This window comes from Nomascus leucogenys, chromosome 21, assembly GCF_006542625.1.
Source record: "Nomascus leucogenys isolate Asia chromosome 21, Asia_NLE_v1, whole genome shotgun sequence".
Lineage (NCBI taxonomy): Eukaryota > Metazoa > Chordata > Mammalia > Primates > Hylobatidae > Nomascus > Nomascus leucogenys.
Genome location: NC_044401.1, coordinates 51,764,352 through 51,835,119, shown reverse-complemented (window position 1 = coordinate 51,835,119; position 70,768 = coordinate 51,764,352). Strand labels below are relative to the sequence as shown.

Genomic DNA, 70,768 nt, shown 5'->3' with positions numbered 1-70,768 from the left:
CTGACCAACATGGAGAAACCCTGTCTCTACTAAAAATACAAACTTAGCCGGGCATGGTGGCACATGCCTGTAATCCCAGCTACTCGGGAGGCTGAGGCAGGAAAATCGCTTGAACCTGAAAGGCAGAGGTTGCAGTGAGCAGAGATTGTGCCATTGCATTCTAGCCAGGGCAACAAGGCGAAAATCTGTCTCAAAAAAATAAAAGAAAAATAAAAAGCTTGTCCCGGGAACTGCTGTGAAGGGTTTGATGTTCTCAAATTCCAATCTGATCCCTGAGGTGGGATGAGAAGTTTGCCTGTCACAGACTGACTGTGTTTTTCAGCAAAAGTGGGCTACATTTGGATGCAAAAGAGCTGATATCCTGAAAAGCTTTGAAATTAAAGATATGGCTCTTTTCCTCCCAGGCAGAAGAAAATTACACCCTCCATGTGCGTTCAGCATTTGACTGTTCAAATGTTGTTTGCATCTGTGATCTTTTATCCTCACCAAGAACCAGAGCACAAGACACAGCATTTGGGAAAGTGCTTTGAAGAGACCTGGCAAGTGCAAGTGCAGGTTTTTTGTTTTTTTTTTTTTTTTTTTTTTGAGACAGAGTCTCACTCTCTGTCGCCCAGGCTGGAGTGCAGTGGCGCGATCTTGGCTCACTGTAACCTCCGCCTCCCGAGTTCAAGTGATTCTCCTGCCTCAGCCTCCCGAGAAGCTGGGATTACAGGCGTACACCAACACACCCAGCTAATTTTTTGTATTTTTTTGGTAGAGACGGGGTTTTACCATGTTGGCCAGGCTGGTCTCGAACTCCTGACCTCAGGTGATCCACCCGCCTTGGCCTCCAAAAGTGCTGGGATTACAGGTGTGAGCCACTATGCCCGGTTTAAGTGCACAGTTTTATTAACGCAATGCCCATCTTCTAGAGGAGGATACTGAGGCCTGGGAAGGTGGAGTAACACTGCCCATGATCCCATAGAGCCTGACCCAGAACTTGGGCACAATGTATTTTCCTGTATTGCGGGGCTGAGATTGGGTTAAAATCCCCTCTCCGGCCAGGTGCGGTTGCTCATGCCTGTGATCCCAGTACTTTGGGAGGCTGAGGCGGGTGGATCAACTGAGATCAGGAGTTTGAGGCCAGCCTGACCAACATGGTGAAACCCTGTCTCTACTAAAAAATGCAAAATTAGCCAGGCATGGTGGCACATCCCTGTAATCCCAGCTACTTGGGAGGCTGAGGCAGGAGAATCGCTTGAACCCGGGAGGCAGAGGTTGCATTGAGCCAAGAATGTGCCATCGCACTCCAGCCTGGGCAATAAGAGTGAAACTCCATCTCAAAAAAAAAAAAAAAAGAATCCCTTCTCCCTACTCCTGAGGACTCCTGTTTGTTTTTTCATTTAATTTTTTCCTTTGCAAATAGGGAAATGAATCATGTTCCTATTTAAAATATCTTCATGGTTTCATGACCAGAAAAGTATGATTTATGAAAAATGACCATTAAAAAAGATAAAAACAAAACCATGACTGATTAGAATGACCATGCTAGCTTGATAGTTTTTTTTTTTTTTTTTTTTTTTTTTTTTTTTTTTAGACGGAGTTTTTGTTCTGTTGCCTAGGCTGGAGTGCAATGGCACCATCTCAGCTCACTGCAACCTCTGCCTCCCAGGTTCTAGTGATTCTCCTGCTTCAACTTCCCAAGTAGCTGGGATTACAGGCGCCCACCACCATGCCCAGCTAATTTTTGTATTTTTAATAGAGACGAGGTTTCGCTATGTTGGCCAGGCTGGCCTCAAACTCTAGACCTCAAGTGATCCACCCAACTCGGCCTCCCAAAGTGCTAGGGTTACAGGCAGGAGCCACCGTGCCCAGCCATGATAGCTTCTTGAAGGGTGTTCATTAATTATCTGGTTTGAACATAAATTAGTTATAGGTTTTGACTGAGAGTAGAGAAAAGTTATTGTCTGACTTCATTGTTTAACACCTCCAGGGAAAAAAGATTCATTAGCAGCTCAGCAAGCCTGTCCACTCATTTCACCCTGTGTCAGTCCAAAATCTCCCTTCCTATAGCTCCTCTTCATCCATAGGTTTAAGATCTACCCTCAACAGCACCACACAGAGTCAGCCTGGTCACTGCCCTCCCGAGTGCTGGTCCTTTGCAAGCCTGAGGTAGCCATATGGTGGTGGCAACACACAAGTCCTGGCACTTTCCCTCACTCACCATGAGACCTTGACCAAGCACTCCCAACTTCCTTCCTGTCCTTAGAGAGTTGATTATGCGCCTTGAATCTTTTCTGAGGTAAATGTTTAGGGCTGTATTAGTCAAGGTTCTCCAGAGACACAGAATCCACGTGTATGTGTAGATGTATGTGTAGTCATGCATTGCATAATGACATTTCAGTCAACAATGGACCGCATATACAATGGTGGTCCCGTTAAGATGATGCCATATTTTTACTGTACATTTTCTATGTTTAGACACATAAATACTTAGCATTGTGTTACAATTGCCTCCAGTATTCAGCACAGCCACATGCACTACAGGTTTTAGCCTAGGAGCAAAAGGGCATAGCACATAGCCTCATATGGTAGACCCTGCCATCCAGGTTTGGGTAAGTACACTCTGTGAGGTTCCCATAGCAACAAAATTGCTGAACAACGTGTGAAGCATTGTATTATCACACGTTACTGTATAAAAAGAAAGAGAGACTGAGATTTAGTAAATTGGTTCACCTGATTATGGAGGCTGAAAAGTCCCAAAATCTGCAGTCAGCAAGCTGGAGACCCAGAAGAGCCAGTCTCAGTGCTCAGACACTAATCTGAGTGTGAAGGTCTGAGAACCAGGAGAGCCAAGTTCCAGTCTGAAGACAGGAGAAGACCAAGGTCCCAGCTGAAACAGGCAGGAGGAGTCGCTCTTGCTCAGCCTTTCATTCTATCCAGGTTTTCAGGTGATTGGATGCGGCCCACTTACATTAGTGAGGGCAATCTGTTTTATGTAGTCTATAGGTTCAAATACTAATCTCATCCAGAAACACCCTCACAGACGCATCCAGAATGATGTTTGACCAAATGTCTGTGTACCCATGGCCCAGTCAAGTTGACACATACAATCTACCATCAGCAGAGCCATCCATTTCCTCTAAGCACTGCTTTCTTGACTTCCCACACATTCTGAAACGCTGTGTTTTCACTACCATTCAGTTCAAAATATTTTCAAATTTCCCTTGTGACTTTGTCTTTTATTCATTTTTTATGTATAAGTGGGTTGCTTGATTTTCAAATGTCTTGGGGATTTTGTGAATAGCTTTTTATTTTTAATTGTGGTAAAATACAGATAACACAAAATTTACCATATTAACCATTTATTTTTTTTAAGAGATGGAGTCTCACTATGTTGCCCAGGCTGAAGTGCAATAGCTAGTCACAAGTGTGATCATAGTGTCCTACATCCCTGAATTCCTGGGCTCAAGAGATCCTTCAGCTTCAGCCTCCTGAATAGCTGGGACTATAGGGGCACACCACTATGCTCAGCCCATCTTAATATTTTTTTTTTTTTTCTGAGACAGAGTTTCTGTTCTTGTCACCCAGGCTGGAGTGCAATGGTGCGATCTTGGCTCACTGCAACCTCAACCTCCCGGTTTCAAGCGATTCTCCTGCCTCAGCCTCCCGAGTAGCTGGGATTACAGGCATGTGCCACCACGCTCGACTAATTTTGTATTTTTAGTAGAGATGGGGTTTCACCATCTTGGTCAGGCTAGTCTCGAACTCCTGACCTCAGGTGATCAACCCAGCACGACCTCCCAAAGTGCTGGGATTAGATGTGTGCGCCACTTAACCATTTTTAAGAGTGCAATTCAGTGGCATTAAGCACATTCACAATGGATGTTATGTAACCATCACCACCATCCATTTCCAGAACTTTGCATCTCTCAAACTGAAACTCTGTACCCATTAAAACAAACCCCCAACCCCCAGCCTCCCAGCCCCTGGTATTCTTTTTTCTGTCTCTATGGATATGACTACTCTATGTACCTCATATAAGTGGAATCATCCAGCATTGATCCTTTTGTGACTGGCTTGTTTCACTTAGCATAATGTTCTTAAGTTTCATCCGTGTTGTAGCATGTGACAGAATTTTTTTCTTTTTAAGGCTAAATAATATCCTGTTGTATGGATAGACCACATTTGGTTTATCCATTCATTTGTTGATGGACACTGGGGTTGCTTACATATTTTGGCTCTTGTGAATAATACTGCTATGAACACGGGTGTACAAATATCTCTTAGGGACCCTGCTTTCCATTCTTTTGAGCATATACCCAGAAGTGAGATTGCTATGGTAATTCTATCTTTAACTTTTTAAGGAATCACTATACTGCTTTCCACAGCAGCTGTGCCATTTTACATTCCCACCAACAATGAAAAGGGTTCCAATTTCTCCTCATCCTCAACATCACTTGTTATTTTCTTTTTGTTCTTTCACTTGTTTGTTCTTTTAAAAAAAATAGTAGTTGGGCCAGACATGGTGGTTCATGCCTGTAATCCCAGCACTTTGGGAGGCCAAGGCAGGTAGATCATTTGAGGTCAGGAGTTCAAAACCAGCCAGACCAACATGGTGAAACCCTGTCTCCACTAAAAATACAAAAAATAAGCTGGGCGTGGTGGTGCACGCCTGTAATCCCAGCTACTTGAGAGGCTGAGGCAGGAGATTTGCTTGAACCTGGGAGGTGGAGGTCGCAGTAAGCTGAGATCGTGCCACTGCACTCCAGCCTGGGTGACAGAGTGAGATTCTGTCTCAAAAAATAAAAATCACAATCATAAGGTCCCACAATAGGCCGTCTGCAAGCTGAGGAGCAAGGAGAGCCAGTCTGAGTCCCAAACTGAAGAACCTGGAGTCCGATGTTCAAGGGCAGGAAGCATCCAACATGGGAGAAAAGATGTAGCCTGGGAGGCTAGGCCAGTCTAGTCTTTTCACATTTTTCTGCCTGCTTTATATTCTAGTTGGCAGCTGATTAGATGGTGTCCACCCTGATTAAGGGTGGGTCTGCCTTTCCCAGCCCCCTGACTCAAATGGTTAATCTCCTTTGGCAACACCCTCACAGACACACCCAGGATCAATGCTTTGCATCCTTCAATCAAGTTGACACTCAGTATTAACCATCACAGAGTGTATTTTTTATTATTGTCTAATTTAATGCAATTTTTGAGACTTGTTTTATAACAATGTACTCTCTGTGCAGTAAATATTTTATGATCAATTGAAAATAATGTGTATTCTACAACTGTTCAGTGTAATATTCTACAAATATCAATTAGGACAAGTTTCTTGATAGCGTTTTTTAAATATTCTATTAATATATGCTTCCTAATGTTTCATGTACTTTTTAATCTATTGAAGGGAGGTGTTAAAATCTTCAGCATTGTGAACAACTAACTTTATGCTAACAATTTGGCTACCTAGATGACATTAACAAATACTTTTATAAACATAACAGGCTGGGCGCTGGTGGCTCACGCCTGTAATCCCAGCACTTTGGGAGGCCGAGGTGGGCAGATCACGAGGTCAGGAGATCGAGACTATCCTGGCTAACATGGTGAAACCCCGTCTCTACTAAAAATACAAAAAAAATTAGCTGGGCGTGGTGGCAGGCACCTGTAGTCCCAGCTACTCAGCAGGCTGAGACAGAAGAATGGCATGAACCTGGGAGGCGGAGCTTGCAGTGAGCCGAGATCGTGCCACTGCACTCTAGTCTGGGCGACAAGAGTCAGACTCCATCTCAAAAAAAAAATAAAAAACAAAAAACTTAACAAAATAGACACAAAAAGGAATTTAAAATATCAATAGTTCTTTATCTGTAAAAAATAAATTAAATTTATAATAAAATATTTTGCCACAAAGAAAACTCCAGGTCAAGATGGCGTCTCTGGGGAGTTCTATCACACATTTATGGAAGAAATAATACAAATTTACACAGTCCTTTTTAGAGCATAGAGGAAGTGGACATGATCCTCTATTCTTTTTTTTTTTTTTTTTTTTTCAAGAGACAGGGTCTCACTATGTTGCCCAGCCTGGCCTCTAACTCCTGGGCTCAAGCAATCCTCTTGCCTCAGCCTCCCTAGTAGATGAGACTACAGGCATATGCCACCATGCCTGGCTTTCTCTACTTTTTAATGGGCCAGCAGAACCCTGATACCAAATGTTGACAAAGACATTACAAGAATGGAAAAATACAAATCAATATCCTTCTTGAACATAACAATGTTTAACAAAATATTAGGAGACAGAATCCAGTAATATAAGAATATAATACATCATGGGCCTGGTGCGGTGGCTCACGCCTGTAATCCCAGCACTTTGGGAGGCCAAGGCAGGCGGATCACTTGAGGTCAGGAGTTCGAGACCAGCCTGGCCAACATGGTGAAACCCTGTCTCTACTAAAAATACAAAAATTAGCCGAGCATGATGGTGGGCACCTGTAATACCAGCTACTTGGGAGGCGGAGGCACGAGAATTGCTTGAACCTGAGAAGCAGAGGTTGCAGTGAGCCGAGATCACGCTACTGAACTCCAGCCTGAGTGACAGAGTGAGAGTCCATCTCAAAAAAAAAAAAAAGAATGTATTATGACCAAGTAGGGCTTATCCCAGGAATGCAAAAATGGTTTACCATTTAAAACTCAATCAATATAGCTGGGCACAGTGGCTCACGCCTGTAATCTCAGCATTTTGGGAGACCAAGGCAGGTGGATCACCTGAGGTCAGGAGTTCAAGAGCAGCCTGACCAATATAGTGAAACACCATCTCTACTAAAAATACAAAAATTAGCTGGGTGAAGTGGCATGCGCCTGTAGCCCCAGCTACTTGGAAGGCTGAGACAGGAGAATTGCTTGAATCTAGGAGGTGGAGGTCGCAGTGAGCCGAGATCGGGCCACTGCCCTCCAGCCTGGGTGACAGAGCGAGACTCCATCTCAAAAAAAAAAAAAAACCTCAATCAATATATATCATTAACAAGAAAAAGCTGGGTGCGGTGGCTCACGCTTGTAATCCCAGCACTTTGGGAGGCCGAGGTGGGCGGATCACGAGGTCAGGAGATCGAGACCACGGTGAAACCCTGTCTCTACTAAAAATACAAAAAAATTAGCCAGGCGTGGTGGCGGGCGCCTGTAGTCCCAGCTACTCGGAGAGACTGAGGCAGGAGAATGGCGTGAACCCGGGAGGCGGAGCTTGCAGTGAGCCCAGATTGCGCCACTGCACTCCAGCCTGGGTGACAGAGCGAGACTCCGTCTCAAAAAAAAAAAAAAAAAAAAAAAACAAGAAAAAAGGAGAAATCATATGACCATCTCATTGAGACAGACAAAAACATTTGAGGCCATCAATACCCACTCATACTAACAACTTTCAAGGCAATGAGAACCTCCACAATCTAATAAAGTGCATCCATGAGATATATAATTAACTGCATGCCTACTAGTGAAACATTGAAATCTTTCCCTTGCATCAGCAATAAAGCAAGGAAATCTAATCTTACTACTTCTGTTCAACATTGTACTGAAAGTTTCAGCCAGTGCTACAAGGTAAGAAAAAAAAAAAACAGATTTGAAAGGAAGCAATAAAAATGTTTCTATCTGCAGGCAAGATGATACTATGTATAGAAAACCTCAAAGAATTTTATTTAAAAAAAAGACAAAACATACAAGAACTAATAAGTGAACTTAGCAAGGCTGCAGGCTACAAGATCAATATAACAAAAAATCATATTTATATATACTAGCACAATGCAACTGGAAAAATATAAGACACCATTCGTAATGGCATAAAAAATATCAGCTTTTAATGAATAAATGCATAATTTCTACACTGAAAACTATAAAACAGTGCTGACAGAAATTAAAGAGTATTTATTTTGTTTTTTGTTTTGTTTTGTTGTTTTGAGACAGAGTCTCGCTCTGTTGCCCAGGATGTAATGCAGTGGCACAATCTCGGCTCACTGCCAGCTCTGCCTCCCAGGTTCACACCATTCTCCTGCCTCAGCCTCCTGAGTAGCTGGGACTACAGGTGCCCGCCACCACGCCCGGCTAATTTTTTTTTGTATTTTTAGTAGAGACGGGGTTTCACCGTGTTAGCCAGGATAGTCTCGATCTCCTGACCTCGTGATCTGCCCACCTCGGCCTCCTAAAGTGCTGAGATTACAGGTGTGAGCCACCGTGCCCAGCCTAAAGAATATTTAAATAAATGTGGAGATACACTATGTTCATGGACGAGAGGACTAAATTTTTTTTTTTTTTTGAGACAGAGTTTCGCTCTTGTTGACCAGGCTGGAATGCAGTGGCGCGATCTCAGCTCACCGCAATCTCTACCTCCTGGGTTCAAGTGATTCTCCTGCCTCAGCCTCCCGGATAGCTAGGATTACAGACAGGCACCACCACACCCAGCTAATTTTGTATTTTTTTTAGCAGAGACGGAGTTTCTCCATGTTGCTCAGGCTAGTCTCGAAGTTCCGACCTCAGGGGATCCACCTACCTTGGCCTCCCAAAGTGCTGGGATTATAGGTGTGAGCCATCACGCCCGGACTGGACTAAATATTTTTAAGACGTTCATTTTCCCCAAATTCACCTATAGTTTTAGCAGAAATTCAATTTAAAACCCCAGCAGGCTATTTAGCAGAAATTGGCAAGCTGATCCTAAATTTTTGTTTGTTTGTTGGAGACAAGGTCTCACTGTTGCTGAGGCTGGAGTGCAGTGGCATGATCATGGCTCACTGCAGCCTTGACCTTCTGGGCTCAAATGATCCTCCCGCCTCAGCCTCCCAAGTAGCTGGGACTACAGATGCACACCACTACTGCCTGGCTAATTTTTTTCTATTTTGGTTAGAAACGGGGTTTCACCATGTTGCCGAGGCTGGTCTCAACTCCTGGGCTCAAGCAATCCCCCTGCCTTGGCCTCCCAAAGCGCTGGAATTACTGGCATAAACCACCGTGCCTGGCCCTAAAATTTATTTGAAAATGCAGAGTCTAGAATAGCCAGAACAATTTTGGAAAACAATAAATTTGGAGGACTCACCTTCCTGAGGTCAAGAGTTCGAGACCAGCCTGGCCAACATGGTGAAACCTTGTCTCTACCAAATACAAAAAAATTAGCTGGGCATAGTGGTAGGCGCCTGTAATCCCAGCTACTTGGGAGGCTGAGGCAGAAGAATCGCTTGAACTTGGCAGGCGGAGGTTTCAGTGAGCCAAGATCACACCATTGCACTCTAGCCTGGGCAACAAGAGCAAAACTCTGTCTCAGAAAAAAAAAAAAAACAACAAAACAGACAAATAGATCTACAGAACAAATTAGAGTCAGACAATAGACCCTTACATATAGTCAAATGATTTTTGACAAGGATGATTCAACTGGGAAATAAAGGCTTTTCAATGAGTGGTCCTACAACATCTGGATAATCAGATCCACACATAAAAAATAATTTGAGATACATCATAGCTGCGACCATGAATCTTCCATAAGAAAGCAAGGAAAATACCTTTGTGAGCTTGCAGTAGGCAGAGATTTCTTCTTTTTTAAAATTTTATTTTATTTATTTATTTATTTAGAGATGGAGTCTCACTCTGTCGCCCAGCCCGGAGTGCAGTGGCATGATCTTGGCTCACTGCAACCTCCGCCTCTCAGGTTCAAGCAATTCTCCTGCCTCAGCCTCCTGAGTAGCTGCGATTACAGGTGCACACCACTATGCCAGGCTAATTCTTGTAGTTTTAGTAGAGACGGAGTTTCTGCCATGTTGGGCAGGCTGATCTCAAACTCCTGACCTCAGGCTGGTCCTCCCGCCTCCGCCTCCCAAAGTGTTGGGATTACAGGCCTGAGCCACCGTGCCTGGCTTTCCTCTAGGTCACAAAACCATGCAAGAAAAATTGGATAAAATGGCCGGGCGCGGTGGCTCACGCTTGTAATCCCAGCACTTTGGGAGGCCGAGGCGGGCGGATCACGAGGTCAGGAGATCGAGACCACAGTGAAACCCCATCTCTACTAAAAATACAAAAAAAATTAGCCGGGCGTGGTAGCGGGCGCCTGTAGTCCCAGCTACTTGGAGAGGCTGAGGCAGGAGAATGGCGTGAACCCCGGAGGCGGAGCTTGCAGTGAGCCGAGATCGTGCCACTGCACTACAGCCTGGGCAACAGAGCGAGACTCCGTCTCAAAAAAAAAAAAAAAAAAATTGGATAAAATGAACTTTACCAATATTTAACATTTCTGCTCTTTTGAAAACACTGATAAGAGAATAAAAAGACAAACAGACTGGAGAAAATACTTGCAAATAATACACCTGATAAAGGACTTATATCCAGAATATACAAAGAACTCTCAAAACTCAATTTTAAAAATCGAATTTAAAAATGCACAACACGGCCGGGCGCGGTGGCTCACGCTTGTAATCCCAGCACTTTGGGAGGCCGAGGCGGGCGGATCACGAGGTCAGGAGATCGAGACCACGGTGAAACCCCGTCTCTACTAAAAATACAAAAAAATTAGCCAGGCGTGGTGGCGGGCGCCTGTAGTCCCAGCTACTCGGAGAGGCTGAGGCAGGAGAATGGCATGAACCCGGGAGGCGGAGCTTGCAGTGAGCCGAGATTGTGCCACTGCACTCCAGCCTGGGCGACAGAGTGAGACTCTGTCTCAAAAAAAAAAAAAAAAAAATGCACAACACGCCAGGTGCATGGCTAATGCTGTAATCCCAGCACTCTGGGAGGCCAAGGCAGGAGGACTGCTTGAGCCCAGGACTAGGAAGCCAGTCTGGGCAACATGATGAAACTCTGTCTCTACTAAAAAAAAAAAAATTAGCCAGGTGTAATGGTGCATGTCTGTATTCCTAGCTACTTCTGAGGCTGAGGTGGGAGGATCACTTGAGCCCAGGAGATCGAGGTTATAGTAAGCCACGATCACACCACTGCACTCTAGACTGGGTGACAGAGGGAGACTCTGTCTCTAAAAAACAAAAATAAAAAAGTAAAAAATGAAAAATGCACAACAGATTTGAGCAGATATTCACTATGAAAATTACATGGGTGACATCCTGGCTAACATGGTGAAACCCTGTCTCTACTAAAAATAAAAAATAAAATAAAAACATTAGCCAGGCATGGCGGGCACCTGTAGTTCCAGCTACTCAGCTGAGGCAGGAGAATGGCATGAACCCGGGAGGTGGAGCTTGCAGTGAACCTAGATCATGCCGCTGCACTCCAGCCTGGGCGACAGAGTGAGACTCCGTCTCAAAAAAAAAGAAAATCACATGGGTGACATGAAAAGATACTCAACATCATTAGTCATCATAGAAATGCAAATTAGGGCCGGGTGTGGTGGCTCACACCTGTAATCCCAGCACTTTGGGAGGCTGAGGCAGGCGGATCACCTGAGGTCAGGAGTTCGAGACCGGCCTGACCAACATGGTGAAACCCCGTCTCTACTAAAAATACAAAATTAGCTGGGCATGGTCGGGCATGCCTGTAATCCAGCTACTTGGGAGGCTGAAGCAGGAGAATCACTTGAACTCAGGAGGCAGAGGTTGCTGAGAGCCAAGATTGCGCCACTGCACTCCAGCCTGGGCAACAAGAATGGATCTCTGTTTCACAAAAAAAAAAAAAAAAGAAAAAGAAAAGAAAATTAAACTATGTGATACTACTACATAGCAATTAAGATGGTTAAAATGGAAAAACGCAGGGCACAGCGGCTTATGCCTGAAATCCTAACACTTTGGGAGGTGGAAGCAGGAGAATTGCTTGAGCCTAGGAGTTCAAGACCAGCCTGGGCAACATCAGGAGACCCCGTCTCTACAAAAAATAAAAAAAATCGGTTGGGCGAGGTGGCTCACGCCTGTAATTCCAGCACTTTGTGAGGCTGAGGCGGGTGGATCACTTGAGGTCAGGAGTTCGAGACCAGCTTGGCTAACATGGTGAAATCCTGTCTCTACTAAAAAAATACAAAATTAGCCAGGCGTGGTGCCACATGGTAATCCCAGCCTCTTGGGAGGCTGAGGCAGGAGAATTGCTTGAACCCGGGACGCAGAGGTTGCAGTGAGCCGAGATCGCACCACTGCACTCCAGCTGAGCAATAAGAGCAAAATTCCGTCTCAAAAAAAAATTAAAAATTAAAAAAATTAAAATTAAAATAATTACCCGGGCAGGGGAGGTGTGGGCCTGTGGTCCCAGCTACTTGGGAGGCTGAGGTGGGAGGACTGCTTGAGCCAGGGAGGTTAGGGCTGCAGTGAGCCATGATCAGGCCACTGCACTCCAGCCTGGGTGACAGAGCAAGACCCTGTCTCAAAAAACAAAAAAAAAAAGTGGTTAAAAATGAACAGACACTTCATAAAAGATCTACGAATGGCCATTAAGTACATGAAATTCACAATCATTAGTCATCAGAGAAATGCAAAGTAATACCACCATGAGACACCATTTCCTACCTATCAGCACCATCTCAAATGAAGAGTGGCATCAAATGCTGCCAACGTTGTGGAACGACTGGAACTCCCATACACTGCAGGCGTGAGTTTGATCTCGAAGTCCTGACCTCAAGTGATCCTCCCACCTCGGCTTCCCAAAGTGCTGGGATTACAGGCATGAGCCACTGAGCCCGGCCAGCAGGCGTGAGTTTGAAACTGTACAACTGCTTTGGACAACTGTTTGGCAGTTTCTTATAAAGTTAAACAAATTCTATGACTTAAGCAACTCTAGCTACTCACCCACGTAAAATGATACGTTACCAAAAAATAATGAGCGCAAATAAATGTTCACTGTAAGGTAGGAAGCAGCCGGGACCGGACTCCGGATCAGATCGAAGACTGGCGGAAACTGGGGAGAGGCGCTTGAAGTCCCTCTCCATAAGACACGCCCACCACCGCCATGACAGTTTACCATTGCCGTGGCAACACCCGGAAGTTGCTCCCCTTGCCGGGGCAACACCGGAAGTTCCCGCCCACTTTCTAGCTAATTCTGAATGACCCGCCTCTTAATTAGCATGTGTTTTAAAGTGGACCTAAATACGCCTACAAAACTGCCCCTAGGCTGCTACCCTCTGCACAGTTCTCGTGGGGGTAGTCTTGCTGTGCCAGAGCAGTCGTCATTGGAGCTGTAATAGTGCCACGCCGCCTCAGCAAGGCTGTTTTCTTCTACCTCCATCTGGCTCTTCAAGTCTTCCTGGGCAAGCCAAGAACCTGCCCTGCATCAGTAGGGCAGGTTTACAGTAGTCTAACTGGAAGTAACCCAAATCTCCGTCAACAGGAGAATGCGGCCGGGCGCGGTGACTCACGCCTGTAATCCCAGCACTTTGGGAGCTCGAGGCGGGCGGGCGGATCACGAGGTCAGGAGTTCAAGACCAGACTGGCCAACATGTTGAAACCCCGTCTCTACTAAAGATACAAAAATTAGCCGGGCGTGGTGGCGTATGCCTGTAGTCCCAGCCACTTGGGAGGCTGAGGCAGGAGAATTGCTTGAACCCGGCTGGCGGAGGTTGCAGTGAGCCGAGATTATACCACTGCATTACAGCCTGGGCAACAGAGCAAGACTCCGTCTCAAAAACAACAACAACAACAACAAACAAAAAAAAACCAGGAGAATGCATAAGTTGTGGTATATTCATAAAATGAATACTAGTCAGCAATAAAAAGGATTATGGAGTATCAGTAGTTACTAATAAACTTGAAGGCATGAACAAATCCCATAGGCATAATGGCTGTTTTGTTTTTTAGAGGCCATCTTGCTCTGTCGCTCAGGCTGGAGTATGCAGTGGTGAGATTATAGCTCACTGCAGCCTCAGACTCCTGGGCTCAAGCAATGGTCCCAGGAGCCTCGGCCTCCCAAAGCACTGGGATTACAAGTTCACACCACCATCCTCGGCCACTGTTGAATGAAAAATACCAGACGCAAAGAGAATGTGGACTCTAGATTCCATTATGTTAAGTTCAATAACAGGCAAAACTAGCCGATCACATTAGAAATACGAGCAGTGGTGGCCTCTAGTGGGAAAGGAAATTCATTAAAAAGAGACAATTTCTGCAGCGAAGGGAAGGTTCTATATCTTGATTTGGAGATTGAGCACATACATATATACTTAAGACCTGCGTATTATACCTTCACTAAAATATAATTCTTTCGGATTTGAAAATTTAATAATCAACTAAACACATTTGGACATGGACACACCCATTATGTCCCAATTTATTGAGCTCATCCTGTGTGTGGCTATCACTGAATCCTTCCAACACCTCCTTAAGTGGGTACTATTACTATTCCCTTTGTTTAGATGAGAAAACGCAAATGCAAAATACCTGAGCTACACTTGCCCAAGGTTTGCAGGACGGGAAGGTGAATAAGGGGTTTGTGCTCCTGATCTGAGCACTACCTGTTCTGGGCCCTGGGCTGACTACTGGGAGCCTTCATAGACCCCACAGGCCAGAGGAGGAGACAGTGTGTGGGGTGGTGATGACCACAGGGCATGCCTAGTCCCTGCGGGATGGATGGGACAAGGTCCTAACTCCACCTTGGGGGATGAGAGTGGGTATGGGAGAAACTCTGTTATGAGAGTGAGCTCAGGGCCACTGGGGGCAGGGGTAGGGGTCACCCTACAACATGGTCTCATAACTGGTCAGCTTAGCTTCAAAATGCATTTTAAAACCTTTTTTTCCCCCTTTCTCCAGTCTTAGCCTTGAAACATTCAAACTTTGTTTCTCTCCCTTCCCACTAGACACTCCTTGCACTGCACTGGGCTAGTTTATCTAATTATGGGCTTGCTTAGAAATTCCAGGGAATAGGCCAGGCGCGGTGGCTCACACTTGTAATCCCAGCACTTCAGGAGGCCAAGGCAGGTGGATCACAAGGTCAGGAGTTTGAGACCAGCCTGGCCAATATGGTGAAACCCCGTCTCTACTAAAAATACAAACATTAGCCGGGCGTGGTGGCGTGTGCCTGTAGTCCCAGCTACTCGGGAAGCTGAGGCAGGAGAATTGCTTACACCCAGGAGGCAGAGGTTGTAGTGAGCCAAGATTGTGCCATCGACTCCAGCTGGGCGACAGAGCAAGACTCCATCTAAAAAAAAAAAAGAAAAAGAAAAAAGAAATTCCAGGGGCTAATCTTGAAATGAACCAGGGGTGAAGACCCAGTTGCAGAATCCTTTCCATCTGGAGATGGCCTCAAGGCAGTCAATCTACAACCTGTCCAGTGTCAAGATGGCCCCAGCCTGTGCTCCAGGTGGACAGTAACTCAAGATAGCCATCGGAATGAGACACACAAACCCTATATCCTGCACACTCCTGCTTTCTTCTCATATCAAGTTTCCCTTCTTAAATACTGTACCAAGCCCAAAATATTAAGTGGTCTTTTGCAGGCATGAGCCTGGCCATTTCCCAGATTCTAGCGTTTGATTATTAAAACTGCTTTCCTTTCACCACATATTGCTTCTCGTATCTGGCTTCCAGTTGGCAAGCAGACAGACTTGGGTTTGGTGACAATCTGACCAGGCGCCTCACCTGCTTCAACTTTTCACAACTCCCCCTGGCCTTCTGCCACAGTGCCCACACCTGACTGCACCTTGGATCCACCTGGGGAGCATACTGAAAGTAAAGATTCTGGCTGGCGCGGTGGCTAACGCCTGTAATCCCAGAACTTTGAGAGGCTGGTGCGGGTGGATCTCTAGGTCAGGAGTTCAAGACCAGCCTGGCCAACATGGTGAAACCCTGTCTCTACTAAAACTACAAGAATTAGCTGGGCGCAGTGGCAGGCACCTGTAATCCCAGCTACTCGGGAGGCTGAGGCAGGAGAATCGCTTGAATCTTGGCGGCAGAGGTTGCAATGAGCCGAGATTGCGCCACTGCACTCCAGCCTGGGCAACAGAGTGAGACTCTGTCTCAAAAAAAAAAAAAAAGAAAAAGAAAAAAAGAAAGTAAAGATTCCCAGATCCCCGTGTGGAGAGTCTCAAAAATGGAAAGCAGAGGCCTCTGAGGGGAACGTGGTGGCAGCCTTTTCTCCTTCCTCACTTTCATTCATCTTCTGGAAAGGGGCACACATGAGCTGCATGGATTTTAGTTACCTTGGTTAATTTCCACCTGCCTCCTAGAGAGGAAGGGGAGGTTGGGGTGTGATGGGGGTTGGAAGGTCTACAGGCCCACAGGAGGACTGGACTAAAGGTGTCCCATGAAGAGCAATATTTAAGATTAGATTCAGGCTGGGCACAGTGGCTCATGCCTGTAATCCCAGCACTTTGGGAGGCCGAGGAGGGTGGATCACGAGGTCAGGATATCGAGACCATCCTGGCTAACACGGTGAAATACAAAAAAATTAGCTGGGCGTGGTGGCGGGTGCCTGTAGTCCCAGCTACTTGGGAGGCTGAGGCAGGAGAATGGTGTGAACCTGGGAGGCGGAGCTTGCAGTGAGCTGAGATCACGCCACTGCACTCCAGGCTGGGTGATAGAGCAAGATTCCATCTCAAAAAAAAAAAAAAGATTAGATTCTGAGAGAGTCATTCCACCTGTGTCCCACACACCAGGTAAGGGGTTGCTCTAATGTCTTCCAAGAGTTAGGTGAGAGCTTTGCCTGCTTTGTCTCAGTTCAGGAGAGTCTGTCCATGGGATGTGGAAAAAAAACCCTGGAGCAGGAGCTGAACACTGATGTATCATTTAGCAATTGTTGCATAACAAACCACCACAAACTTTGTTGCTTTAAGAAAACAGTGACTTATTATTGTTTAGGACTCTATGGATCTGCTGAGCGGTTCTGCTCTGGGCCAGGTTTGGCTGACCCTGGCTGGGCTCCCCACTGCAGTCATCCAGAAGCTCAGCTGGACTGGCAGGTCTAGCACAGCCTCACACACCTCTGCCAGTTGGCTAGCTGATGTCTGGGGTGGTGCCGTGTCTCCCTCCCTCCAGCAGGCTAGCCTGGGCTTGATCCTAGGGCAGTGGATGACACTCTATTTCCCTTGAGAGTGGAGCATGCAGGGCCTCCCAAAGCCTAGGTTTGTAATGGGTACCGTAAACCAGAAAGTATCTGTGACAGGTCTCAATCAATTTAGAAAGTTTATTTTGCCAAGGTTAAGGACTTGCCTGCGACACAGCCTCAGGAGGTCCTGACGACATGTGTCTAAGGTAGTCAGGGTGCAGCTTGGTTTCATACAGTTTAGGGAGACATGAGACATCAATCAATATATGTAACATGTACATTGGTTTGGCCCAGAAAGGCGAGACAATTCGAAACAGGGAAGAGGACTTCAGGTCATAGATAGAAAAGAGAAAAACAGTTGCATTTTTTTGAGTTTCTAATTAGCCTTTCGCTGAATGTACAATTTACAAGAATAGTCACGTGCCTTAGTCTGGCTTAGTGAACCAACAGGGCAGAGGAAGCAATCATATATGCATTTGTCTCACATGAGCAGAGGGATGACTTTGTCCTCAAGGAATTTCCTTGTGGGTAAATTGTAAGGCCGGTATGTAGCTTTTTAAAATCTTAACCAGGTGCAGTAGCTCATGCCTGTAATCCCAGCACTTTGGGAAGCTGAGGCAAGTGGATCACTTGGGGTCAAGAGTTTGAGAAGCCTCACCAACATAGTGAAAGCCCGTCTCTACTACAAATACAAAGGCTGAGGTGGGTGGATCACTTGAGGTCAAGAGTTTGAGACCAGCCTCACCAACATGGTGAAACCCGGTCTCTACTAAAAATATAAAAATTAGCTGGGTGTGGTGGCGGGCGCCTGTAATCCCAGCTACTCGGGGGGCTGAGGCAGGAGAATTGCTTGAACCCAGGAGGCGGAGTTTGCAGTGAGCTGAGATCACACCACTGCACTCCAGCCTGGGTGACAGAGCGAGACTCTGTCTCAAAGTAAATAAATAAAATAAAATAAATAAAACATCTGTAGCTGTGTTATTTAGGAATAGAATGGGAGGCAGGTTTGCCCTGTGCAGTTCCCAGCTTGACTTTTCCCTCTGGCTTAGTGATTTTCGGGAGACTTATTTTCCTTTCACAGTACAACCTCACTCCATCACATTCTAAAGACCAAAACAAGGCATGAAGCCACCACAGATGTCATTGCTTGATGGGAGGAGCTGCCATGTCACACTGGGAAAGGAATGGATATTAGGCAAAGGCAAATTAAAACCACAATGAGATACCATCTCACACTCACTAGCACGGATATTATCAAAAACACAGAACCCAACCAGTCTGTTGGCGAAGATGTGGAGAAACTGGAACACTTGCACACTATTGGTGTGAATGTAAATGGTGCAGTGCCGTGGAAACAGTATAGCGGTTCCTCAAAGAAACCTAGAATTACTGGCCGGGCATGGTGGCTCACACCTGTAATCCCAGCATTTTGGGAGGCTGAGGTGGGCGGATCATCTGCGGTCAGGAGTTCGAGGCCAGCCTTGCCAACATGGTGAAACCTCATCTATACTAAAAATACAAAATTAGCCAGACGTGGTGGTGGGAGCCTGCAATCCCAGCTACTCAGGAGGCTGAGGCAGGAGAATCACTTGAACCTAGGAGGCGGAGGTTGCAGTGAGCCGAGATTGTGCCACTGGACTCCAGCCTGGGTGGCAAGAATGAAATTTGGTCTCAAAAAAAAAAAATTACCATGCAATTAAGCACTTCAACTTCTGGGTGTATACTCAAAAGAATGAAAAGCAAGGCCTCAGATATTCGAACCCCCATGTTTATAGCAGCATTATTCATGACAGCCAAGAGGTGTCTGCTACGTCTATTGACAGATGAATGGATAAACTAAATGTGGTGTATACATACACTGGAATGTTATTCAGCCTTAGAAAGGAAATTCTGACCCATGCTACCACATGGATGAAACTTAAATACAAGCTCAGTGAAATAAACCAGTCATAAAAAGACAAATACTGTATGATTCCACTTTTTTATTTTTTTGAGACGGAATCTCGCTCCATTGCCCAGGCTGGAGTGCAGTGGCATGATCTCGGCTCACTGCAACCTCCGCCTCCCGGGTTCAAGTGATTCTCCTGCCTCAGCGTCCCAAGTAGCTGGGATTACAGGTGCGTGCCACCATGCCTGGCTAATTTTTGTATTTTCAGTAGAGACGGGGGTTTCACCATATTGGCCAGGCTGGTCTCGAACTCCTGACCTCATGATCCACCCACCTGGGCCTCCCAAAGTGCTGGGACTACAGGCGTGAGCCGCTATGCCCCGCCAATTCCACTTTTATGAGGTCCCTAGAATAGTGAAACTCAGAGACAGAAAGTGGAATGGTAGGTTCCAGGGGCTGGAGGAGTGAGGATGGGAGTTAGTGTTTTCATGGGAATAGTTTCCGTTTGGGAAGATAAACACATTCTGAGACGGTTGGTGGTGATGATTGCACAACAATGTGAATGTACTTCACGTCGCTGAAGTGGACACAAAAATGCCTCAGAGAGGAAAATAGGGACATGTTGATTAAAGGGTACAAAGTTTCAGTTCAGTTAGACAGGATTAATTTTAAAATGTTTAAGATGGTAAACTAATGTTATGTATATTTTACCAAAATGAAAAGAAAATTTAAAAACAGGCATGGATATAACTGGTGGAAGATTGGGACCATTTTCACAAGTGATCCACCACAACTGGATCCTAAACTGTGGGACATTCCCAGTTGCATTAACCTCTTCAAGCATCAGTGAACTCAACTTTATTTTCATTTACTTATTTATTAGAGACAGGGTCTCCTCCTGTCACCCAGGCTAAAGTGCAGTAGCGTGATCATGGCTCACTGTAGTCTTGACCTCCTGGGCTCAAGCCATCCTCCCACCTTGGCCTCCTGAGTAGCTGGGGTTATGGCAAGCGCCATCACACCTGGCATCACCTTTAAATTGAGGATGAATTCATGCTCCTGTCTGCATGTTGAGGCTGGAAAAAAAATTGGAATTAATTATCTAAGATGTGTACCTGGCCAAGTCTACTCTTTTCATTTTAAATGGGAGACAATTAAACCTTATCCCGAGAATCAGGCCCATGGCTTTGCAGTCACAGCCACAGGCTTGGGAGCAAACATGAAAAGGAAAAGAGAAGCCCCAGGTGGGCTCTGGGTCTAAAGGATGGGGCCTTCACTGAAACAATAATAATGACGAAATGAAGGGAAACTTGCCTGTGCTTTATTTAGCAGCTTGGGGGAATAGTCGAGCTCACCTCTAATTTTGCAAATTACAACAGGCCTGAAACTGCACATACTAGACAAGTGTTGTTTCTCTTCCCAAATTTTGGGACAGCTTTGGGGAATTACTCAGTCCAGCAATTCAAAGGAACGCTTTTTTATTTTTTAAAAGGTTTTACTAGAGACAGAGTCTCGCTCGGTCACCCAGGCTGGAGTGCAGTGTGGAACTCCTGGGCTCAAATGATCCTCCTAACTCAGCCTCCTGAGTAGCTGGGACTACAGGTGTGCACCATCATGCCCAGCTAACTTTTTTTCTTATTTTATTTTATTGTAGAAAAGGGGTCTTGCTATGTTTGCCCAGGCTGGTCTTAAACTCCTGGCTTCAAGCAATCCTCCTGTGTCAGCCTCCCAAAGTGCTGGGATTATAGGAGGGAGCCACTGTGCTCAGACCCAGAACTCTCTTTTTTGTTGGTTTGTTTTCACTGCATTTATTACTAATATATAAAAAAAGTTACACACACACAAAAAAAACTCATTCTCAGTTCTCCAACAGCTCTCATCCCTCTCTCTTGCCCATTCAACTCCTGACTCATTTCCTGAGGGCCAGTTCGAAACTTAACCTGTTCTCTGCCATTTTCACAGAAAACAATCAGTGCCAGGGATGTAGGGAAAGAGGGTTGGAAGAGGGCAACAGTACTTTCCAGGTCCCACCCAAAGATAAGCAAGGTGGAGATTCACAGAACTCAAATGAAAGGACTGGTGGCCTCCCAATGACATAGTCTAACTAAAACGGGATGGAAAGGATCTAGGTAGGGTAAAGCCATCTGAGGCTTTTTAAGACGTCTCATGGGCATGTGTCAGACCCAGGATGACCAACACCAAGAGAAGAATGGGAAGAATGGGGAGGACCAGGGAGGCAGTCCGATGGAGAGGTCACAATTCCCCCACGTTGGGAGGTGGAAAGTCTGGAGGGCACCAAGAGCCGTACTCATTTTGGCAGAAAAACTTACTCTATTGTTGGGAAGTCACAGACATGCCACAGACACTGAGAAAGGCTGTGAGGGGATGCAGAGTTTCACAAAGCACAGTGATCAAAGGCCGTAGCGGTGGGGATCGTGCTACTGACAGAGAAACTACGAAATCCAAAAGCAGGGAGAGTGGCCTTTTAGGAAGTAACTCTGTATCAGTCACTCAAACTTGACCCCAGATTAAACAACCTGGCTGAGTTCCACGAGCAGCTGACAACACTGGGAGTAAGGGGTGTCACATGAAAAGGACTTAAAACAAGCAGCTAGAAGAAGCGAAGGGTAGGAAACTGCTCTAGGGCTCTCAGGAACGGAGGGCAGTACTGGGAACAGGTGGACAGATGCACAAGAAACAGCCCCAAAGAGGTTTCCTGTTCAGCAGTCATTTGACAAGGGGAAGATCCAGGAGGCAGCTGAAGGGAGCAAGGATTGGTCCCAAAGGCGAGTCTCTGGAGGCTGCGTCAGAAGAAAGTGTGTACACCTTGCCCCAGTGATGCAACACAACCCTGGACCCCACACGGGGGAAGGGGCAGATAGAGTGGGTATGTCACTGGCTGGGAGTGCTGGAAGAGCCTCATAGTAGCCATCACAGGGCCACAGGGAAATACATGGCCGCTGGTCACAGATGGCTGTTTCCACCCTGGATGGGAGGACACAGTCTCACAGAGGAGGGCTATTGATGCCTGGGTGGTGGAAGGCACAGAGGTCCTCATATCAACAGTGGCCCTTTTTGGCAAAATGTCCACAGACTAGGTGGTGGGATTTGTCTTCCATAACCTGGGGGTCATCCTAGTGGGCTGGTATTCTTGATAAGAGACCAGCTTTAGAGCCTTTGAGGGTTTCTCTGTTCTTTGTGAAGGCTTCGCCTGGCGGGACCCCCATGACCTGGCCCCGGAAAAGGAGGTTCAGCATTGACTCCCCACCAACCACAATTATATGGGTTAGGCCTGGGGCCAAGGCCTCCTGGCACTGGGCCTCTACCCTGAGGAGGAGGTGGGAGGCTCAGCAGTGGTGGAATCAGTGATTCCCTTGCTCCTGGAGGACTTCTGTGAGGAGCTGACTTAGGGTCATCAGGTTTTCCACTGGCCATAGGGGGAGGCTCAGAAGGCTGGGTGATCCGATGGGACTCCCATCCTCGTCATCTCCAGTCTTTTCCCTCTTGGGCAGTGGGGGCTGCTGCTGTGGCGGGGGCTGGTGCTGATTCTGCGTCTTTCATTTTGGCATCGTGGCGGCAGCAAAGACTGCACTGGGATTTGGCCAGAGGAATTCTTAATGAAGGAACTGGACCAAGCCTCCAGCAGGGCACAGTTTCTGGCTGCAATTACTTATGTCCAGTCCCATGCAACCTGGGGCTGCGCTAATGCTCTCACTGGTTTGGACCCTCAGGCTGGCCACAGTGCTGCCCACGCGGCTTCTGGCTTTGGTTTATAATCTCATGTTCAGCCATTGCCCCCAGATGGTGCACACCATGTCAGGGTTACTAGTTTGGGCACAAAGTGTAGCTCCCCTTTCCACATACATAGAGCTGGCATTGAGCATGAGTCTCTATGTCCCAAGGTGATTTCTCTCTTGGTGGCTCTAGAAGTCCATTCTCGCAAACACCCCAATCAGTCAGACAGGCTTACTATAGTGGAATCTCAAAGGAGAATGGGCTGAGACCTTGATTACTTTGTGTCCAAGAGGTAATCCGACCCCAGTGCAAAACTGCCAACTTTTCCGCAGCCACCAGCTCTGAGTAGCTAGCAGGTCCCATTACAATCTCCTTTTCCCAAGGCCATGGGTGCCCCTCCACACTTGCTTGTATTTACCTCGAAGGAGCCAGTTAATGACTCTTCTCAAAATCACAATTTGTTCTACAGTGACTTTTTTAGTTCACCTAGACAAAGAAGTAAAATACCACTTGTTTTACTTAAAACCAAACCTCAAGTCTCTCTAATTGTACACTTGCAACACCAAATAAATGATTACCCATCATCACAGCAGCTGTCACGGTAAACAATGAGGTTTGTTCCCCATGGGCCTTGACCACCACGTGCACACTTATCTTCCTAGAACTGTTCGGGCCTCCCGCCAGGGGGAGTCACCTTAGCAGAGGAGGAAGGTCCCCCAGACTTCCCAGCGCCTGTGTTCTGCAGCGCCCTCTTGTGGCAGCAGCAAGGCTGTAGACTTTGAGGGTGGGCCTCTCTGCCTGGCTTTAGCAACCTGGACTGGCTGGCCGGTTTGCACTGGGTGAGCCCCCAGGGTCCTAAATCCAGTGTTTTGGAGGAGGAGGCTCAAGGAGATGTAAAGGGACTTCTGCCTTATGTGAAGTTTAGGTGCTAAAACCTAAACCCAATTTACATTATAGTCAATTTGCCTGTGAAAATTCCTTAAACGGCCCTGAATTAATAGAATTTAGGGTCCTTGGGAGTTCAAAAGCTAAAAATAACTTTTTCTTCTTTTCAGCTTGGCTATGGTCTAGTTGCCCTGGGACAGTGAAGACCGAGGTCTAGTCTGAATGGAGGGAACAAGGGGAAGGCTAAGGGGTTCATAATAGTCGTACATGCGCTGGGTGCAGTGGCTCACACCTGTAATCCCAGCAGTTTGGAAGGCCAAGGAGGGAGAATCGCTTGAGGCCCGGAGTTTGAGAACAGTCTCAAAAACGTAGCAAGACCCGTTTCTATGAAAAATAAAAAAAATTAGCTGGGCATGGTAGTGAGCACTTGTAGTCTTAACTACGTGGGAGGATCACTTGAGCCCAGGAGATTGAGCCTGCAGTGAGCCATGATTGCACCACTACTGCACTCCAGCGTGTGCAACAGAGTGAAACTCTGTCTCAAAAGAAAAAAAAAAAGGGTGGGCGCAATGACTCATGGCTGTAATCCCAGAACTTTGGGAGGCTGAGGCAGGCGGATCACCTGAGTTTGGTAGTTCGAGACCAGCCTGACCAACATGGAGAAAACCCGTCTCTACTAAAATTACAAAATTAGTCGGGCGTGGTGGCGCATGCCTGTAATCCCAGCTACACAGGAGGCTGAGGCAGGAGAATTGCTTGAACTCGGGAGGCGGAGGTTGCAGTGAGCCGAGATCGCACCATTGCACTCCTTCTGGGCAACGAGAGCAAAACTCTGTCGCAAAAAAAAAAAAAAAAAAAAAGCCAATCCCCCTCCACCCTTAATGTCTGATTTGCTGCAAGTTAAATGACCATATGATAATTCCAGCAAGTAACTGGTGATGTGGGACATAGTAGTCATGGATGTGTTATGCCATTTAATCTCGTAATAACTACACAAGGCAGGTAGTATTCTTTCCTGCCTGCTATTTATAAGTGTGGAAACTGAAGCTCAGAGAGAGCCCTATATTTAGCTTTGAGTCGAGAATGGCCACGTAGTGACCTCTTCCCAGCCCCGTTGGCTCATCAGATGCTCTGATCCCCAGGGGCAAACTCAGCTTAGACTCAGGCTGGGGCCCTTCCACCCAAGACATGGCAGAATGCCCTCCATTTGAGATTCAGACCAAGGGCTCTTGGAGGCTGTCAGAGTGGGATAAGCACCAGTCAGGGGAGGGGAAACAGGGACATGGTTCTGAGGGGCGACCAGGAGCTTTGTTCCTGTAGATATTTAACAAATTCAAGATGGAGGTGAACAGCACAGAGAGGATGTCAGGCAGAGGTAATAGGAGGAGGCCAGGTGGGGAGGCTGGAAGCACAGCCTGTTTCTTGGGGATTAGAGAGTGTGGCTGATGTATATAGTGGTGGGGATGCTCTGGACTAGAGAGCTGGGTTGGGGGGTGCTAACTTAGGGATGAGCCTCTAATGCTATCATGAGGGGTGAGCTTGGTGAGGAGGGGAGGACATGGAAGACAGCACATCCACTAAAGCCCCACTCAGGTTGCCCAAAAAAGTGTGGCTTTTGGGTCCTAAACATAGGTGGAGACTGCCCATCATCACCAAGAGTAGGTGCTGATTGTGTGAAAATCGTGCATGAATCCCTCGCAAACTTTGGGCTGAGCCTCTGGGTGGCTTTTCTCTCTGTTTGAAGCTTTCCCTGCATACTTTAACTCATGCGGTTTTCTCCCTTTGGGGCTAGCCAAGCAGGGAGCATATGGAAGTAATGTGTCCATCAGTGGCAAGTGACAGAAAATCCAGCTCAAACTGGTACAAAGAGAGTTTACTGACTCAGGGAACTGGCTTCAGGCCCAGCTCAAACAATACTGGGACCCTGTCTTCCTCACATGCCTGTCTCTGACTCACTGTGGTGGCCACGTGTGGATTAAATGCCCACCCCTGGAGAACCTCCTGGACTGAGAGGAACAGCTGGTTCCCTGAGGATGGGTGCTGGGCTGGCAATTCCACTGACCCCCACCATTCTAGGGTTCTGGATGGTGGGAACCAAATGAAGTCTGCTCATCCCTGACCGCAGAGGCATCTCCAAGGCCCAAGTCAAGATGAGAAGGATTCCACCTAAGCTGATGACTTTGATCACCCTAGATCAGCCAGGTCTCCTCCCAAATGGGATACTTGCCGGTGGGAACGTGAAAGTCCAGTCGGTCTAAGGGAATCGCTCCAGCTCTTTCTGGCGTCAAGCCCAGGCATGGCTGTTTCCCAAGACTGCACAAATTTTTTTCCCGAAGCATCAAATTCCTTATCAGTTCATAGCAGTCCAAATTCAGATTCTTGATGGGATTTCACTTTATAGAAGGATTCTGAGAAAAATAGATAGTCTCGGGCTTTTCTTACAAATGTCTTTCCAATTGCACTGTTATCTCTATTTCCCATAATATTTGGTAGAATGTGTTGTATAACCTGCTTATAGCAGGTTCTTAATAAATGTTCAAGTTTATTGCAAACTTTGCAGTCTATAAAGGGATTTTTAATTATGTCCTTTCACTAATCTTTTTTTTTGAGACAGGGTCTGGAGTGCAATGGCATGATCATGGCTCACTGCAGCCTGGACCTCCTGGGCTCAAGGGATCCTTCCACCTCGGCCTCCTAAGTATAGCTGGGACTACAGGCCTGTGCCACCATGCCCGGCTAATTTTTGTATTTTTTGGTAGAGACGGGGTATCCCCATGCTGTCCAGGCTGGCCTCAAACTCCTAGGCTCAAGTAATCCTCCTGCCTCTGCCTCCCAAAATGTTGGGATTACAGGTGTGAGCCACTGCCTCCAGTCTCTTTCGCTAGTCTTGAGAGAGAACTAATTAGTCCTGAGAGATGACCAGTCAGTGATTAATATATCCATTTTCTACTCTGGGCAACTGAGGTTCAGAGAGGTGAACTGACTTGCCCAAGATCACACAGGCTGGGTGGCAGTTCTGGGATTCACACTCAGGACTGCCTCACCCTCAAGCTGTGCTGCGTGTGCTTCATCAGGCTGCCTCTGCAGAGCAGATGGAACAGAATTTTTCCATGTGGGGTAGGATTGTCAGATAAAATACAGGATGCCTAGTTAAATTTGTATTTCAGATACCAAAAAAATTTTTTGGTATAAGTGTATCTCAAATACACTTACTGTATGGGACACACTTATACCAAAAAATGGTGTTGCTTACTGAAATTCAAATGCAACTGAGTATCTTGCATTTTTATTTGCTAAGCCTAGTAACCCTAATTTAGAGGAGAAACCGTAATTTAATGGTCACTGAAGCCCCTAGAGTGACAGAGGTTTCCCAAGATCACACAGGGAGTTAGTGGCAAATCCAGGATTGAACCCAGTCTTCCTGCTCCCCAGTCCTGACCCTCTTGGGGTGGTTGTGAAGCCCTCTGAAGTCCCTGGAGCAGGGCGTGGTGGTAAGAACAGCTGCTTTCTCTCTGCAGAGGCTGTCCGCATGGCCCATCCTCTCCCCAGCTGTCCCACTGGGCAAAACGAAGAAGTGAATCCCTGCATGGAAGAGATGAGAAGAGCGAGGTCACAGCAATTTAGAGAAGATGGTGTTGATTGAGATTTCCAGACAGGGAGCATGGGCTGCTCAGGAAGCAGCTAATTAAGCAGGAGACTCCAATTAAGAAGCAATTTGGGTGTTTGCAGCAAGCCCCAGCAGCCACCCAAGTGTAGCAGAGAAAATCACAGGCTCGAGTTCTTTCTCCCCACATTAGCTGACTGTGAGATGTCAGGCCAGCTATCGAGCCTCCCTGGACATCTGTTTTTTTGACTATGAAATGAGGGGTCATGCTGCTTAATACTGAAGGATCCTGCTGACTTCAAACTGGGCGATTCCAGGGAGTGGGAGGATTCTTTCCCTCCAATGCTGGAACATTTTCCACTGCATTCTAGTGTCTTTATCACCCTCTTTGCATTCCACTGAAGGCCTATTATTCTCTCAGTTGTAGTGGATTTGAATTCTAGTCTATAAACTCAGGTGTGTACAAATCGTACCTTTCTTTATTTTTTATATCCTGTCTTAATTTCTCTTTCTAGATCCTATTCCTGTAGGGTGACAACTCAATATTTCCCTTCTTCCTATTTCTAGGATGCACCTACACTCTCGAGGGATTAAATGTGATGCTAAGTCATGAGTGGGAGGGGTCAGTAGCCTCCACTGAGGTATCCTCGGTACCATCTGAGCCTCAGGAGTGGTCTTTGCTGGTTGTCATGGAGATCCCATTCCCATCTGCCAGGGATGCAGCCTGGCACAGTGGCCCATTCCAGCACTTTGGGAGGCTGAGGTGGGCAGATCACCTGAGGTCAGGAGTTCAAGTCCAGCCTGGCCAACATGGCAAAACTCCATCTCTACTAAAAATACAAAAATTAGCTGGGCATGGTGGCACACATCTGTAGTCCCAGCTACTCAGGAGGCTGAGACAGGAGAATCGCTTAAACCTGGGAGGCAGAGGTTGCAGTGAGCCACTGCACTCCAGCCTGGGAAACAGAGCAAGACTTTGTCTCAAAACAAACAAACAAACAAACTTCTTATTTTTATCCATTAGTGCAAGTATCAGCCTGGAGCCAGCCAGGAAAACACAAAGTTCTCTCATGGAATTTAATACAGGGAACTGGTTGCTCTGGTGGTGGAGGCAGTGGCAGTGAGGTTAGAGGGATTAGTTCAGCAGGAGGCCACTCCCATTCCTAGGAACAAAGAGAAGGTAATAGGTGTGACCCAGGGGTTGGGGTGCCCCGTAGGACCTAGAGCCATGGGAAGGGACTTTCTCGTAGGCGATGGGACCACCGAAGTTCCCAGGGGGACCAGGCAGAGCTGAAGCCACAGAGGAGAAGGCCCTCCCTCTGCTGGAGATGTCAAAGGGCACCCAGGGGAGAAATGCCCTGCTTTATCCTCTCTTCCCACCCTCCAGCATTCCAGCACCAGTGGCCAATGACTGAATGAGAAGCCAGAGGACAAGGGCAGGGCAGAAATGGACCCGAGTGCCTGTGGGCAGTTGACCAGCATGCTATGTATGGCTTTTATAAGTAACAAGGGTCAGTGTTTACTTATAAACCTGGGCTCCACTTAGTTTTGTTGGTTAAGATACACATTTCTCCATTTCCTTGGAGGCATCCGGGAACTTACATCTCTTAACTGCAAAGTACTCTACTTGTTGGCTTAACTATTTCCCTATCCTTGGCATTTGGGTCCATTCCAGTTTTGTTGCTTCTACAAACAAAGTAGATAGGAAGACCTTTTATATACAATGATTTAAGCTTTCTCTTACATTCTTCCTTTCAGCTCAATTCTCCCAGGATGGGTCCTTATATGTCATCCATTAAAAAGATTTTTTTTTTTTCTGAGAGAAATAACTTCAGTGTAGTGGAAACGGTTCTGCATTTAGAGCCATACTTGCTATGTGAGAATGCCTGGAAGCTTTATTTTTCTCAGCTTCAAAAAGAGCATCACTCCTGGCCCATCTTCCTGGCAGCATTTGAGGAGATGGGCCTCGTCACTGATACCAATATGATGCAAACCTGTGGGATGAGAGGCTGGTGACATCGAAGATGATAAGGACAATGAATGTTGTAAGATGGGGACCAGTGCGCATGTCCTCGGGTGCCGGGAAGGAGCCCAGAGCCCACTAAAGCTTCATGAGCCGCATCATCCAATAACCGGAAGAGAACTATGTCTAGGCCTAACCTTGGCCAAGTTTGAGTCTCAATGATTTCCCTGCAGCTTACAGACTGCTTGACCATGCAGAGCGTATTTAAATAATGAAAGCACACACTAACACGGATGAAACACCTAAATTTAAGAGGTAAAACTATAAAACCCTTAGAAGAAAACACAGGGGAAAATCTTCACGACATTGGGTTTGGCAATAATTTCTTGGATAGGATACCAAAAGGATAGACAGCAAAAGCAATAATAGACAAATGGAATTACATCAAACTTAAACACTTCTGCACCTCAAAAGAAGCAACAGAGTGAAAAGGCAACCTACAGAATAGGAGAAAATATTTACAAATCATGTATATGACAAGAGGCCAAAAACCAGAATATATAAAGAACTCCTACAACTTAACAACAACACCATAAAAAATGAATAAGGGTCTTGAATAGACATTTCTCCAAAGAAGATACACAAATACCAACAAGCACATGAAAAGGTGCTCAGCACCGCTAACCAGTAGGGAAGTGCAAATCAAAACCACAATGAAGGCTAGGCGTGGTGGCTCATGCCTGTAATCTCAGTACTTTGGGAGGCTGAGGCGGGCAGGTCACCTGAGGTCAGGAGTTAGGGATCAGCTGGACCAACATGGTGAAACCCCGTCTCTACCAAAAAATACAAAAATTAGCCGGGAGTGGTGGCACACGCCTGTAATCCCAGCTACTGGGGAGGCTGAGGTGGAAGAATCACTTGTATCCGTGAGGCGGAGGTTGCAGTTAGCTGGGATAGAGACACTGCATTGCACTCCAGCCTGGGTGAGAGAGTGAGACCCTGTCTCAAAACTATATTTATAATAATAAAAAATTTTAAAAAAACCCACAGTGAAATGTCACTTCTATTAGGAAGTGAAATGTCACACCTATTAGGATGGCCACTATTGAAAAAAAAAAAAAGAAAATAACAGCTGTTGGCAAGAATGTGAAGAAATCAGAACCCTTGTTCTGATTTGGGAATGTAAAATGGTATAATCGCTGTGGAAAACAGTATGATGGTTCCTCAAAAAATTACAGATAGAATTGCCATATGATCCAGCAATCCCACTTCTGGGTACATGTCCAAAAGAAGTGAAAGCAGAGACTCAAATGGATATTTGCACATACATGTTCATAGCAGCATTATTCACAATAGCCAAGAGGTGGAAAGAACTTAAATGTCTATTGACAGATGAATGAATACAGAAAATGTAGTCTGTTCATATGATGGAATATTCCTTAGCCTTAAAAATGAGCCATGGAATTCTGAGCCATGCTACGACATGGATGAACCTTGAGGACATTATGCTAAATGAATAAGCCAGTCACAAAAGGAAAAATACTGTGTGATTCCACTTACATGAAGTACCTAGGGCAGTCAATTTCATAGACAGAAAATGGAATGGGGGGTGCCGGGGGCAAAGGGGAGGGGAAATAGCGAGTTAGTGTATAAGGAGAAGAGAGTTTCCGTTTTGCAAGATAAAAAAGTTCCAGACGGCCAGGCATGGTGGCTCAAGCCTGTAATCCTAACACTTTGGGAGGCTGAGGTAGGCAGATCACCTGAGGTCAGAAGTTCAAGACCATCCTGACCAACATGGTGAAACCCCGTCTCTACTAAAAATACAAGAATTAGCCGGGGGTGGTGGCGGGTGCCTGTAATCCCAGCTATTCAGGAGGTTGAGGCAGGAGAATCATTTGAACTCAGGTGGTAGAGGTTGCAGTAAGCAGAGATTATGCCATTGCACTCCAGCCTGGGCAAGAGAGTGAGACTCCATTTCAAAAAAAAAAGAAAAAGTAAAAGAAAAAGAAAAAATAGTTCTAGAGACCTGTTGCACAAGGATATTTAACACTACTTAACTGTATACTTACCCATGGTTAATATGGTAAAGTTCATGATTTTTGTTTTTTGTTATTTGTTTTGTTGAGATGGAGTTTCGCTCTTTTTTTGCCCAGGCTGGAACGCACTGGTGTGATCTCGGCTCACTGCCCCCTGGGTTCAAGCAATTCTCCTGCCTCAGCCTCCCGAGCAGCTGGGATTACAGACATGTGCTACCATGCCTGGCTAATTTTGTGTTTTTAGTAGAGATGAGGTTTCACCATGTTGGCCAGGCTGGTGTTGAACTCCTGACCTCAGGTGATCGGCCAACCTTGGCCTCCCAAAGTGCTGGGATTACAGGCATGAGACAGACACCATGCCTGGCTGGTGTTTGTGTGTGTGTGTGTGTGTGTGTGTGTGTGTGTGTGTGTGTGTGTATGTGTGAGAGAAGTCTTGCTCTTGTGCCCCAGGCTTGAGTGCAATGGCTCGATCTCACCTCACTGCAACCTCCGCCTCCCAGGTTCAAACGATTCTCCTGCCTCTGCCTCCCAAGTAGCTGGGATTAAGGCTCCTGCCACCACACCTGGCTAATTTTTGTATTTTTTAGCAGAGACGGAGTTTCACCATGTTGGCCAGGCTCGTCTCGAACTCCTGACCTCAGGTGATCTGCCTGCCTGGGCCTCCCAAAGTGCTGGGATTACGGACGTGAGCTACTGTGCCTGGCCTGGCTGGTTTTTACTGCAGTTAAAACTCAGACACTGGTGGCCAAATCTTGTTAAATTTTCAAATGCTTCCCTTACCCTCCCATGTTGCCAAATTCATTCCTACTTGTCACTGAAGCTGCAATGTCCAGTCCATGGATGGCTTATTTCACACAGCTTCTGGTGTAGGTTCCATCAGCTGGGAAAACTTTTCAGATGGGAGTAACATGAAGCACATTTCTTTCTTTTTTTTGTGTGTGTGTTTTTGTTTTTTTGTTTTTTTGAGATGGAGTCTTGCTCTGTCACCCAGGCTGGAGTGCAGTGGCACAATCTCAGTTCACTGCAACCTCCACCTCCTGGGTTTAAATGATTCTCCTTCCTCAGCCTCCCCAGTAGCTGGGATTGCAGGTACTTGCCACCACGCCTGGCTAATTTTTGTATTTTTAGTAGAGATGGGGTTTCACCATGTTGTTCAGGCTGGTCAAGAACTTCTGACCTCAAGTGATCCACCCCCGTCAGGCTCCCAAAGTGCTGGGATTACAGGCGTGAGCCACCGCACCCGGCCAGTCTTTAAGGTCTTGAGCTAGGTCTGGACCCATAGGCAGGTTGGATCTGGATCCTGGGCTCTGAAAGGTCACACTTAGTAGTGGAGACAGACGTAAGAACAAATAATGAAGATGAAGCCCATGCAGGCTGTGTTCATCCAGGCACAAACGTTTAGTGGATGCAGATTGGTGCCAGGCACTGTGCTGGGTACATGCAGTGAACAGAGATGTCACCTCTGCCCTCTTCAAGCTTTCAACCTAGTGGAGGAAGTGAGTTAACAGGTGAGTAAACAAATATGTCTGTGTACCCATGGGTAATGGTACAAAGTTTGGTGAGTGCTCTGAAAGGCATGAACAGGATGCAGCGATGGAGAACACCAGGCGTGGAGAGGTCCTGCTTACATTTGGTGGCCAAGGAAGACCTCTCCGGTCACGTAGCACAGTTATTGGCACACAGTCCCCACCCTTCAGCATTCACTGTTGGTGGCTTCCGGCTGCATGTCCCTGTGACTCAGCCTGTGGGCTTCCTCTGGCTTCAGGGGCGTGCTTGGCCAGTGTGAGGCAAATCAGAATTGTGGGGGTTTAACATCCCTGGCAGTAGCCCTCAGCAAATGATGGACAGGAGTTAGAGGATGAATATTCCAGCCACTGGAGCCCTGCGCACCCACAGCTGTCTTCTGCTTGTTGATATACCTTGTACTGGCTCCCTTCTGTCCCTTTCTTACCCCCTCACACTCGCTCACCAGTACTTCTGGAATCACCTTCCAAATGAACCGTTTGCATCAAATCTATGTCTCAGGGCCTCATTGTTGGGGAGCTCACACTAAGACAGAGGTGACATTTACCCCAAGGCCTGAAGGATAAGAAGGAGCCAGTTAGCTAGGGTGTTGCAGGGACAGCTGTGGTGGCTGGAAGAGCATATGTGAAGACCCCATTTGAATCTACCATTTCCCAGAAACTGAGAAAGCTATTAAAACCTCCACCCAAAAGTTCCAGGCCCATATAGTTTTGTGGAATTCTTTCTAACTTCAAAGAGCAAAAAATGCAGATGTTATTTAAGCTTTTCCAGAACATTAAATGATTTATTTTTATAAATCCAATATTAACACTGATACCAAAATTCTACCAACATAGGATACAAATTAAAGGTAGAGACCTATCTCATATATATTGCCAAAATCCAAAATAAAATATTGGCAAATGGAATTCAGTAGTTCTTTAAATGGCCTCATGGAGTTCACCCTAAGAATGAGAGGAGAGCTCACTAGATGACATCTATTACTATGTCATATTAAATAATCAAAGGGAGAAAACTATTATCTCAACAGATTAAAAAAAAGTTATTTGACAAAATCCAACATCCTTTCCTTGATTAAATAAAGTCCTTAGTAGAATCAGAATAGACACATATTTCCTTAACATGAAGAAATATATGTGTATCAATATGCACATATAAACATATTCATATATCCTTTTTGTCTGTTTTTGTTTTTTTTTCCTTTTTGTGGAGTACAGGATCTTGCTGTGTTGCCTGGGCAGATCTTGAACTTCTGGGCTTAAGTGACCTTCATCCCTCTACCTCCGTAAGTGCTGGGATGACAAGCGTGAACCACTGCGGCTGGCAAACATATTCATATTTATCTCAACTTGTGGGACTGGAAAGGTCTGTATGTGAATGAATTCCTGCTTTGAGGAGTGTGTGTCTACAGGTCATAAACTGCAGGCTCCAGGGTGCTCATTATCTTAAATGGCTACATGTCATCTTTTCACAAATGTCCTCTGGTATGGAAAGAGTAGTGATTAAAGATGAATTTCAGGATAGGTTATCTGAGATATGCTTCAGAATAGGGGCCAGAGGTGGGAGAGGAAGAAGACACAGATCAAACAGGTTTGCTGTGAGTTCATCATTATTATTATTATTTTTTAGATTTTTTTTTATGGACACGGAGTCTCACTCTGTCGCCAGGCTGGAGTGCAGTGGCGCGATCTCGGCTCACTGCAACCTCCCCCTCCCAGGTTCAAGTGATTCTCCCGCCTCAGCCTCCCAAGTAGCGGGGATTACAGGTGCGCACCACTACGCCCAGCTAATTTTTTGTGTTTTTAATAGAGACGGGGTCTCACCATATTGGCCAAGCTGGTTGCGAACTCCTGACCTCAAATGATCCGCCTGCCTTGGCCTCCCAAAGTGCTAGGATTACAGGTGTAAGCCACCGCGCCCAGCCAAGCTGATCATTATTGAGCTGATCAATACTGAGGCCAGATGATGGGTACACAAGGCTCATTTATACTATTCTCTCTACATTTGCATATGTTTGGAATTTTCCATAATAAAAAGAAGGGGGAAAGAAACCCTTAAAGTCATGCTACCCCTGCAGGACCAGGAAGCAGTGCCCAGTCACCCTGCTGGGACCCAGCTGAGGTTAGGGAAGATGACACGGGACATAAAGTCAGCCCCATGCCCTCCCTCACAGCAGGCAAGCTTGGGCAGGCGTTTGACCAGGAAGGTTGAATGGGGGTGGAGAGCTAGACATCAAGTTCTGCTCTGTAGGCCTTCTGTGCCCAATCGCATAGCACTGTGTGAACCAGCAAGGCTCCAGGCACCGGGCACTCCAACCACAGCAGCTCCTGTGCCCCTTTGCTCCCAGAAAAGGCCACATATTATACAATCGCATTTATGCGAAACATCCAGAATAGGCACATCTATAGATGCAAAACGTGGATTAATGGCTTCCAGTGGCTGCTGGGAGGGAGGAAATGGCGAGTGACTGCTAAAAGGTATAGGGCTTCTTTTGGGGGCAATTGAAATGTTCTAAAATTGATGGTGATAGTTGCACAACTCTATATTAAAAATCATTGAATGGTGAATTGTATAGTATGTGAATCATATCACAATAAACCTGTTAAAAACCACTGAGATGGGACTTTTCATGCCTTAGATTGGCAAAATTGATTAAAAGTCTAGGGACACAAATTCATATATTGTTGCTAAAAGTGTGAATGAATGCCATATTTTTGAAGAGCATTTTGGCAATCTCTACTAGAATTTTTATTTATTTATTTATTTATTTATTTATTTATTTATTTTTTTGAGACGGAGTCTCGCTCTGTCACCCAGGCTGGAGTGCAGTGGCGCAATCTCAGCTCACTGCAAGCTCCGCCTCCCGGGTTCACGCCATTCTCCTGCCTCAGCCTCTCCAAGTAGCTGGGACTACAGGCGCCCGCCACCACGCCCGGCTAATTTTTTGTATTTTTAGTAGAGACGGGGTTTCACCATGGTCTCGATCTCCTGACCTCGTGATCCGCCCGCCTCGGCCTCCCAAAGTGCTGGGATTACAAGCGTGAGCCACCGCGCCCAGCCTTTTATTTTTTTAGATGGAGTTTTGCTCTTGTTGCCCAGGCTGGAGTGCAATGGTGCAATCTTGGCTCACTACAACCTCCGCCTCCTGGGTTCAAGCAATTCTCCTGCCTCAGCCTCCCAAGTAGCTGGGACTACAGGCGCAGGCTATCATGCCTGGCTAATTTTTGCATTTTTAGTAGAGGTGGGGTTTCACTGTGTTGGCCAGACTGGTTTTGAATTCCTGATCTCATGTGATCTACCTGCCTCTGCCTCCTAAAGTGCTGGGATTACAGACGTGAGCCAAGAGCCCCTCCAAGAATTAAAAAACACATACCCTTTGACCCGGTGCCTCTGCGCATTCATGCCTGGCCCTGTGGAAATATTTGCAGTATATTCAGGTACCTTGGGGATCTGCTGGCGCATTGTAAGAGCAAAGAAACTGGAAATACGGTAAATACACGCCCACGGAAAACACAATCTTACAACAGAGTACAGCACAGCCGTTAGAAAGAAGGAGGCGGATTAGCAGTGTGGATGTGAAAAGATCTGCCGAGATGTGTTTTAGGTGAAAAAAATGGCAAGGTCCAAAACAGTGGGCAAAGTGATTTTCTTTTTATAGGTAAAAAATGCTGGCATGCCAATGTCTTCAGGAAGGAAACAAAGAGGCATCGTTTCTGGGGAGAGCGACTGTGATGGAAAAAGTTTTAGTTTTCATTTTATAATCCTTTGGTATGGTTCGAATTTTGCAAACGTGGGCATTCATTAACTTTATTTTAAAAATACCCCTGGGATTATCTGTGTGGCAGCATTACAGGCCATTTTCGTCTTTATGCTTTTCTGTATTAAAGAAGAAAACCTTTTAAAATATCCTGCGGTCCAGAAAAATGTGTGTTAGTTCTCTGTGTGCATGTGATGAGGTACTGCTGTCGTCCCAGAGGACTCGAATTAGAGCTCATGCCTTCCCTCTCTGGGCCTCAGTTTCCCCTCCTCAGGAGAAGGCAGCAGGATGAGGTGGGGGTGTTAGTGCAGGGGGGTGTTGCTGGCTCTGAGGTCCAGAGGCTGACTCCTCGGTGGGTGTTGGGCAGCTCCCCCTCCTCCTGCTCATCTTGTCCTGGGGCCTGAGGTGAAGGGTGAGAAAGCTGGAATGGGGAGCAGGGTTGGCTCCTCTGAAACTGCAAAATGCAGGGTCTCAGAGGATGCCTGTGGCTGTAGAAGCAGCTGGGGGAAGCCTAAGATCTAAGCCAGGGCTGCAGGGGCCTCTCTGATGGTTGGTGCACAGAGGCCTCCCTAGGCTTCCCTGAGAGCGCCTGAGGCACGTAACATGTGTGCGCATGCATGCCAATGTCTGTGCGTGTTAGTGTGTGTGGCTTAAGGAGCCTGGGGTGCCTGTGTCTGTGCTCCCACATGTATTTGTGGGGTTATCTCTCTGTTTCATGCATGCGACAGAAGCTGATTTCCTCTTAAGCTCTGGGGCTCCTCTCTTAGTTGGGCTCCTTCCCAGGTCTCTAGTTTTGTATTCATAGTTTTAATCTTTTTTTTGAGACAGAGTTTCACTGTTGTCGCCCAGGCTGGAGTGCAATGGCGTGATCTCGGCTCACTGCAACCTCTGCCTCCCAGGTTCAAGCGAGTCTCCTGCCTCAGCCTCCTGAGTAGCTGGGATTACAGGCAGCCGCCACCACGCGCAGCTAAATGTTTTTTTGTATTTTTAGTAGAGACAGGGTTTCACCATGTTGGCCAGGCTGGTCTTGAACTCCTGACCTCGGGTGATCCACCCACCTTGGCTTCCCAAAGTGCTGGGATTACAGGCATGTGCCACCACACCTGGCCTTTGTTTAAAAAGAACTGTCCCTCCCTCATTGTATGAACATCAGGCCTGACAAACCCTGACTCTGTTCTTGGCGTATGTATATCTAGATTCACATCTGTATCTGTGCCTTCCTTTCATATCTGTGCTCTAGGAACTTCCCTTTCTGCGGAAGGGACACAGCAGTGAAGACACTCAGTGTTTTGGGGTGTCCCAGCTTTATCCTGGGACAATCAGGAAGATGGAGACTAGGAAATTGGCAGGGGTGGCCAGGCATGGGGCTGGGTGTGGCAGCACTCACTGTAGGGGTGTATGTGTCTGTGCCTGTGTGTGTGCATCTGAATCTGGCACCGTGGGTGTGTGCCTGTAGCTGTGGGCTGTGTCTCCCTCCATCTGTGCAGCTGAGGGAACACCCCAGAGTGTATGTGCTGTGTTTGTCACTGGCAATGGTGTGGACTAATGAGTCCCCTTGGGGCCAGTCCTGGTAGTTGGAGCAAACCACTTGTTGCCAGGAGCCTAGAGCGGGGAGTGATGATTTCACACACCCAGGGTGTCCAGATATCCCAGCTGGTCTCCAGAGGCCCTGCTCAACTCATCTGGTTGAGACCAAGACTGGGGCTTCTCACAGGGGCTCTAGCAGTGCAGTGATTTCTCATCCCCTTGGCCATCACCTGGTCACCAGTTTGGTATAGATGGTAGGCAGAGATAGCCAAGAGTGAGTATCAGGTTTCCATGGTGACAGGATACATGAGTGTCCCAGGTCAACAAGATCTTTGCAGGCAGTACTGGGGACACGAGGCAGGGTTATTTTTCAAGCCCGCTCACTCCTGTTACAGAGCTGGCTCACGAGGCTGGAGGAATCTCCAAGGTTGCTCAGAACATCAGTGGTCATTCTCTGCTTAGCCCCAACCTGCAGACGCACTCACCAGGGTTTTCCACCCTGCTCGGTGCTTCCCCACGAAGCGGACCCCCATGGATGCCATCACAGAGAATTCCTTGATCTTGGGGTTCCAGTTCGATCCAGCCAATGGGAAGTGCCAGCAGGGCATCAGAGGCTGGAAGAAGAGCTAATTTGGGGTATTTTCCCCATGTACCCCTAGTTTTGGCAGTGACTGTGTGGCCTCAAACCTCCTCTCAGGCTTCCCCGTGGCCCACAGCTAGCTATTCTCACTGGTTCCAGGAAACCACTCCCTCTCCTGGACCCTTCAGGTTTAGGGGTGAGAGCTCCCTCCCCTCTGTTGCCAGCCCAGGTGCTGCACCATCTCCTGTTGGTCCCCTCAACCTCGCCCACATCTCAGGTAAATGGCCCCTTCATTAAACTTTTTTCAGAAATCCCTGTGGAGTAAGACCTCTCTTTCTTGCTGGGGCCCTCCTGGTGCATAGAGTTACACAGAAATACAACTTATATTTCCTTGAGAAAATATATTTTCTTATATTTCCTTTTCTGTTTCTTGAATACAAGCTCCTTCTGGCCTCTAGGACTTTGAACCTGCAGTATCTTCTGGTTGTTTAAGAAATCATTTCTTCACCAATAAAACAAACAAAACATGTTTTACATATTTAGCCGAGCTTGGCACTCATTAAGGGCCTAACAAATACTAGCTAGCATTACTGTTATTGTTACTGTTGTGTTAAATGTGTTTAAAATCACAGGGTCTTGGAATGGAAATAGAGGTGCTCACTTGAATTGAAAGGGCATGGTTTTAATATTGTAATAGGATGTCTCAATCTAATATTAGCTAATGTTTTGAAATATTGTATCTGTGCCAATAATTCATGTTTGATGCATTTCTGTAATATCCTTTGTGTGCCTGTATTTTTCTTTTTTTGTGTGTGACAGTCTTGCTCTTGTTGCCCAGGCTGGAGCGCAGTGGTGCGATCTCAGCTCACCGCAACTTCCGCCCCTGGATTCAAGCTCCTCCTGCCTTGGCCTCCTGAGTAGCTGGGATTGCAGGCACCTGCCACCACACCTGGCTAATTTTTGCACTTTTTAGTAGAGACGGGATTTCGCCTTGTTGGCCAGGCTGGTCTTGACCTCCTGACCTCAGGTGACCGCCCATCTTGGCCTCCCAAAGTGCTGGGATTACAGGCGTGAGCCACCAGGCCCAGCCATGCCTGTATTTTTCAAAAGAAGTGTTATATTTGGGACTTTCTTATTTAAGTTGAAATATATTTCAATATTGCATGAAAGGGAAAAACAGTAAGTATACAATGTTCAATAAGTCAGTGTCTTGTTTCATTAAATGCCATTTACAAATAAAATACATATGGTTAAAAAGTGAAAAAATGTATTTCTTCAAAGGGGCCTTCCCTGACCACTGTCCAAATCAGGGACCCCATTATTCTCTCTCTCACAGTCTCAGCCTATGCCTTTCACAGCAGTTACCAAATTTTGTAATCACAATTTTCCTTCCTAGGTTAAGGCTTGTCTCTCTCACTAAACTATTAGCTTGACAAAGGCTTTCTCAACTCATCTGCTGTGTGCAGCTGTGTCCCCAGAGCTGTGTCTTAGTAAGCAGACGCACTACGATACTGCAACAAACAGGCCCCTAAACACAGCAGCGTGCATAACATTTATTTCTTCCCCACGTGATAATGTGTGCCAGTTGGCCCAGGCTTTCATGGTGGTTTGAAGGTGTTCACAAGCTCCAGGACCTCCCCAGACCACTTAACTCCTTAGCTACCAGGACACAACTTAAAAAACCCTTGGCCAGGCATTGTGACTCATGCCTGTAATCCCAACACTTTGGAAGGCCAAGGTGGGAGGACTGCTTGAGCCCAGGAGTTAGACACCAGCCTTAGCAATACAGTGAGGCTATGTCTCTTAAAAAATAATTTAAAAATTAAAAAAATTTAAAAACTCTCTTATCCAGACCAATCCCAAGCTCTTTGGCCTCAGCTTCAGGTCCAGGCTGCCCAGATCCTCATTCTCCCAACCAGAGGATCATCTGTGTGGCTTCCCAAACTACAGAGCAAGTTCCCTGAGAGGAAGTCGGTGTCTCACGAATGCCACAGGGCCACTGCATGCACTCTGTCACTTTATAAAATAGTACTTATTCCTTCTGTGGCTATGGTTTACATCTGCCCACATCCCTGACCTTTGAGTGAGTTACTTCACCATTCTGTGCTTCAATTTCTTTATCTATAAAATGGGGATGACAATAGTTTGCCTCCTAGCAATGTTATAAGAGTTCAATGAGCAAAAAGCATTTGGACTTCAACTTAGCACATGACAGATGGTCTTTGAATAATAATCAACATTATTGTCTCTTGATTCTCTGGACTTGCCCATGAAATCCAGAGAATGAAGTGCAACCAGAACTTCATTTTCTTCCTTTTTTTTTTTTTTTTATTGAGACGGAGTCTCACTCTTGTCGCCCAGGCTGGATTGCAATGGCGCGGCCTCACTGCAACCTCCCCTCCCCCAGTTCAAGCGATTCTCCTGCCCCAGCCTCCCGAGTAGCTGGGATTACAGGCGCCCTTCATCACGCCCAGCTAATTTTTTGTATTTTTAGTAGAGACTGGGTTTCACCATTTTGGTCAGGATGGTCTCGAACTCCTGACCTCAAGTGATTCACCCGCCTTGGCCTCCCAAAGTGCTGGGATTACAGGCGTGAGCCACCGCACCCGGCCCAGTACTTCATTTTCAGATGCGGACATGAAGGACCAGAAGGCTGAAGCAACCTGCCCAAAGCCATTGTGCTGACGGGTGGCCGAGTCTGGGTTTAATCCAGGCCCGAACCTCAGTTCCCTCACGATAAAGTTGGGGTGATTATGGCACCTTTCTCAGGATTAGGTTGTGAGGCTCAGATGCCATCATGCAATCATGGCAGGCACACGGGGGCCACTCTTAAAACGTCAGTGCGCTTCCCTTGTGCCCCGCCCTGGCACACCGCCGCCCCCGCGGAGCCCAGGGATCCCGGCCCGGCAGTCCTCCGTCAGCTGCTTCTGTTTGGATGGCGGGGGCAACTGGGCCGACAGAGAGGCCCATTGTCTCCGTCCTCTGGGGCTTTATTGTTGGGGCCTCCTCCTGGGTTGCAGCCCCACGGACACCCCCAGCTGTCGCTTGGGCCTGGCTCAGCTTACCCCGGCGGTGAGGGTGCGGGTCCGGGACGGAGACGCATACACCCTGAAGACAGTAACTAGGCCTGCTCTACAGAGGGAAACGCAGACTCTGGGAGCCTACATGTCTTCGCCGGGAGTGCTTGTCCCGGAGCTGCTCGCAGACTGGGCCGGGGGTGGGCTCGGGTCGGAGAGGTCACGGGGCTCCTTAGGTCACAGGCGGCAGGGCCAGAGAAACTCCCCCGCCCCTACGTTTCACTCGCGGAAACAAGGGCCCAGAGAGCGCAGACGCCAGCCCAAGGTCACACAGCGAAGGCCCGGCACAGCTCGCCGGGAACCTGGCGTTTCCAACCCCCAGCCTCTCGCCTTTTCTGCCCAGCTTGCGGAGCGCAGGAACAAGACCTACGGTGGTGGCGCCCCTTCCGCGACGCGGGGCTGAAACCCGCGCGGCCCTCCCGCCAGGGGGCGGAGCTTCCGAGCCAGGCGGCATTCCACCGGGTATTTGCCTGCGGAGGCGGGACTTCGGGCTTGATGGGCGTTGGGGGTGGCCTTCCTGCGGGCGGGCCCTCTGTGACGCAAACACTGGCGGGGCGGGCCAAGTCGGCCAGAGCTCCGCCCCTAGAGGACGCGGCTAAGCCCGGGGGCGTGTCCTGGGCTGGCCCCACCCGCGCCCCGCCCCGCCCCGCCCCGCCCGGTCGCGGAGCTGCGGCCAGCGTTGGGAGGGCCGGCCCCGGGATGTGAGTGCCGCGGGGCGAGGGCGGGGGTGGGCTCCCAGGGGTCCCGGTGGGCGGGCGCGCTAGGGCGAGGGCGGGGACGGCCGGGCGGGCGCGCCAGCTAAGGGCCCAGGTTTGCGGGTGAGGGGTGAGGGACGCTCGGGACGGGTGTTTCCAGGCCCTCCCGGCGCGCCAGGCCAGCCCCGCGCCCCTGCTCGGTGGCCCGTGAGACGCGCGCCGGCCTCGGGCCCGGGCCCGGACCCGGAGCGGTCGGGCGACATGCGCGGGTCTGACGTCTGCGCTGCCCAGCCCCCTGGCTGCGCGGACGCCCCCACGGAGGCAGCCACTGGGGCGGATTTGTGTTTCTGGGTGACGACTGCCAGGGTGTGATGGGAAGGGTTAGCCGCGCAGCGGGGCCAGGGGATCCCCGCCCCCCGCCCTCGCTCCGGTTGGGTCCCGACTTGCGTTTCTGAGTGCTTGCTGTGCTCAGCTCCTCAGTTGCATTCTCTGAGTCCTCACAACAGCCACACATTTTGCAGTCGAAGCCTTGTGCCACACAGCTGTGGGGGCATTTATTACAGTGCAGAGGTGATGCGCGGAGGCCTTGCAGCCAGACACACCTGAATGCACGCCTGCTTCTCCACAGACCTGCACTGTGACCTTGGGCACACCTGGTCTGCTCTCTGAGCCTCTGGTGCGATTGTGGTGCCTGCCCCCAGGGCTGCTGTGGGAACTGGATTGGAATTGGGTTCGGGGAAAGACAGCCAGTGTAAGCAGCTGTTGTTGAGCGGCCCTTGTCTGTGGCTGAGGAGCTAGTGGTGCTGGGCAAAGGCTGGTGGGTCAGTCCAGGCGGGCTCAGGAGGGAGCTGCTTTCTGCCGAGGTTGCCCCAGTTGTGCGTCTGTCCTTTTCCACACGGTAGGCTACACACAACCCAGCTGTACCAGCATGTGCCAGAGACACGCTGGCCAATCGTGTACTCGCCGCGCTACAACATCACCTTCATGGGCCTGGAGAAGCTGCATCCCTTTGATGCCGGAAAATGGGGCAAAGTGATCAATTTCCTAAAAGGTATGGAAGGCCCCCCTTGGACTCTCATCTCCTTCCTCCAACCCACCTGTCCTCTCCGTCCTCATCCCCAACATAAGCCTCAGGCTCTCTCCCATCTTCAGTTTCAGCCCTCGGACGGCCTTCCACCCATGCTTCCGCCCAAAATGATTTTTGCAACACAGACTCCTAAGCACGATATGATGTCCCTGACTCAGACTCTCCCTGGCTCCCCATCCTGTGGACCTAAGTCCTGCCTCTGCCCAAGAGGCCTAGTGGAAAGGTCGCTGATTACTGATGGGCACAGGGAAGGTGAAGCTTGGAGGAGTCCATTCCCTAAGGTTCAGAGAGTCAGGAGGTAGAGCACCTTCACTGCACCTCCCTTGATTACAGATGGGGGAAATTGTGTCCCAGAAAGATTAGGAAACATGCGCACAGTCACACAGTTACTAAGAGGCGGAGTTGGGTTTGGAACTCAGAGCTCCAGGTGCCCTACCTTTAGGGCTCATCCCCCTGAACAAAATGATGCTTTGAAGAGCACATCGTTTTAACTGTGGTTTGTAATCGAGGGGCCTGATTTAGGTGGGAAATTCACTTAAACTTGTTTTAAAAGGAAACATTATGTCATCGAAATGGGAAAAGGCAGTTTCACTTGCCATAAATAGGTCATGATAAAAAAAAAATGCAATGAAAACAACAGTATAATTCAATCCAGGCTGGTTACTATTGCCTGCAGGCTGTGAGACTGATTGGTGGTTTGAACGGAAGATGAGCAAAGCACAGGCAGGTGTTGCGAGGCCATGCCACAATGAACCTCCTGTGATATCATCAGAAGGTAGAGGGAGGCCGGGCGCAGTGGCTCATGCCTGTAATCCCAGCACTCTGGGAGGCCAAGGCTAGGGGATCACTTGAGGCCAGGAGTTTGAGACCAGCTTGGGCAACATAGCAAGACCCTGTCTCTACAAAACTAAAAATAAAAAACTTAGCTGGGGGTGGTGGTATGCACCTATAGTCCTAGCTACTTGAAATGCTGAGGCAGGAGGATCACTTGAGCCCAGAAGTTTGAGGGTGCAGTGAGCTATGGTTGTGCCACTGCACTCCAGCCTGGGCTACAGAGCAAGACCTTGTCTTACATTTATTTATTTGTTTATTTATTTATTGAGACAGGGTCTCACTCCCATCACCCAGGCTAGAGTGCAGTGGTGGAATCAAGGCTCATTGCCTCCTCAACCTCCCTGGCTTAAGTGATCCTCCCACCTCATTTTTTTGATAGTTTGTAGAGATGAGGTCTCACTATGTTGTCTAGGCTGGTCTTGAACTCCTGGGCTCAATCAATCCACCTGCCTCAACCTCCCAAAGTGCTGGGATTACAGGCGTGAGCCACCACACCTAGCCAAGACCCTGTCTCTTTAAAGGAATTTAAAAAAAGGGGGGGGGAGGGAAGGTGGAGGGAGAATTCCTAAGAAGAGTTCTTCTCACTCTGAGGGTCAACATCCCTGACCCTTGTGCCACCTGCCCCTGAAGGTTGTCTGGCACACCTGAGCTCTCCTTGTGACTATCAGTGGCTTGGGAAACATGGGGATTGCTGTGTGTACAATGTTCAGTGCTCCCTGGCCAGAGGGACTGGCCACTGTCCACAATGGCTGGGGAGGCTGCCCCTTCTCAGAAGGCCCACAGGCCAGCAGTGCCTACCTACCACTGGGGCAGGGGCTGCCACAGGCCAAGTCTGCAGCCTGTGGGAGGGTCTGGGGCTGGCCCTGGCCTTGAGGTCAGTGGGGAAGCAGGGTGCTCCCTCTGTGGTTTCAGAAGAGAAGCTTCTGTCTGACAACATGCTGGTGGAGGCGCGGGAGGCCTCGGAGGAGGACCTGCTGGTGGTGCACACGAGGCGTTATCTTAATGAGCTCAAGGTACAGGATGTCGGGCCTGGGGGGGCTGCGGGCCTGGGGCAGGGGGCTGCTGGCCAGGAGTGGCCAGAGGCAGGAGGTGGCTCAACCTGGGGAAGCACAGTCTCACAGGGCACCCATTCATGTCCCTAGTGTTGGAGGAACATGGGAGTCTGTGGTCCCTAAGAGAAGGAGAGAGGTCATAAAAAGGCAGACCTCAGTTTGGGCCAGGCCACTCTGAGGGTGGTGACCTCCCCTTCTCCAGGGTGTATGAAAGCCTTCATAGAATTTCACGCTTCTACATTACGACTTTCAAGCTGTGCTCTGTCGACAGGCCTCAGAGACCCCAGCCCCTGTCCTCCTCCAACCATACATAGCTCTTTCACTTTGGTCTATTTTGTTCGTTTGTTCATTTTTTTGTTTGTTTTTGTTTTGAAATGTCGCCCAGGCTGGAGTGCAGTGACGTGATCTCGGCTCATTGCAACCTCTGCCTTCTGGGTTCAAGCAATTATCCTGCCTCACCCCCCTGAGTGAGTAGCTAGGATTACAGGCGCGTGCCACCATGCCTGGCTAATTTTTTTTGTATTTTAGTACAGACGTGGTTTTGCCGTGTTGGCCAAGCTGGTCTCGAACTCCTGACCTTAGGTGATCTGCCCACCTTGGCCTCCCAAAGTGGTGGGATTACAGGCGTGAGCCACTGCGCCCACCCTATTTTTTACATTGGGCTGAAGTTTAAGACTCTGGTCTAAGTACTTCTGCTGAAGTTTTGTTGAAAATTGTTGGTCTAAAAACTAATTTGAAACCCTCAGGGCTCAGCAGAGAAGAGAAACAAGTGGGAGGGCCGGTGGTAGAGTCTGGGGTGAACTGGAGAACTCCTGTCCCTTCCCAAGGGGCTGCCACTCAGCTGCACTGTGGGCCTGGCATGGCCAGAGCACCTGGTCTTCAAAGAGGAGCCAGGAATCCAGATTATTAAGTGACATTTCCTGATTTTTTTTTTTGAGATTGAGTCTCGCTCTTGTTGAGCAGGCTGGAGTGCAGTGGCACGATCTCAGCTCACTGTAACCTCCGCCTCCCAGGTTCAAACAATTTTTCTGCCTCAGCCTCCCAAGGAGCTGGAATTACAGGCGTGAGCCACCACACCCGACCCTGATTTCTTAATGTGGCACTGATTATAAGATTGTAAAAGCCCACCTGTAGACCGAACTGGGCACACTAGCTGCCTGCTTGTGACCTCTTTCCAGGGAAGGACACAGCTCCCATTAGTGGCTGAAGTTCTGAGGGCTGAGGCATTCAGTTCAGTGCTCTTTGTGGGAACAGAGGGGAGGCTGGGGCAGGGGCTTGCATTGGAATCTGGTACTGCCAGCCTGCCTTGGTGGGGGTGGGGTCAGGGATGCCTCAGGTTATCTGCCCCAAGAGTGTGGGAGCCCCGACCCCCAGGTCCCTGGCTGAGCTCACCTTAGACTCAGAGCCACAGTGGATGCCTGAGGCCAGCAGGCTCCTCTGCTCCACAGTTGGAAAAGCCTAGGTCCAGAAAGAGGCTGTGCTCAAGGTCACCTGGGAAGTTGGCCAGGCCTCGGGGAGACCCCTGGCAGGTCATCCAGTCCAGTCTTCTAGGTTCCCAGTCAGGGCTGCTGCCTCCCTGCTCCCCCATTCCAGCCTGAGGTGTGAGAATTCTAGACAGGGCCACGACAGTGTGAGCACATGAAAGATTACCAGGAAGAGGTTGAAACCTGGCTCCTGGGAGAGAGAGGGGTGTGAGGCCTTGGCAGGAAGCCCAGTGCTTGGCTGCCCTGGTTTCCTGGGGCCCAGGCATGCGTGGTCACAGTCCACAGCCTAGGGCTGGGCCAGGAGACATGCCTGCCAGAGTCCCGAGGGTGAGGGAAAGGAAGGGACAGGAGGTGCTCAGCTGGGGCAGGGAGAAACCAAAACAGAATGGGGCCAGGGTGTGAGTGAACCAGGCTGGGGGTGGGGGGCCTAGGCTCCAGAGCCCCACCCATTTGAAGGGCCTTCAGGGGAACTGTGTAGGGCAGGCTGCATGCCTGGCCTTGGTCCCCCAAAAGCCTGAAAGCAGCTTACTGTGTGATATATAATAATACAAAATAGCTGGGTGTAGTGGCATGCACTTGTAGTCCTAGCTACTTGGGAACCTGAGGCAGGAGACCTTGAGCACAGGAGTTTGAAGCTGTAGTGAGCTATGATTGCACCACTGCACTCTAGCTGGTATGACAGAGTGAGACTGTCTCTTAAAAAAAATAACAAAAGTATTAACAGGTAGAGTCCCAAGTAGAAAACTGAGGTCGAGGGTAGGAGGAGAATTCAGAATTTCAGGTTAACTGAAAAAGTTAACCAAGATGGTGATCCAGCTGCATATTTGGCTTGGAGCTCTCTGGCAGCCAGAGCAAAAGGAGAAACATGATGGTTTCTACAGCACCTATTAAGATGAAGAAGTAGGACGGGTGCGGTGACTCACGCCTGTAATCCCAGCACTTTGGGAGAACAAGGTGGGCCGATCACCTGAGGTCAGGAATTTGAGATCAGCCTGACCAACATGGAGAAACCCTGTCTCTACTAAAAATACAAAATTAGCCAAGCATGGTAGCACATGTCTGTAATCCCAGCTACTCGGGAGGCTGAGGCAGGAAAATCTCTTGAACCTGGGAGGCAGAGGTTGCAGTGAGCCGAGATTGCACCATTGCACTCCAGCTTGGGCAACAAGAGTGAAACTCCATCTCAAAAAAAAAAAAAAAAAAAGATGAAGAAGTAGTTAAGCCGGGCGCAGTGGCTCACGCCTGTAATCCCAGCACTTTGGGAGGCCGAGGCGGGTGGATCACGAGGTCAGGAGATCGAGACCACGGTGAAACCCCGTCTCTACTAAAAATACAAAAAATTAGCCGGGTGCGGTGGTGGGTGCCTGTAGTCCCAGCTACTCAGGAGGCTGAGGCAGGAGAATGGCGTGAACCCGGGAAGCGGAGCTTGCAGCGAGCTGAGATCGCGCCACTGCACTCCAGCCTGGGCGACAGAGCGAGACTCCGTCTCAAAAAAAAAACAAAAACAAAAAAGTCAGTCATTCAACGCATCTGTATTGAATGCCAACTGTGTGCCGAGTACAGAGAGAATAAGACAGCAAGGCTCCCTGCCACCATGGATTTGCATTTGAGTTGTGGAAGATTAAAATTAAGGAAGCAACCACCCAAGAGCATTTTAGAGAGCACCAAGGGCTATGAAGAAAGTGAAAAATAGAGGGTAATTGGATGGTCAGGGAGGGCCTCACAGAGGAGGTGATATTTGAGTTGAGACTAAACAAAGGTGCAGGTGATATGTAGAGTTTTTTTTTTTTGAGAAGGAATCTCGCTTTGTTGCCTAGGCTCCAGTACAGTGGTGTGATCTCAGCTCACAGCAACCTCTGCCTCTTGGTTCAAGCGATTCTCCTGCCTCAGCCTCCCAAGTAGCTAGGATTACGGGCACCCGCCACCACACCCAGCTAATTTTTGTATTTTTAGTAGAGACGGAGTTTTCACCATGTTGGCCAGGCTGGTCTTGAACTCCTGACCTCAAGCAATCCATCCACCTCGGCCTCCCAAAGTGCTGGGATTACAGGCGTGAGCCACCGCTCCTGGCCCTCGTGTATAGCTTTGAAGGAAGAATGTTTCAGAATCCCAGGCCTGGAGAGTGGAGGGGACTTGATCTCCCAAAGGGGAGAAGAATGCTTGGGAGGTCAGATGGAAGGGAATAAAACACTGTGGCTCATACACGGTGCAGTCAGGGAGGCCAGAGCCCCAGGCCACACTAGGTCTTGCAGGCCGTGGGAGGAGTGTATATTTTGTTCCAGGGAACTTTGACAGTCACAAGAGGGTTTTCAGCAGGAGGGTGTTATGGTGTGACATGCCCTTGCTGCCCAGGTGGGACCCAAGCCCATTTCAGACATCATCTGGCACCTAGGGCTGCAGCTCAGGAACATCTCCCACCTCCCTGCAGATATCTGCAATGTTTCTTTTCTCCTTCCTCTGCTGTGGGCACCCAGAGACTGCCCTAGAGAGTCCTTCAGGTTTCTCAGGCTGCTTTTCCCTGGTCATTCTGTGTGTGCTGTGTAACATCCACTGTCTCCCCTGCCTCATCCCATTCTGCCCCCCAACCCCTGCCTGGGCCTCATGCCTGACTCTGCACTGGTGTGGCCTTTGATACCTAATAAACAGGGCACTGAAGGAGAAGCAGGAGCTTGATGTTTGCAAGATGTCAATTCAGGGAAACCCATGTTTATCAAGCTCCTACTGTGTGCAAGGTCCAGGGTTGGCCCCTTTGAGGGTAGCTGTTGAGCTCCCCAGCACCCCAGCACTGGGCTCTTGCCTTTGATTGATTCTCGGGTGACAGTTTGCCATGGAGTGTGTGTTAGTGCTGGGCAGCATCTGATGTCCTGCCCCTGTGCACTCTGCACTGGACAGTGCTCAGGACACGTGGATCCAGCAAGTGCTCAGAGGGCACCACTCTGTGATCTAGGTGCTGCGGGGATGGGATGGAGCAACAGACCACATCCCTTTCCTGGTGGAGCTGCCATTTAGGTGGGAGAGTCAGACAATAAACATAATAAGTAATGAGATAATATGTTAGATGGTGCTGAGTGTCGTGAAGAAAGGAAGGGACAGCAGGAAAGGGGGTGGGGAGAGCTGGTGAGAGGATGGCAGTTTTAAATCAGGAGTCAGGAAAGGGCTTACTACCTGTGATCACAGGTGACATGTGGGAAGGGAGTGAGAGAGTGGGTGATGTGGTCATCTGGGGAAGGGCATTCCAAGCAGAAGAAACAGCAAGTGCAAAGATCCCAGGGCAGAACCATCTCCATGAGTTCCAGTACAGTGTGGAGAGAAGGAGACACAGACCATAGCTCCATGGAGCACCTGGAGGGACCCTGGAGAGTCTCTAGAGGAATGAGCTCCTCTTGGTCTCCAACTCTCTCTTCGCTTCCCTGAGGGGCTCCTCTCTCCTTTAAAAAATTGTTGTTGTTTTTTTAATTGTGGTAAAATTTACATAACAAAATTAGCCATTAACCACTTTAAACTGTACAGTTCAGTGGCATTTAGTCCATTCACAAAGTGGTGCAACCGTCATCTCTAGTTCCAAACATTTTCATCACTCCAAAAGGAAACCCTGTGTCCTTTAAACGGTTGCTCCCCATTTATCCCCCAACGTCCCCTTGGTAATCACTCACCTGCATTCTGTCTCTATGGATTTGTGTATCCTGGATATTTCATATAAATGGAATCATACAATATGTGACCTTTTGTGTCTGGCTTATCTCACTAAGCACAGCGTTTTCAAGGTTCATCTGTGTTGTGTTGTAGCATGTATCAGTACTTCATTCCTTTTCACAGCGGAATGATATTCCATTGTGAAACGCTATATTTTGTTTATCCATTCATTAGTTTATAGCCTTTTGGCTATTGTGAGTAGTGTTGCTGTGGACATGTGCATATGAGTATTTATTAGAATACCTGTTTTCAGTTATTTGGGGTATACACATAGGAGTAGAATTACTGGGTCACATGGTAATTCTGTTTAATTTTCTGAAGAACCATCAAGGTGATCTCCACAGGGGCTGCACCATTTCCACCAGTAATGTACCAGGGTCCCAATTTCTCTACATCCTTTTCAATGCTTGTTGTTTTCTGGTGTTTTTTTTTTTTTTTTTTTTTCCCCCAGTGTGGCCATCTTACTGGACGTGAAGTGGTATCTCATGGTTTTAATTTGCATTTCCCTAATGGCTAATTAACACTGAGGATCTTTTCATGTGCTTGTTGGCTATTTGTATATCTCATTTGGAGAAATGTTTATTCAAGTCCTTTGCTCATTTTTAAAATTGGCTTGTCTTTTTGTTGAGTTGTAGGGTTCTTTATATATTCTGGATATTATCTAATTTGTAAATAACTCCTCCCATTCTGTGGGTTGCCTTTTTTTTGATAGTGTCCTTTGATGCACAAAAATTTTAATTTTGCTGAAGTCCAATTTATCTTTTTTTCCTTTTCTTTAGGTGTCATATCTAAGAATCCATTGCCAAAGCCAAGGTCATGAAGGTTTACCGCATGCGTTTTCTTCTAAGAGTTTTATAGTTTTCACTTATATTTAGGCCTTGATAAATTTTGAGTTAATTTTTGTATATGTGCGAGGCAAGTCCAACTTCATTGTTTTGTACTCAGATATCCAGTTCTCCCGGCACCATTTGTTAGGCTGTTTTTCCCCCGCTGAATGGTCTTGGTACCTTTGTAGAAAATCAACTGGCCATAGATGTATGGATTTATTTCTGGACTCTCAATTCTATTCATTTTTTTGGTTTGTTTGTTTAAGAAAGGGTTGCACTCTTTCGACAGCCCAGGCTGGAGTGCAGTGGCTCCATCTCGGCTCACTGCAACCTCCATCTCCTGGGTTCAAGCCATTCTCCCATCTCAGCCTCCCAGGTAGCTGGGACTACAGGCGTGTGCCACCATGCCTGGCTAATTTTTATGTTTCTTGGTAGAGATGGGGTTCCACCATGTTGGCTAGGCTGGTCCCAAATTCCTGACCTCAAGTGATCTGCTCACCTCAGCCTCTCAAAGTACTGGGATTACAGGCATCTGTGAGCCACTGTGCCCCGCCAATTCTATTCATTTAATCTATATGTCTGTTCTTATGTTAATACCACACTATTTTGGTATTGTTACTGTGGCTTACTGTGGTTATTGTGGCTTTGGAGCCACAACTTTGTTCTTTTTTTTTTTTTGAGATGCAGTGTCGCTTTGTTGCCTATGCTAGAGTGCAATGGTGCGATCTCGGCTCACTGCAACCTCTGCCTTCCGGTTTCAAGTGATTCTCCTGCCTCAGCCTCCCGAGTAGCTGGGATTACAGGTGCCTGGCACCACGCCCAGCTAATTTTTCTATTTTTAGTAGAGATGAGGTCTCACCATGTTGGTCAGGTTGATCTCAAACTCCTGACCTCCTGATCTGCCTGCCTCTGCCTCCCAAAGTGCTGGGATTACAGGTGTGAGCCACCGTGCCCAGCCAACTTTGTTCTTTTTCAAGATGGTTTTGGCTGTTTGAGGTCTCTTGAGATTCCATGTGAATTATAGCATCAACTTCCATTTTTTGCAAAAAAGGCCATTGGGATTTTGACAGGAATTCCATTGAGTAAATTGCTTTAGGGAGTTTTGCCATCTTAACAATATTCGGTCTTTCAATCCATGAACATGGATTGTCTTTCCATTTATTTGTGTCTTTAATTTCTTTCAGTAATGTTTTGTAGCTTTCAATGGACAAATCTTGCACCTCTTGGTTAAATCTATTCCCATGCATTTTATTCTTTTTGATGTTATTATAAATGAAATTGTTTTAATTTCCTTTTAAGATTGTTCATTGCTAGTATATACAATAATCAGTTGATTTTTTTGTATTGATCTTGTATCCTACAACTTTGCTGAATTTGTTTCTTAGCATTTTTTTTTTTTTTTTTAGACAGAGTCTCTCTCTGTCACCAGGCTGGAGTGCAGTGGCACGATCTCGGCTCACTGCAACCTCCGCCTCCCCGGTTCGAGCGATTCTCCTTCCTCAGCCTCCCAAGTAGCTGGGTCTGCAGGTGCACGCCACCATGCCCAGCTAATTTTTGTATTTTTAGTAGAGACGGGGTTTCGCCATGTTGGCCAGGGTGGTCTCGATCTCTTGACCTCGTGATCTGCCCACCTTGGCCTCCCAAAGTGCTGGGATTACAGGCATAAGCCACTGCGCCTGCCCTGTTTCTTAGCTTTAATAGTTGTGTGTGTGTGTGTGTGTGTGTGTGTGTGTGTGTGTATTCTTTAGGATCCTCTATATATAACATCATACGGTGTGTGAAGAGAGGTAGATTCCTTTCCAATTTGGATGGCTTTTATGTATTTTTCTTGCCTAATTCTTCTGATTGGAACTTCCAGTACTATGTTAAATAGCAGTAGTGGAGCAGGCATCTTTTTCTTGTTCCTGATCTTAGACAGAGGGCTTTCAATCTTTTACGGTTGAGTATAATGTCAGCTGTGGGGTTAAATTTTTTAATGCCTTTTATCATGTTGAGGGAGTTCCCTTCTGTTCCTAGTTTGTTGAGTGATTTTATCACAAAAGGCCATTGAATTTTGTCAAAGGCTTTTTGTGCATCAACTGAGAGATCGTGTTTTCCCCTTATCTGCTTTTGCTCCCCTTCTACTGGTAGAAAGGACCCACCGAAAACAAGCAGTGGGGGCCCTAGAGGGTTTGCAGCCTAGCTCTTCCCTGAGAGCTGTTCTTGGTTTGAACCTGAGGGTAGCGGGTCCGCCTGAGGAAACCAGGTGTCTGGAAGGTGGAGGCTTGTGGAGCGGAGTGGATGGGGCAGTAGGTCCCAGAGATGTGGCCAGCCCCAGTCATGTCCTGCTCTCTGTGGGGTCCCTCAGAGGCTGACAAGGTATGGGGGCCCTCATAGCTGGCTACATGCAGGCCATGCCCTTTGGCGGGTGGTGGTGTCAGTCTGGGGCAGACCTCCCATGCTCACAGTGTGCTCATTCACCCAGCACTGCCTTAGGTTGGGTTCCCTAGAATGGTGGCTCTCAAACCCGAGCAAGTATCTGAAACACCTGGAAGGCTTGTTCCAGCAGATGGCTGGGCCCCTCCCAGAGTTTCTGATCCACGTTGTCTTGGGTAGAGACTGGGAATCTGCATTTCTAATACATTCTCAAGTGCTGTGGATGCTGCTGGTCTGACAACCACATCCCTAGAAGCAGAGTCTGAGATGGTGTAGGTGATTTCAGATGAAACCTGCAAGAGGCATAGGCAGTGGGGAGTGGGCAGAGTGAGCAGCTGGGCACAGATGTGGGTTTGGAAATGTGGCCTCAGCCTGATTCCATGGTCTCTGGGGTGTGAATGTCACCACAGGGTTGCCCTGCCCAGAAGCATGTGGCCTGGCTGTTAGAGGCCCTTGTCAGTCATGGCTCTCCCGGGATGGTGCAGGTGAGGTGGCTTCCATCAGGAGAAGGGCTCTGGTGCACCAGCCAGAAAAGGGGATCAACGGCATGCATGGCCAGCACCTACTGTGTGCCAGGCATGGCCTCAGCACTGTGCACAGCAGGGAGCAGAGGCGTGCTGTCCTCCTGGAGCTGGCATCCTTTTGAGGGAGATAGATACTAATCGGGACAGTCTGTAGCAGGGAGAGAAGTGCTATCTGGGAAGACGAAGCCAAGGTGGCTCCAGGGGGCCCCAGGTGGGAGTATTTTATTTTATTTTTTTGAGACAGAGTTTCACTCTGTCACCCAGGCTGGAGTGCAGTGGTACGATCTCGGTGCACTGCGACCTCCGCCTCCTGGGTTCAAGCGATTCTCCTGCCTCAGCCTCCTGAGTAGCTGGGATTACAGGCACCCGCCACCATGCCCGGCTAATTTTTGTGTTTTTAATGGGCACCAGATTTCACCATGTTGGCCAGGCTGGTCGCGAACTCTGGACCTCAAGTAATCCACCTGCCTCGGCCTCCCAAAGTGCTGAGGTTACAGGCGTAAGCCACCAAGCCTGGCCGGGTGGGGGGATTTTAGATTAGATGGCGAGGACAGGCCTCTCTGACTGGTTTCCACCTCTAAGTCCTCATCCAAAGCCTTGTTTTATAGATGAGACAGAGGCACAGAGAAGTGAATTCTAAATTCACATAGCCAGTGGCAGAACCCAGACTTGGACCAATTTGACTCTGGGGAACTTCTGAGCCTGTCCACCCCAGTCCTAGCCTCGCCCACCCCAGTCCTAGCCTTGCCCACAGTGCCCAGGGCGAGACTATCAGGGAGCCTGACCTGCTGGCAGATCTGGGCAGTCCCACCGCAGCGTGCTGTGTGTCCCAGATAAGGTATCTGTCAGCAGTGCAGCACCCCCCACCCACCCCACCCACAGCTCCCTCGGGGGCTATCCCTGGAAGTGTTGGTCAGAAAGTGAATCTCCAGATGTCACCTGGTGGTGCCCTGAGCTCCTCCTACCTGCCACCTCCTCTGACCACATAGAGCCTGCTCTAGCCCAGGCCCTCTTCCCTCTCCTCCCCTCACCCAGGGCCCCGCCACTAGTCTGTCCCATCCACTCTGTTTATTTCTCACCTTGGCCACTGATGGGTGGTTTTTCCTAGAGCGGCACTGCCATGTGGAACCTTCTGCAATGATGGAAATGCTCAGATCTGCTCTGTACAGTGCAGTCGCCACTGGCCACACATGGCTCTTGAAATATGGAGAGTATAACTGAGGAACAAAACTTGAATTTTTAAAATTTTGATGAATTTACAGTCATTCGTAAGTAGCCACCTGTGGCCGGCAGCCACTGGATTGGATGGTGCTGGTCTAGGGTGTTGGCAACCGCATCACTGCCTTGTGCAGAAACCACTGCTGCACCAGGAGAAGGCCCAAGTGCCAGCCTCCTTTTCACTGTCCAAAGCCTGCTGCTCCGCTGAGGGGCTCGTCTCGCCAACGTTGGCACAGCAGACACACATACTTTCTCCTGTGGGGGCTGGTCCTGCTGGCCAAGTCCCATGCATGCTCCTGGGTGGCTGCACCTGGCCCCCAGATCAGGTCAGGCCTGGTCTGTGGAGGATACCAAGGAACCTCTTTGAGGTCCCATGCCACTGCAGTTTTGCAGAAGGTTAGTGTGTGTGACTTAAAAAGCAAAGAGGGCAGGCAGATCTTCTGACATCTTGGGGGAGCAAAGTTAGAATGGATTATTTGCTGCAGAACTTCTTAGAGCCTTTAGCATGCTAGGGTGTGCTGCGAATCTCCAGGAGGCAGGCGGCATAAGCTGTGCTTCCCAAACGACTTGCCGGTGGAAGCCTTCTTGAGGAGTGCTGTGCGAGACCCGTGGCTGTGGAGCACACGAGAGAATGCCTTTCTCGTGGTGTGTGTCCATGCTGGGCTCTCGGCTGCATTGTCTTCCAGTCTCTGTCCCCTGCTGACTTCCCAGGGAGGGAGGGAGGCTGTGACTCCATGTACTCCTTCAGCAGCTCATTTGTTTGCTCATTCATTCATGGAAAACCATGGTTCCATGCCGGCCACACGCGGGGCCTGTGCTGGGCAGTGGAATGAGTGTGGTGAACAAGAGGAGCTGATGACCTCGGGCAGGAACCTTCCTTTCTCTGGGTCTGTCCCGCAACATACACACATGCACACACACACACGGACATACCTGTGCACACAAGTATACACAACACACATGCACATACATACACTCATGGGTGTGTCCTGCAGCTGTCTGGCTGTGCTGGTCCCAGCTCTTACACTCCCACCCCTTCCCAGGCCCTGTGATGCCTCCATGTTACCACCAGAGGGCCTGGGCTTATGGAAGTGGTGCCCCATGGGCACCTCTCCTTCCCGACCACAAGTGGGACCCTGCTCACTGGCTTCTCTACCAGAGTGAGGGAGTGATGCCAGCTTCTCCCGCCTTCAGCTGCCCTTGCAGGCCTGGGCCGGTGGCCACGGGCATTCCCCAGCAGTGTGGGCAGGCTGGGTGCCTGGCACCCCCAGGACTATGACAGAAGCCTCCCCTGGTGGCCAGGGCCTAAGCCATGAGGCCCCTCCTGGGTCCTGACCTAGGATGTGTCCTGCCTTTTGTCTGGCCCCAAGTGGCCTGGCTACAGCACCTCCTGGCCCTCTGAGGTTCGTCCCCCCTCTGCCATCACACCCATCCCTGGCCACCCTCTCCCTGCCTGCTGCCTGCTCTCTGTCATTGAACATGCTCGTGTTTCTCCCATCCTAAAACTCCTCCTCCTGGTTGGTGAATGCAATGGCCACACTTCCCACTTTCCTCTCATGGAATGTCTCTGCAGCTTGGTACCTCCCTCCACCCGCTCCTTCCAGCCACCCTCTCTCCACCTGGCCTCCTGAGCACTGCACCTCAGGTCTTTCCACACCTCACCCTGTCCCAGGGAAGCCCTTGATCGTCCCCAGGGGTTCTCTGTCTAGGCCTTGCCCTTCAGCATGGGAAGCCTGCAGTCCCAACCCAGCCCTTCACCTCCCACTCTCCCACCCCTGTTCTGAGCTCCAGCCTCACTTAAACCTCAGCTGTCTCACCTGGCTGCCCCAGGGGCTGACTTGGCCCATGGAGAGCAAAACCAAGTGCCATCCCTGTACCCTGCTTCAGGTTCACCTCCAAGTGCCATTACCCTCACAGGCCCCAGACCCGACACCTGGGCCCTCTACCCCTTGTCCCTGCACGCTGCATGCTAATATCTGCTCCTTTTACCACCCCAGACCCTTCTTATCTCACACTTCCCCTGGGGCTGCTGCTTCTCTATTCTTGTTGCCCTAATTGGTTCTCCTTGCTGCAGCTAGAGCAGCTTGGGACAGCACCATCTATGGCTCCCTACTGCTCTGACGACAATGTGTGAGCCTGTGCTAGCAGACCAGGCCCTGTGTGATAAGCTCAGCCTGCCCTGTTCCAGCTGCACCCACCTTCTCTGGATCATGGACACACTTCTCTGCCCACAGATACCTTTTTCCCTTGACCTCTGCATCTGGATAACTCCTATTCACACTTTACCTCCCGCAGATGCCACCACCTCCAGAAAGCCTCTCTAATAACCCCCACCCAGTTCTCCTCTTCATCACCACACTCATCACACTGCAAATAAGTGTCTGCAAGTGTCCTGGCATGAGAATGGGCCCACCAGTGCCCACCTGGGGCACCTAGCAGGCACTTAGTAAATATTTACAAAGTGAGTGGCTCTGCCTAGCGTGGGTGGGGAGCAGGGATGCGTTTTCAGCCAGGAGATGGCTTGGGGTTTGGGTGCAGCTGGGCAGCCAGTGCCATGGATGTTTACCTGGTGGACTTGGAGGTCACAGGGCACACTCTGTCCTGATCTTAGTGCAGATACCTTTCAGGTACCCTAGACCCCCCAGCCTCAGCAGCTGGAGATGAGGGCAGTGCATCCCTTTTGCCAGGAAGGTCCGATTCCCAATGGACGAAGAGGCAATGCAGTGCGAGGGAGCAAGAGGCCAGGGCTCCCATCCCAGCTCTGTCAGTGACTCATTGTATGGCCTTGGGAAGATCCTCGCTGCCTAGGCCTCAGTGTCCCCTTCTGTACAGTGGGTGGTCTAGACCAATTTGTTATCCCAAAGCAGTCCTAGACCTGCACTGCTGACTTGGAGCCCTCTGCAGCTCCTGTTCTGGGCACAAGAGGGCAGCCAAGGGCCTCAGAACGCTGAGGAACCCTGGCCAACTAGCTTTAAGAAATGCATTGTGTAAACTGCTCTTTACCGAGCCCAGAGCTTGTCAGGAGCCCGGTAGGGTTGTGGCTCTGGCTTTCTTTTCTACCAAAGGAAGTGTGCTTGACCAGGGAGTTCATCCAAGGGCACCTGGAAACTGTCCTCAAGGCATTTCCCAGGGAACCGATTTCTCACGGGTTGCCTCGGGGTGGGGCAGCGGAGGCCAACAGCCCGTGTCTTTTTCCGCAGTGGTCCTTTGCTGTTGCTACCATCACAGAAATCCCCCCTGTTATCTTCCTCCCCAACTTCCTTGTGCAGAGGAAGGTGCTGAGGCCCCTTCGGACCCAGACAGGAGGAACCATAATGGTAGGTGGGGTGGGGGGACACGGCTGGGCTGGGGGCCCCCACACCCCAGGGTCCTTCTCACCTCCTTTGCCCTGGAATGCCCTCCTCCCACTTAGTAGTTGAACAGAATCCTAAATATTCCTCAAGGCTCAGCAACAATGACCCTTTCTCCAAAAGCCTTTTTTCCCCATCTTGAGACATTAGAATTCTCATCGTTCCTTCTCCTGTGACCTCCTATTTGTTACCGTAATTGCTAGTATATATCTCTCCACCCACAAAAGCGGATATCCTAGCACTATGGCTCTAATGCACACCCCCTTGCCAATTTTTTTTTTTTTTTTTTTTGAGTAGAGTCTCGCTCTGTCGCCCAGGGTGGAGTGCAGTGGTGTGATCTTGGCTCACTGCAACCTCTGCCTCCTAGGTTCAAGCGATTCTCTTGCCTCAGGCTCCTGAGTAGCTGGGACTACAGGTGTTCGCCATCATGCCTGGCTAATTTTTGTATTTTTAGTAGAGACGGTGTTTCACCATGTTAGCCAGGCTGGTCTTGAACTCCTGACCTCAAATGATCCACTCACCTTGGCCTCCCAAAGTACTGGGATTACAGGCTTTTAGCCACCACGCCCAGCCCTAATGCACCCAAAATTAAGATGGAGAACTCATCCTCCATGACTTCAGTGATGAATAAGGCTCCACCTCTCCCCCACCGTGGGTGTGGCAACAAAGAATCCCCACAGCAAAATTAGGTTTCACATTGTGTGTGTGGTTTTTTTAAAAAAAATGTGCCACAGACTGCCTAGTTATTTGGAGATAGAGGAATGTTTCACATGCAAATGTATGAGGATCTAACCCAGCCCTGGATCACTACCTACTGATCCCCTACAGTTCTGTTATGTTTGTGAATTTGTACTTTTTTTTTTTTAGCTTAGTAGAATATTACTGCCCATCCCCAAAATTACAATTTCCTGAAAGATTTCAGTAGTTAGTCTACTATATTTCTTTTTTTGTTTGTTTGTTTTTTTTGAGACAGAGTCTCGCTCTGTCCTCCAGGCTGGAGTGCGGTGGTGTGACCTTGGCTCACTGCAACCTCTGCCTCTTAGGTTCAAGTGATTCTCCTGCCTGTAGCTGGGATTACAGGCACATGCCACCCCGCCTGGCTAATTTTTGTATTTTTAGTAGAGACAGGGTTTCAACATGTTGGTCTTGAACTCCTGACCTCAAGTGATCTGCCTGCCTCGGCCTCCCAAAGTGCTGGGATTACAGGCATGAGCCACTGCACCCGGCCCAGTCTACTGTATTTCTATGAGCAAAACTTTGCCTATTTTCCCTTTGAAAGCCATATCAAAATTATTGTCAGCTCATATGTGATGGATGATAAGTACTTTTATTTTTTCCAGTTTCCTTGCACAATTGCAAAGGTGCTTATGCACTGTATATCTCATATGCCAGCCAAGCTGGCACTTAACTTCCTGGACTGTTGCTTGGGGTAGGGAGTTTCTTCTATATCCCTACCTTGTAGCTCAGCTCATCCTTCCCCCAGAGCTGGCTAGAAGCAGTTTTTCTGGAATGAGTGCATGAATCAGTGAATGAATGACTGGTGGATCGGCTGCCTGCACCCCCTCACCCTCTGCTTGTCTCCAAAGGCAGGGAAGCTGGCCGTGGAGCGAGGCTGGGCCATCAACGTGGGTGAGTGCTGGGAATGTCCTTGGGAATGTCCAGCCCGGCTTGGTGGAACTGGCCTGAAAGGGGGCTGGGGGAGGGCGGGAGGATCCTGGAGGTGGCAGCTGTGAATTCAGAAGCTCTGGTTTTCCCAAGTCACCCTAGCCTCCTTGTGGAGTGGACTGGAGGTTGATGTGTAGCCTCCTAGTACCTGGGAGAGACTGACCAGTGCCTCCATCTGACGTGAGATCCTTGTTTAAGGAGGTCCCCGGGTGGTTCCCCAGCCCCTCCTTTGCACACTTCCAGTGGCAGGGAGCTTCCTCCCTTCCAGAGAGCCTGTGCCATCCCTGGGCAGCTCAGCATGGTTTGAAGCCTGCCTTGTGTCTTCCCTGAAGGACTCCACCTGTGTCCTGGGGCCCAGGACAGCCCACAGAGGTGTGGTCATGTTGGGTTGGGTGGGCACATCCAGGGTCAATACCACCACTTTCTCAAGGGTCCAGAGTGCCCGAGCTCCCCAGCCCCCTTGAATCTCCCACAAGATTGGCTCATGGGAGGGCTGCACGCAACGAGGAGGCTCCTTGTCCCTGTCATTGTCCCTCCTGGAGGCACAGCACTTGACAGTTTACAAAGCTCTTTTTCACCAGGCTCTTTTTTTTTTTTGAGACGGAGTTTCTCTCTTGTTGCCCAGGCTGGAGTGGTGCAATGGCGTGATCTCGGCTCACCGCAACCTCTGCCTCTAGGTTCAAACAATTCTCCTGCCTCAGCTTCCTGGGTAGCTGAGATTACAGGCATGCACCACCATGCCCGGCTAATTTTGCATTTTCAGTAGAGACAGGGTTTCTCCATGTTGGTCAGGCTGGGTCTTGAACTCCCGACCTCAGGTGATACGCCCGCCTCGGCCTCCCAAAGTGCTAAGATTACAGGCATGAGACACCACACCCGGCCTTCACCCAGACTCTTATTTGAGCTGGGCATAATTGTCAGGCCTGTCTCACTGATGAGGAAATGGACATGGAGAGATGCGTACTGGCTTGTGTAGAGCCCTAAAGCAGGGTCCCCCAGCCTTTGGCTCTGAACTCTGCAAGGGAGAGTCCACCTTGGGCCACTGCACAGTTGAGGGGAGCCCCACTCTGCAGGGGCTGGGTCTCTTCATCTTGGTATTACCAGGTTCCTAGCATTCGGTCTGGCATAGTAATGATGTTATGGTACTCTGCTGCACAAACCTGGGAGTGATCTGTGCCCTGCGTGTCTACAGCAGGGTTCCGAGGAGGGCCTGGATGGCCCTCCCCATGGCAGGTGTTACTGCCTGGTAGAGGTTAAGAGCCTGGATCCCGATCCACCCTGGGTTTGATCCTGGTTCTGCCATTACCTGGCTGTGTGACCCTGGGCAAGTTGCTGACCTCCTCTGTGGCTCAGTCTCCTCGTTGGTAAAATGGGGATGATGATACTAATGCCCCTCCTCGGGCTGGAGGGAGTCTTCATTCAGCAAGCTCAGTTGCTCAGTCAGGTGTTTACTGTGGCTGTCGTCTCATCATTACGAGCCAACAGTAGCCTCCTGGGGGGTGGGAGAGGCAAGTTCCTGGTATCCACAGGGCCAGCTGCACACTGTCTGACGGAGCAGTTGTTGGGCTCAATTTCACAGGGTCCCTGCAATTCAGGCCATCCCAGGGGCTGCAGGGGAAGGGGTCTCTATGGGCCCTAGGGCTCTGAGGCTGTGTCTCAGGGTTGAGGGGTGATGGATCCCGGGCTCTAGGGCCCTCCTCGTGGCTGTAGGCAGTCATGACCAGCAGAGGGTGCCCTTCCTGACCACCCCTTTTGGCCACTGGCAGAATCCGCGTGGCCCCCATACCACCACTCCTTCCTGGTGTGGGGAGCCACATGGAGGCAGGCCCAGCTTGGTGGGGACAAGGAGCAGCTTTCTGCCTCTGGAATGATGAGCTCTCTGTTGCTTAGGGGTGTGAGTGGCACTGAGGACTTGCTGGGGACACCCTGAAGATGCGGCTGCCTTCTGGCCTTGGGGATGGTGACATGCCCCAGCACTCAGCTTAGTTTGCCAACCCAGAGTCCGAGGCACAGGTCCCTGAGAGCTGAGCAGGGAGGATGCTGGGGGAGGTGAAGGGATGGAGGTGCTCCTGGACTGAGCCTGGGAGCCTGGCTCTGAGCAGCACCGCTCTCTGCCCTTCCGCAGGGGGTGGCTTCCACCACTGCTCCAGCGACCGTGGCGGGGGCTTCTGTGCCTATGCAGACATCACGCTCGCCATCAAGGTGTGTCTATGAGCAAGTGGGGTCTCCCCTCCAAGAGCCCTCCTGAAATCCTCCCCATAGCTCCAAATTAACTGTTCTCACCCTGAATTATAGACAAGGGGCCTATGCTGGAGCAGGGAGGGGGCTTGTCTGGGTTGTTCAGCCAGGCTTGAACTGAATCCAGATCTGACACTTGCTCCTCTTCCATGTTGCTTAGAAGGGTTGCCTGTGGTGGAAGGGAGTTATTCCAGCCTCCCACAGAGCCAGGGGACTAGAGAGGGCCAGGATCTGCTGTATAACCACATATTAAGTTGTAGGAAGAAGGGCATGGCTGACAAAGGGAGTAGGGAGTGGAAAGAATGATGGTGCTGATAGCACCTGGCACTTCTGCATGCTCCAACCCACGCTGTGCTCCAGGACTCACTCCCTGAATCCTCGCAGACAGACGGGCCCACAGAGGTGAGGGCATGCAGCTAGCAGGGGCAGAATTGGCACTGGCCTCTGGTCTATGGGGCCCCGCAACTCCCCTGCCACTCTGTGCCTGGCCTCATGCTGGGCATCAGGAACAGATTGACCTGTTCCTATGTGTCCCTGTTTTCATGGGGCACATAGACTGATGCGGGGAGGCAGGCCATTAGGAGAAGGGGGAAGCACAGGAGACCTTCCTGGGGAGGAGGCAATGAAGGCTTCCTGGAAGAAGGGCCATTTAGGACTTGGCCTTGTAGGATGAGGCAGAGGTTGGGGACTGAAGTCCCAGAGCTGTGGGGATTCTCTCCTTAACCCCTACACATTTCCCAGGGAATCTGGGAAAATCCAGGGCCTGAATGACCCACTTACCTCCTGACCTATGACCCTTCAGGGCACAGGACATGCCCCCTCCTCCAGGGAGCCTTCCCTGACCACCTCCTGCATGCACACATGGAGCCCCACAGCTGGAGCTGCACAGCTCTCCCTGGCAAGTGACATCTTTGCTGGGTGTCCTGATTACCCACAAGCATTAGGCCCCCCTCCCCGCCCCTTGCCAGCCAGCTGGGAGTTGCTATAGGGCTGGGTCCTCTGGCCACCCCAGGTCCTCATGTCTACCCTCTCCTCCCTGACAGTTTCTGTTTGAGCGTGTGGAGGGCATCTCCAGGGCTACCATCATTGATCTGGATGCCCATCAGGTGAGTGCCCTGCAGGGGCTTGGACTCTTGGGGGACCTGCCATCCCCAGTTCCAGAATCTCCCCGGGGCAGGAGAGTCTCCCTCCTCATGTCCCCACGGCTCTCACGGCTTCTGTCTTCTGTCTCTCGGGCTACAAATGCAGGGTCTGTCTTTGTTGCTCTATCCAGGACAGCGGGTCCTCCTCATTGCTCCCAAGAGTCCTCCCTCCCTCCTCCTGACTACCCCCACATGAGGCTCTTCCTGAAGCCCACTCTGATGGGACTGCTCTTGTGTGTAGAGCTCTGCTGTGGGTCCCCATTGCTTACGAATAATTTGGGGCACTGCCCCCTGCCCAGAGCTGCTGAGCACTGGCCACCTGCCCCTCAAGCGGATGCCCACACACATGGCTTGGCTCAGGCACCTGGGGTCACCATTTAAGAACTTGGTGCCTAGGAAGTAAAGTGTCAAAGCAGAGGGTTACCTCCTCCTCAGGACCCCTAATGAGGCCAGTGCCTCTGTTCAGACAGGGAGGGGACCCGGTGGGCTCCGGAAGGCACCCCCCCGCACCATTACTGCTGTGGCTTTGTGCTAGTTGGGGCTCTGTCTTGGGTTCTTGTGACCCCGAACTCCTGAGCCAGGTCGCATGTGGACAGTCCTTTACAGTTTGCTTTTCATATCCCTGATCCCAACCAGTCCCACCACAGACTTGAGAGGGTGGCAGAGCGGGATTTCTTCCTCTGATAGGGAACCTGAGAGGGCTGGGCTTGCTCAAGCCCATGCTAGAAGATGTCAGGGCCTGGTTTTAAGGTTGAATCCCAGCTCTGCCCCTTAACAGCCATGAGACCTGCTGCCCCCGAGAGCAGGCCGTGCTGCCCTGGCAAATGGGGAGTTTCCTGAGCGGAGGGGTGGGTGGCGGAGCCCCAGCCTTGCCTAGGGCACCTGCCCGAGAGCAGCTACTGTGACCTCCCCACAGGGCAATGGGCATGAACGAGACTTCATGGACGACAAGCGTGTGTACATCATGGATGTCTACAACCGCCACATCTACCCCGGGGACCGCTTTGCCAAGCGTAAGCTGCTGCCCCTACCCTCGTCTTGGGTGTGTCCTTGTGGATGAGGCTCTCTCCTGAGTGTCTCCTGCCTGCTAGGCCCTGCAGAAGCCACTGCAGTGGTTCATAGCATCCCTGTGAGGTGATCCTTTCCATTTTACAGATGAGGAAACCGAGACCTGGAGAAGTCACTCGACCCACCCAAGATGACATAACCCTTCCAATAAACATGCGTCTGTCTGGCAAAAAGCAGGAAAGGATGAAAGAAAAAAAAGAAAAATAGGATAAATTTGAAAATACGAAATAAGAAATAAATTCACATAGGCTGGGCGTGGTGGCTCATGCCTGTAATCCCAGCACTTTGGGAGGCTGAAGTGGGCGGATCACCTGAGGTTGGGAATTTGAGACCAGCCTGACCAACATGGAGAAACCCCATCTCTACTAAAAATACAAAATTAGCCGGGCGTGGTGGCGCATGCCTGTAATCCCAGCTACTCGGGAGGCTGAGACAGGAGAATTGCTTGAACCTGGGAGGCGGAGGTTGCGGTGAGCCGAGATCGCGCCATTGCACTCCAGCCTGGGCAACAAGAGCGAAACTCCATCTCAAAAAAGAAAGAAAGAAAGAAATTCATGTATAATCGTTAAAATGAAAATACATTAAACTCATCAATCAAAAGGCAGAGACTCTCAGATGAGATTTAAAAACAGGGCTGCCACCTTTGCAGGTAGGGGACATTTTTGCACCAGTTGCGATGAGTCTGGTGTGGCTAAATCAGCAGCTAGTATGGCCCAAGGAACCAGTTTCTGAACAGAACCTCACGTGTGCTGAGCCTGGGCTTAAGGGCAGGACAGGGTGTCCATGTGTGTAGGCAAGACCCGGAGGAGGCAGTGAAATCTGACATTGCGAATACAGATCTCCACACCCCCAGGGCAGTGTCTCAGCTTCAATGCCCCTTCTCTCCTTTGAGTCCCCCTTTTTGCAGCTCTTGGTGCTCTTTTCAGCTTAGTTTTGGGTGGAATGAGGCCGAGCAGTGCTGAATCCGACAGACCAGTTTCCAGTCTTGCCTGGTGTCCACAGTCTTGTCCTGAGCCTCAGTTTCCCTTCTCTATAAATTGAGGCCATCCATGTCTCTCTCCCAGAGGCCATCAGGCGGAAGGTGGAGCTGGAGTGGGGCACAGAGGATGATGAGTACCTGGATAAGGTGGAGAGGAACATCAAGAAATCCCTCCAGGAGCACCTGCCTGACGTGGTGGTATACAATGCAGGCACCGACATCCTCGAGGGGGACCGCCTTGGGGGGCTGTCCATCAGCCCAGCGGTACGTCCTGACCCTTGGGGCCGTGGGAGGGTCTGCTCTATGGACTTAGCAGCAGTAGGAAAGGTGGGTGGCCTCATGTCAGGGAGGAGATGGGCTGAAGCAACAGCAGTTTGGAGCAGGGCTAGCCCTGCAGCAGGACTTCCTGACACCGTGGGGGTCTGGCCTGCCTGAGTCACCCTCCTCTTCCCCTAACAGGGCATCGTGAAGCGGGATGAGCTGGTGTTCCGGATGGTCCGTGGCCGCCGGGTGCCCATCCTTATGGTGACCTCAGGCGGGTACCAGAAGCGCACAGCCCGCATCATTGCTGACTCCATCCTTAATCTGTTTGACCTGGGGCTCATTGGGCCTGAGTCACCCAGCGTCTCTGCACAGAACTCAGACACACCGCTGCTTCCCCCTGCAGTGCCCTGACCCTCGCTGCCCTGCCTGTCACTTGGCCCCGCCTATCCGCCCCTTAGTGCTTTTTGTTTTCTAACCTCATGGGGTGGTGGAGGCAGCCTTCAGTGAGCATGGAGGGGCAGGGCCATCCCTGGCTGGGGCCTGGAGCTGGCCCTTCCTCTACTTTTCCCTGCTGGAAGCCAGAAGGGCTTGAGGCCTCTATGGGTGGGGACAGAAGGCAGAGCCTGTGTCTCAGGGGGACCCACACGAAGTCACCGGCCCATGGGTCCAGGGAGGCAGGCAGTTAACTGAGAATCGGAGAGGACAGGCTAGGTCCCAGGCACAGCGAGGGCCCTGGGCTTGGGGTGTTCTGGTTTTGAGAATGGCAGAGCCAGGTCAGAGTGAGGAAGCTTCCACCTCCATCCTGACTAGGCCTGCATCCTGACTGGGCCTCCCTCCCTCCCCTTGGTCATGGGATTTACTGCCCTCTTTGCCCCAGAGCTGAAAGCTATGGGTGCTGGTGTGGATGGCCGGGAGGTGCTGGAGCTAGGCCTCCAGGTGGGCCTGGTTCCCAGGCAGCATGTGGGCACCCTGGGCCTGGCTGTGAGAGGCGGTCAGGAAGGGGCACAGGTGGGTTCCCTCATCTGGAGTTCCCCCTCAATAAAGCAAGGTCGGACCTGCCTTCCCAGGCCCTTCTGTGGGGGTGAAGGTGGGGAAGGCCTGCAGCCCCCAGATCACTGCCTTAGCAGTAGTCTTGCCTGTCCAGTGCAAGGGGCAGGTTTTGGGGGAGGAATTCTTAGCTCAAGGACAGGCCTCAGCCCTGTCGCCTCCAGGGGGCCGCTGACCCAGGTGGAGAGGGGGCAGAAGAAGGGTGGGGGACATGGCAGGCCAGGCTCACAGGTGGAAATCAGGGATGCAGGGTGGTGCCCAAGCCAGGTCCTGCAGGAACCCAGGCCCAGGGAGGGACCCAGACACTGGTGAGGCGGGGCAGGGCTTCCTGGAGAGAGGGCATCGAGGATCTCTATCCTGGCCTGGGGATTGTGAACATAGGTAGCCGGGGCAGGGCCCTGGGTGGGACTGTGGCCTCCACTGGCCTCACCAAAGTGCCTGGCCCCAATCCTTCTCCATGCCCAGGGCCCCCAGGTGGGCCAGACCTCTGGCCTGTTCCTCAAGCCCTACTCATGGGGACATTGAGGGACCTCCAGGAAGTGGGCGGGAGAGCATCCACCCCTGCTAGCCAGCAGCTGTGGCCCTGATCAAATCAGGGGCTGGGGAGGGAAAGTGGGTCCATTGAGGTGGCCCTGCTCCATCAGCCCTCTACGGGACTTGTGTTCATTACAGTGAGGGGGTGTTCCCACTGTCTCCCGGCCCCCCTCATGCTCCCTCTGCTGCAGGGAGAAGCGTTCCAAGATCACAAACTGTCAATAATGCTGGCCTCCTGGACCAGACCCCGAGGCTCTAACAATGCATTCAGATCCCTACCCTTGCCGTTGGTCTCTGTCGCTGACTCGAGGCACCTAACATCCGTTCACACCCAACACAGGCCAGCGACTTCTGGGGCTCAGCTACAGACATGGTTTGTCACTGTTGAGCTTCTGTTCCTGGAGAATCCTAGAGACTTGATTGGCCCAGGCTGCTGTGTGTGCTGGAGGCGAAGAATCCCTACCTCCTAGGGGTGAAAGGAAATGAAAATGGAAAGTTCTTGGCCTGACATGGGTAGCTGCTCAATAAATGCTAGTGTGTTATTCCATCCTCTGAGTCCTGTGTAGTTGGTAATGATTCCCATTTCACAGATGAGGAAACTGAGGCTTGGCAGGGGTGAGAAATTTGCCCCAGGCCACACCTCTCAGCAGATCTCAACAGTGGTAGAGCCAGGCTTGAATCCAGCTCTGCCAGATCCCAAAGTAAAAGTTCTCAGCTGCCTCACACTTGGCAGAGGGGTGGGGTGGGGGGAGTTACTCTGGACAGAGAAGGGTCTAGGATCCCGGGGTGATAAGAGTCTGGGACAGCCTGGGAATAGGTGGGCAGGCACAGCTGGGCTGTGATGGTGGCTCTGCTGCACAGTGGGAGGGGGCCCTGGCAGGACAGTGGGTGGATGGGGTGTCTTCTAGGCCTGGGGTGCTTTTGGAGCACTTATGGGGTTGGGCTGCCCTGAGATGAGGCTGGGCTGGGGTGGGGGGTGGGGTATCCAGGCAGGGGGAAAGGCAGAGCCTTGGCCAGGCAGAGTGACCAGAGCATCCCCAGTATCAGTGGCACAGCCTGGGTGGGGGGCAGGGTGGCCCCTTGAGGGTCAGACAGGGTGCCAGGGACAAGGACATGGGGTAACAGGCAGGGGTCCCGCTTGGCCCTGTGCTGGGTAGGAGGAGACTGATAAAGGCTGATGCTGACCAGGTGGTACTAAGGGCCAGGCCCTATCCAGACTCTGGCTAGGAATTGCATATGGAACTTCATGGCGCTCCGAGGTGAGACCTGTTTCCATGCCTACTTCACAGGTGTAGAAGCAGAGGCAGGAAAGAGGTTAGTTACTTGCTGAGCACCCGCAGCCCCTAAGTGGAGGAGTGAGGACTGGAGCCAGGCCCCAGCTCCAGAACCTGTGAGCTGTTTCTTCCTTAAAGATGCTCGTGGAAGAGGTTGTCCTGGGAATAAGCCTCAGTACCTGGAAGGCACTCAGGACACTGGGTGGCTTTCTGCTGCTCCCAGTAACAGTCAGGGTTAGGGGGAGGAATGTCCTGTAGGTCAGGTGGAAGAATTGAGGCCAGGTGAAGTGTTTGGACCTGTTCGCAGGATCTGTGCATTTTGCTGTGTGTAAATTACGCCACAAGTTACATCAATCCCAGTGGAGCAGGTCAGCTTCATGAAGTGGCTGAGAGGTGGCACAGCAGCCCTGATGCCCCAGTGGCTGCTGGCAGCCCTGGATAAGAGCAGGGACAGGCTGAGGACGACTGGCCATCAGACTCGTGATCTGGGGAGACCTTGGGAGGCATGACCTTGCACCATGCCTGGCCAGTGAGCCGGCTGAGGCTTGGGGAGAGGGATTTCATCTTGGGAGACACAGCTCTGTTCTCTACGGGACAGACGCAGGGAGGTTCCAGCAGGAAGCAGCAGTGCCCGGCTGTAACCTGGCCCCTGCCCGGAACCCACCCCTCCAGGCTAGGCTAATAGGGCCCCAGCGGGGGCAGAGGCAGGCATGACCATCCCTACTCTGCTGCCTCAGGCATAAACAAAGGTGGTTGCTGGCACGGGGCCCCTCCCTGCCTAGTGGGACTCCTGGGCAGACCTAAAGGAAGACTTTTATGATGCCTCCCTGGCTGCTCAGCCAAACATTTGGGGTTTAGGGCCAGGAACTCCTCCAGGGCAGCTTGCCCTTGGGTTGGTTTCATTCAGCTCAGCCAGCACTGGCTGGGGACACCCTGCTCAGGCCCAGGGCCAATGCGCGAGGCTCTGCACCACTCTGGGAGTGACGCTGTCACGTGATTGATAGGGAGGCCCAGGGAGCGGACTCGTGGGCTCCAGTCCCTCCAGCCTGGCTCTGAGTCCTGCCTCCCCCCCTCGATAGCCGTGTGCCTTAGTTTACTCATCTGCAAAATGGGGATGATAGCACCTACCTCCTAGGTGTTGGAGAATTAAATGAGTTTGTGAAGGGTTTAAAGCAAGAGTAAGCACTCAATCAAGCATGCTTGATTGTGGCTGTCGGCACTCATCATCACCATCATCACCACCACCATGTTACTGATAGGAAACAGAAACTCAGGGGAAATTGCTTGCCAAAGACTGCACAGTCGGGCAATGGCAAAGCCAGGGAATGCACCCACATCCATCCGACTCCAACACTAGTGCCCTTTCCCCATGGCCAGGCCCTCTGGCAAAGAGTGTCTTGGTGAGCATGGCATCTTGCACGCTGCCTGGACTTCCACGCCCTTCCCCAGCTCATACCCTTACCAGCAACCCTGGGAGAGGCAGGCCTCAGCACCGCTGTTTTCCAGATGAGACAGGGACCCAGATGGGAAAGGCAGTCCCACGGCCCCTCAGCGGTGGTGGCAGGGCCCGGTGGAGGGAAGTGTGGCACCTGTGGGTACATGGTTGTCTACTCAGGCTGGGGCCCGCAGAGATGGGCGCTCCCATGTCCTGCCCTGGAAATGCTGTTCAGCTGGAAAACATACACTGGACTTTCTAAAGGGCCATTGGTTTTCAGCTTGAACTTTCAAAGTGCAAAGGGAATTAAAAAATAGTCGTAAAACAGAGCAGGCAGCTGAGAAATGCATCATGGATTGGCGCGTGCAGCTGGGGCCGGGGCCCTGAAGAGTACCTGTTCCACCTGCCTGTTCCACCTGCAGAGACCCAGCCTCGGCGCTGCAGCTGGACAGGGCATGCGGGGGTGGACAAGAA

General features: G+C 49.8%; 1 protein-coding gene and 1 pseudogene across 3 annotated transcripts; one reads left to right on the top strand and one right to left on the bottom strand.

The window, feature by feature from the left end:
• Positions 1-21,786: 21,786 nt before the first annotated feature.
• LOC100586824 lies at positions 21,787-22,377 on the bottom strand (annotated as a pseudogene).
• Positions 22,378-42,036: 19,659 nt separating this feature from the next.
• On the top strand, positions 42,037-68,132 carry HDAC11 (histone deacetylase 11). Of its 3 annotated transcripts, none has more exons than XM_030801795.1 (10): positions 42,037-42,170; positions 43,067-43,215; positions 44,998-45,098; positions 58,499-58,615; positions 60,235-60,277; positions 62,439-62,515; positions 63,595-63,657; positions 64,610-64,706; positions 65,826-66,004; positions 66,200-68,132. In XM_030801795.1, coding segments are annotated over exons 1-10 (1,044 nt in total). In that variant the 5' UTR covers positions 42,037-42,168; the 3' UTR covers positions 66,416-68,132. The 3 variants fall into 3 exon arrangements, with proteins under 3 accessions (XP_030657655.1, XP_030657657.1, XP_030657656.1); XM_030801796.1 differs by lacking the exon at positions 42,037-42,170 and adding an exon at positions 42,200-42,840; XM_030801797.1 differs by lacking the exons at positions 58,499-58,615; positions 60,235-60,277; positions 62,439-62,515 and having other exon boundaries at positions 42,073-42,170.
• The last annotated feature ends 2,636 nt before the right edge of the window (positions 68,133-70,768 follow it).

What these genes read in the sequence shown, in the direction of transcription:
- HDAC11 (XM_030801795.1), top strand. An exon ending in ACATCACGCTCGCCATCAAG is followed by an intron (nt 62,516 to 63,594) that starts GTGTGTCTATGA and finishes CCTCCCTGACAG; the next exon opens with TTTCTGTTTGAGCGTGTGGA. An exon ending in GGCTGTCCATCAGCCCAGCG is followed by an intron (nt 66,005 to 66,199) that starts GTACGTCCTGAC and finishes TTCCCCTAACAG; the next exon opens with GGCATCGTGAAGCGGGATGA.